At 42.9% G+C, this 72089-nt stretch overlaps 1 protein-coding gene across 1 annotated transcript; it reads right to left on the bottom strand.

Annotated features, from left to right (window-relative positions):
* Window positions 1-12372: 12372 nt before the first annotated feature.
* Window positions 12373-65437, bottom strand: LRIG2 (leucine rich repeats and immunoglobulin like domains 2). Its single transcript, XM_033918332.1, has 19 exons — window positions 64993-65437; window positions 49754-49822; window positions 47541-47615; window positions 45308-45442; window positions 42647-42790; window positions 41986-42129; window positions 39828-39971; window positions 38513-38656; window positions 37363-37443; window positions 34138-34209; window positions 32177-32245; window positions 30511-30674; window positions 28321-28641; window positions 26279-26560; window positions 23359-23808; window positions 20591-20740; window positions 18335-18490; window positions 17609-17884; window positions 12373-15677 (listed from the first exon to the last, which is right to left on the bottom strand). Exons 1-19 carry the CDS (start codon window positions 65187-65189, stop codon window positions 15454-15456), a joined length of 3297 nt encoding a protein of 1098 aa, XP_033774223.1. The 5' UTR covers window positions 65190-65437; the 3' UTR covers window positions 12373-15453.
* Between the last annotated feature and the right edge of the window lie 6652 nt (window positions 65438-72089).

Genomic DNA, 72089 nt, shown 5'->3' with positions numbered 1-72089 from the left:
TTACATCAGTATAAGCAGAGAATTAGGGCAAAGCCATTCTTGGCATTCACCTGCTCATTCTGCACGGACATGATGGAGAGAGCACAGCTCTGAAAAGCTGCTCACAGATGTAATGTCAGCCCAATAAAATTGTCTTACCTACAACGTGTATTTATCACCTTTACTCTTGGCTATATTTTAGAGCTCTGTTTTAAACTTCTCTGTCCTTATTCAGTCTTCAGACACTGAATATTTATTACAGACTCACTGCAGAGCCAGTTCTTACCAGCTGAGAAATGTAATTGAAGGGAAAATGGTCCCTGCGAAAGGCTAGCTAAGGGCTTCGGTGCCAAAAGACTCTTCCTGCCCCTCTCCACCTCTGGAAATACTGAATTCCAGTAGAAAATCATCCTTAACATGCTGTGCGCCATGTATAAACGAGCCAGCAGGAGGCACTGATGAGCAAGTGCTAAGATATTTGAACCTTCATTCATTAGCTTTTCAGCAGAAGAGAGGTTTCGTGTCACAGAAACTGAACCCCCCCCCCCAAAAAAAAAAGCAATGGAGGCAAACCTGGTATTTGAATTTAACAAACACTGGCCAAGCACCAAGGCAGCCAACTGATTTTTTTTTAAAAATGTCCTCTCTCACCCGCTACAAAACTCTGTTCTTCAAGAGGATGGAAGATCCCTAGATCTTCCACAACCCCCCACAATTAGTGCTACAGCCCCAGCCCCCTGAGGTGGTGAGTTCAAATCCTACACTGCTCCTTGTGACCCTGGGCAAGTCACTTAACCCCCTAGCGTGTGAGCCCACCAGGAGAGAGAGGGGAAAATACTTAAGTATCTAAATGTAAAACCACTTAGGCTATAAGTGGTATATAAATAGATAAACTTTTGTCCTTATGTAATGATAACTAGGCATAGTATTGAGGACAAAATATACTATATTTCTATTCGATCTAACTGCTTTTAAATGTCAGTTAAACAAGAATATCAACTCCGCAAAACTTCCAAAATACTTTGAGACTGGTGGGGGGGGGGGGGGACTTATCTTAGTTTAATTGTTATTCCAGATCCCCATCCTGGTTCTAATCATGCATATACCACCCCCATAACCAATCAAGAATCTAAACTTATTTGCTTTGTAATACCATGTTGGCCATGCTATATTCTAATATATACTCTGGCTCCTTTTACTAAGCTGCGCTAGAGCTTTAACGCACGGAATAGCTTAACGCCAGCATTGAGCCGGATATGGCGCGGCCCGGACAACTGCAACAACCAACTGTATTACTTCTTCATTTTAACAGCGTCAAAAAATCAGCAAACACAGGCAGACCGCCGTCAATTCTCTCTCTCTCTCCATGAAAAGATCGGAACAGCTCTGTAAACGGCCCAGGAGGTATTTGGGGATCTGACGGCATGCAGCAGTTTATTCGGCCTTGACATTAAGAACAGAAGTAAGCATTCTTGCTGGACGAACCACCTGTTGTGGGAGGAAGCAGAGTTTATGTTGGGAGGTATGACTTATGGGAATCTTTGGCATGCCAGAGGCACAGGACATGTAGCTCTCCATTTGTATCTGTACCTCTGGCTTCTAACTGGATATTTATTAATTTATTATACCTCTTATACTCAAAGCACTCTTCCCTAGCTGTCCTGGGGAGCTCATACTCTATCTAATGTACCTGGGGCAATAGGGGATTGAGTGTCTTGCCCAGGGTCACAAGGAGAAGCGTGGGATTTGAACCCATAAACTCAAGGTCCTGAGGCTTTAGCGTGAACCACTACACCACTCTAGAAATCAAAATGCAGTAAAAGTGAACCGAGTAAAGGACAATCAAGCCATTGTGACATCACTGAACAGATTGGGTCTTATTGGTGGAACAAGGCATTATGACATCACAATACCAGCTCTGGTTATCAGAGGCTAAAACATTTCACACTATTTATTTATTCAATTTTCTATACTCTCAAGGGGGCTCAGAATGGTTTACATTAATTTTCCCATCTGTCCCTGCAGGCTCACAATCTATCTAACGTACCTGGGTCAATGGCAGATTGAGTGACTTGCCCAGGGTCACGAGGAGCAGCGTGGGATTTGAACCTACGACGTCAGGCTGTGGCTCTAACCACTGTGCCACACCCTCCCATAAGGGCAGCAGATGACAACAGCGGTCTATGACTAGTGAGGTGACACCAGCTGCAGTCCATCAACCTTGACCTTTACCAACTGAAGATAAACGGGGAGGTTGGGTCACGATTTTCCGTTGGTACGCTTGGAAGGACGCAAGGCTGGACTTTGAGAACAGTTCAATAAAATCACAGACATTTCTGCAGTACATGACACGGACTTTAATGGGTTTGGTGTCACTACTGACATCTGTTTCATGCGTCAGATGCAGTAAACCATGAAGGAGCCTTCGAGAGATGACAAGTGATCCATCCGGAAGCAACAGAGTAACACAGCAGATGATGACTGATAAAGATCTGTATGGCCAGTCTGTCCAACAGCCACACTTAGTTTCAATTTATTTATTTTATACCACTTATAATCTAAGTGGTTTGCATTCAGGTACTTAAGCGTGTGCCCCTATCTGTCGTGGGACAATGGGGGATTAAGTGACTTGCCCAGGGACATAAGGAGCAGCGTGGAATTTGAACCCACAACCTCAGGCTGCTGAGGCTTTAGCTCTAACCACTGCATTTCATAATACATGATATGAATGTGGTATAAAATAAAATATATAACAAATTCAATTATTGATAATCAAAATCTGCAACCAAATGATGGGAAGCCTAGAAAAAGAGATGTAAACTTGTTCTGCCGTTGCCCCCCCCCCTTCCTGCTCAGTCATTTACCCTTGCGCTTCCCCTTTGTTCCCTCCCCTTCAGCTCCTCCCCCCCCCACTCCTATCTCCCTTCCCCTATTCCCTACCTTCAGTGGCATAGTAAAGGGGGTGCGGGGCTGCAGGCCGCCCCGGGCGCCGGCACTCATCCTCCTCTCTGCCCCCCCGCTCCTTCCCAGCACCTGGAGTGATCTGCATCCTCCGCCCCTCCCTTACTATGCCACTGCATGTCCATAGTATGGGAGCTCCTAGTGCTTCCCTGGTCATTAAAAATAAATAAATAAATGGCTGCATGCTAAAGTTAACATTAGTTCCCAGCAGCTCCACTAAGTGCTACAAGCCTCCGTTGATCTTCCTGCCAACTCCCCTGGACTTATTTGTTTGATGGACAGGATCTGGGCTCCAGGGAAGGCCCAGCACCCCAGCCACTGCTGCTGGCAGCATGGAGCTCTGGCATTCCCACTGACCTCCTCCAGCGCACCCTCGACACATCTCAACAAGCACTAGAAGCAGAGCGGCTCCGGTTGAAATGAAGCTCTGCTTACATTGTATTGAATGTGGCAAGACAAAGAAGGCAGGGCTCTTGAGGGCTGCTCACAAATAGAGAAAAAGGTCTTACAACTGGTTGGCGACCTGTATTTGGACCCAAAGAGTAACAGAATTCAAGCAAACCTGAGATAAGAAAAGAAGAGATCTTGTTATGAAGAAGCGAGGGAAGAGGCACAGATCAGTTGCAGTCTGTAGCATAGAACAGGAACGAATGTGAGCAGACCAGAGGAGTCTTATGGTCTTTGTAACTGTTGTATTCTAAATGATCGGGGGGGGGGGGAAGGTGGGGGCCTAGGTGGGGGCCTTAGCTCTGAATTTTGAAAATAGAAAAAACAGTCCTTGCCTGCTAGTATAGCATTTAGCAGGTGAAAATTCATGACCTGTATCATTAGTGCAAAAACTGCTCCATTCTTGAGGATACAGGATGTGAGAGAACTCCAGCCCAGAGCCAGCCCTATAACAAGAAACCAATCCTCAGCTCTACTGCGCCATCTAGTGGCTATCAACTTGCACAGTTGTAGATAGGGCAAAACTGAAGTCATGTTGTCTTGTTTTGCATGGATGTGATGAAGGAGGTATACCTCAACCAAAGGGGCATAATCAAAAGAAACGTCTAAATGGGGGGGATCACTGCTAGGGGTGAGCAACCTTGAAAGAGACCTGGGAGTGATGGTAGACACAACATTGAAGGCGTCGGCGCAGTGCGCCACAGCCTCAAGGAAAGCAAACAAAATGTTGGGTATCATTAAGAAGGGTATCACGACCAGGACGAAGGAAGTCATCCTGCCACTGTATCGTGCAATGGTGCGGCCACATCTGGAATACTGTGTCCAGTACTGGTCGCCGTACCTTAAGAAGGACATGGAGGTACTTGAGAGGGTCCAGAGAAGAGCAACTAAGCTAATAAAGGGTATGGAAAATCTCTCATATACTGACAGATTTAAACAGTTAGGACTGTTCTCCCTGGAGAAGCGGAGACTTAGGGGAGACATGATAGAAACCTTCAAGATCCTGAAAGGCATAGAGAAAGTAGACAGGGACAGATTTTTCAAACTAAGGGGAACCACAAGTACAAGGGGGCACTCGGAGAAATTGAAAGGGGGAACAAACGCTAGGAAGTTCTTTTTCACCCAGAGGGTGGTGGATACATGGAATGTGCTTCCAGAGGCTGTGGTTGACAGGAGCACTGTACAGGGCTTCAAGGAAGGTTTGGATAGGTTCCTAGAGGACAAAGGGATTGAGGGGTATAGATGAGTGTAGAGATGGGTTATAGGGATAGGAGTAGAGGTTAGTTACAGGAATAGGAGTAGAGATAGGTTATAGAGCTAGTCAGGGACCACTGCTCAGACAAAAGGGCCTGATGGGCCGCCGGGGGAGCGGACCGCTGGGCGAGATGGACCTCTGGTCTGCCTCAGCGGAGGCAACTTCTTATGTTCTTAAGTCCAATTCAGACGTATGGCGCTAGACACCCAAAGTCGGCAGTGGTAAAATGTCCACTCTCAAAAAATACATCTAGAATATATACACATCTGGTTATCAAGACCATTGATTGTCCAGACCCGCCAGTATGTCTATCTTTATACCACATTTTTGACCAAAAATTTGTCTAAGTCCCAAATGCCCCAAACAAGACCATTTGGGCATGGGAGGAGCCAGCATTGTGATGGAGTGGCCACCCAGCCATGGCAACAGAGCAGTGAGGCACCTTACAGGACACTGCTGTGAACTTCACAAAAAGGATGCCACATAAACATCTCACCAGAAGTCCCTTATAGGATATGGTGAGCCCCCCAAACCTACTATACTAGGGGTCTCAAAGTCCCTCCTTGAGGACCGCAATCCAGTTGGGTTTTCATGATTTCCCCAATGACTATGCATGCACATAGATCTCATACATATTCATTGCGGAAATCCTGAAAACCCGACTGGATTGCGGCCCTCAAGGAGGGACTTTGAGATCCCTGCACTATACCCACCTGTCTACAACCGCAATAGCTCTTATGGCTGCAGGTAGCACCTACAGTATATGTCAGTACAGTAGGGTTTGAGGTTTTTTTTGGAGGGCTCACATTTTCCACCATGAATGTAGTGGTTAGACTAGTATCTCATGGGCCTGGGCCCTCCTCTCTATGGTTCACTAGCCCTCCCCAGGCTATTTAAGAGACCTGTATGCAGCTCTACTAGGCTTTCCTATACCAGGTGCTGATATTCTGGAGATGTTTTTATTCTGATCTTTGTGAGGGGGGGGTCAATTAACATTGGGGGAGTGTGTAGGGGTTGATTTGCATGCACTGCTTTTAATGCATATTCATTGGGGAAATCCTGAAAACCTGACTGGATTCCAACCAAGGATCGGAGTTGCCCATCCCTAGTCCAGAATGACACATCTATTGCACTAGAACAGGCCTGCGCAACTTTGACCCTCGCCAGGCCGTTTTCCCAAATTAATTTGGATGAGATCTATTTGCATGCACTGCTTTCAATGCATATTCACTGGGGAAATCCCAAAAACTCGACTAGATTCAACCCTCGAGGACCGGAGTTGTGCAGGCCTGCACTAGAATATGCATCCCAAGGAGGTCATACATGTAAATCTGTCATTCATTGTCACTGTGGCTATCCTTTCAACCCAGTTAGCAGGGAGTAGCCCTGGTGGAGACATCAACACAGAAAAGGCAGAAACTCTTGCGCAGAGGACATAATAGGGAAGACACACAGGACAGAGAACCCAGCCCTTCCCAACCTGCTTATGACAGACTAAGGTGTGCCCTGGTTTCTGTTCCTGCTCAGGACCTTTGGATGTCCGCAACTGCTTTTATTGCATCGGATTTTTGAACATTTCTTCCTGTACTATTTCTAATTTGTAACATTTTATTGAAGAAATCAGTAAATATAAAATACAATAAAATAATCATTACATTAAAACTCATCATATTAATTTCCATCAAATGTCTTTCATTTCTTCAAAATATATTTCCAAAGTACCCATTGCCTCTCTCAATACCTTCTCCCTATTTCCTACCCCCCTTCTCTTTTCCTTATTCACCTTTTCCCTCTATCCTCCCTTCCCTACCCCCCTAAATTATGTGTAAACCTTTTATTAAAGAAATAAAATAACCCCAAAATTAACCCCCCCCCAACCCAATGAAAGTTGACAAAAATAAAGAATAATAAAGAACTGGAAATTTTAAATAACTAATCATAGCTTCAATGTAAATCATAAAGAATTAAACTTCTTGCATGTGATTTTTGAACATTCCTTCCTATACTATTTCTTGCCTGATAGGAAGAAATACATCAAAGGAAGGTCTGACAACAGCCTGGCCATTCTGGACGGGATGGCGAGCAGATCTGAAAGAGAACTCATTTTGCTGCTTTTGGCAATCGATGAATCCAATCCCCCACCACTTAGCCAACAGATCTTGCAAACTGGAAATTCTTCTCCATTTCAAACACCAAAGCCCTTTGCCTATCCTACACAGGAGAGAACAGTACAAGCTGAGACTGCTCTCACTACTTCAGCACAGAACGGGGGCTGCCTGACGGCTGGAAGCAAATCTATTGCGTGAATGTTACTCTTCTACAGCTAAAATTTAGCCCAGAATGTTTCTGGGTCTTTCAGCTGTCCACTTTGTCTCATGGGCAGCACAACTGATGGACTATTAGAGTGAAAGAGCCAAAGCTAGCCATATGCCACACTGACCTAACTAGAATACACCAATGTGAAAGGAAGGCGCTTTGAAGCCAAGTTCCTGGTTTTCATTTCATTAGCAGAGAGCAATTCCATGCTTAGCCATTAGATAAAGTTTAACCAGCTTAGCAAGCTTACAATAGGCGAGAGAGGGGGACGAACAGGCACTTGCTCAAGTGACCTTCAACCTGACAATTCTCCACCCTCTGAAAACAGGTAAAAATAAAACTCTTTTACTCGCAAAAGACATACTGAGGGCAGTTCTATAAAGGGGTGCCCATTGGAAGTCTTTTCTATAAAGGAAAGCAGGCATTTACTCTCCTTTATAGAATACTAGAACACCCCGGAATATGAGGAGCATAATCAAAACATTCGTCTCTAGGTCCGATTTGGATGTAGGGCACTAGTTGCCCAGTCAGCACCGGTAAAATGTCCATTCTTGAAAAGTACATCTAAACCAGGGGTGTCCAACCCGAGGGCCGCATGCGGCCCCAGTCGAGGGTGATGCAGTGTTTTCCTCTGCTGCCCCCGGGTGTTTATCGTCTTGCCGGCTCCCTCATCTGTCTTGCTGCAGCGTTTGCGTTGCCCCCAGAAACATTCTTTTCAGCCAATGCGGCCCAGGGAAGCCAAAAGGTTGGACAACCCTGGTCTAAACTGTTCCATTTTTCAAAAATCGTCCATCTGTATGTCCAAGCGTCTGATCGTCCTGACCGCCACTACGTCTATCTTCATACCACAGTCTCGACCAAAATTTTGTCCAAGTCCCAAACACCCAAAACAAGACCTTTTGGACTTGGGATGGACCAGTATTGTGATGGACTGGCCACCCAGACAATGGCAACGGAGCAGTGGGGCACTGCTGTGAACTTCACAAAAAAAGTGACAGTCAAGAGGACATCCGCTAAAACTTAGGGGAGGAAGATTTCATGGGGACACCAGGAAATACTTCTTTACCGAGAGGGTGACTGATAGATGGAATGGTCTTCCACGTCAGGTAATCGAGGCTAGTAGCACGCTCGACTTCAAGAGACGATGGGACAAACATGTGGGGTCGCTACAGAGGTATGACAGAGGATAGTTTCTCGAGGGTGGAAGGGATCATGATTGGGCAGACTTGTTTGCCGTCGGCCCTTTTCTGCCGTCGTATTCTATGTTTCTATAAACATCTCACCAGGACTCCACTCCCTTATAGGTTATGGTGACCCCCCCCCCAAAAAAAAAACCCCATTATACCCATCTGTCTACAACCCCAATAGCACTTAATGCAGTAGAGTGGGGTTTTGGTGGGCTCACATTTTCCACCATGTATTGGTTAGAGTAATTTATGGGCCTGGGTCCTCCTCTCTATGGTTCACTAGCCCCCAGACTACTTAAGTAACCTCTGTGCAGCTCTACTAGGCTTTCCTATGCCAGGTGCTAATGCTCCAGAGAAAGGTATGTACGTTTTTATTCTGAACTTTGTGTGTGTGTGGAGGGGGGTGACAGGGTCATTGAACATGGGATAGGGGGGAGGGGAGTGTGTGTGGGTCTTTACTGTGTCCCTGCAGTAGTTATCTGGTCACTTTGGATCCCTTTGGGGCACTTTACACCTGTCTTTACATTGTGTAACTCGCAACATATAAGTTTCATCTAGACAGACTCATGAAACATTCGATTATCCCTGCAGGATGACTAATTCTAGGTCGGCCCACATCCCGCCCTAACCACTCCTCCAAAAACGTTCCTTTCAGCTGTGGGTTGGCAAAGTGTTATGTTCCAGTGCAGTGAATCGCAAACTGTGTGCCGCAGCGAGATTCTAAGTGCGCCGTGAGATGCTGGCGAGGAAGAGAGTCGCTAGTTGGCTGCCTACAGAATGTAAACAGTCAACCAGCAGCAACGCCTCTCCTCCTCCCCGCTGGACTCCCCCCCCCCCCCCGACAGCTCAAGGCCCCGTCTGCAGGGCCTTTGCACATGCGCAGATGTCAACGTGATGATGTCGCACGCAATGTCATCAAATCGATGTCCATGCACTTCTGGGTGCCCTCAAACCATGGCCACCGGTTTAGTGTGCCGTGGCTGGAAACAGTTTGCGAGACACTGTTCTAGTATATCGATGTGTCTATTGCTAATCTAATCTAATCCTTAGGTTTGTATACCGCATCATCTCCACGTTCGTAGAGCTCGGCGCGGTTTACAGTAGATGAAATAGGAAGGAACTACAACAGAGGGTTAGAGGTAGAAGTGAGAAGAATATAAGAGGACTTGGGATGCCAGATATAAGAGTTTTCTTGATTCTTAAGTTGGAGAGAGGCTTACATTTTTTGAGAAAAGCCAGATTTTCAGATGTTTGCATTTGTTTCTGTGATTTTATTATTCATGCTATCCGCATAGAATTGTTAGATATGTGGAATAGAAATCTTCAAGTTAGTAAATTATTAAATAGTGCTTAGTTGATTTGCTGCCACTTTCCCACAAAAATGCCAGGATCATGCACATTCAGATGCACAAGTAGTGTTTAAATGCAGGTGCCCAGTTTTAGCATTGCAGAACCCTGCTTGGCAGATTTTGTGCCAAGTATGAAAAATGCACTGGATGCCAGAGGTGAAACTGGGACATATCTTATCCAGAGAAAAGGACACACGTGAGACTGGATACACCTTTCAAACTAGAAAGGGAAAACGGGGGGATTTGAAAAGACACAGCAAATATAGGAGTTTCAAGTCTCAGTTTTACTGAATGACAATGCTTTACAATAAGGTAATGGATGTTACACATGCCATACAAAATACACAATTTGGTAAATGAGAAAAATACACACATACATACTCAGACAGAGCAGCATAGAGTAAGACACTGATCTTTTTGTTCATTTTTGCTATAGGTGCACCAACCTCTATAGAAGCTGCAACTTTTGCAAGCCAAGGTGTGAGCTCATACACACAGACATCTCATGGAGCGGCAGATCTATCAGAAGAAATCAGCTCCATGTTTCTAGCACCAACTGTGTCCCTTCCACCTCAAATATTTTACCTGAAAGCAGTCCAAATACTCGTGAACTGCTCTGGTTAAATCTTGCACAAGTCCTTTGTGAATTCCAGCTGAAATACCGTAACTGTTCCCTCCCTGTCTCATCTTCTGAGAATTAATGGGTATCCCATTACTTAAGTGTTGCAGTTCCTTTGACTAAGAACAAACATAGCTTTAGAAGCTACAGGACAAACCCAGAGAACTTCAACAATCACGATGCATAATCACCAACACTCTTTTGGCTGCAGTTTAAATCAGCTGTGGCCACTTTTTGTAATGATTTACCCAGGCTCTCTGTGCATCATATTCACGGCTCACAGGAAGTCCTAATTGGTTCTCTGTATTTGGGATATATGAAATTGTGGTGGAGGAGGATCTTTACAATCTGGTTCCTCTCTTGCTGACAGAGGGCCAATGTATTGAAAAGCAGATAGTATGGATGCACTTTCCCCAATTGGTGGGCAGCTGCAGATACTATTGAACTGCTTACAGCTTATACCCCAAAATAATACTCTACGGGGCTCTCTTCCAACAACAACAATTTATTATTTCTATAGCGTTACCAGGCGCACGCAGCACTTGTACATTGTACATGCAAGAGACTGTCCCTGCTCAGAAGAGCTTACAATCTAATTAGGACTGACACACAGAGGGGGGCTAAAAGGTGGTAGGGAATGACAGATATGATGGTTGGGTCAGTGTTTAAACACAGCTTCAAGTGGGCTTTTTATTCTGGCTTTGAATACTGCCAGAGATGGAGCCTGATGTAGCGAGCCAGGCAGGTTGTTCCAAGCATGTGGTATAGCAAGGTAGAAGGGAAGGAGACAGGAACTGGCAGTAGAGGAGAAGGGTACAGAGAGGGACTTCTCTGACGAGCTGAGTCATGGTCATCATAATAGAAAACTATTAAAGACATAAGATGCCTCACTGCCAGTCTCAACTGTAGGCCCTCCAGGGCCATGGAAATACCTCATGAATCTCATCTGGAAAAGGTGTGAGCTAAATAAATATGCAAATCAGATCTTAAGGTCCATGAAGTTATGAACAAATGCCTGTTACCTTCCAGCAGCAGTCAGAGACTGGGGAATAAATATAGCCATCTTTTACACTACAAATTGGAGGAAGCCGGCTTGTGGCCCTTGATCAAGAAATACCACTGTAATGGTCAAACCCAGCTGTGGGGGATCATGTAAAAAGCAGAGGAAAATTGTGGGGCGCCTACCGAAAGCTAGACAACGAAGCTTACTGAGCGACTGGCCTGCCTTTGCTTTCATCAGTGAATGGACAATCCATCATAGATTACTTTGTCCCATAAAATCTTATTTATTTGAAGTTTCAGAGAAAGAACGCTCTTATCCTCAAAATCCTACACACTTTGAATACCGCTGATTTTCAGGCTAATATGGCAGACTGCTGAAATAATGGACCTGTCAAATGAAAATATGTACAAAGACACCAGTGAACTAAAACACCCACAGTAATCACCAAAATGGAAGATGACCAAAGTTCCCTCAAACCTGTAAGTCCTACCTAATATCACCTCCACAAAAAAAAAAGTAAAAAATGCTTTACAAATACCTGACCAGGAAGCGGGTGAACTGATGAGACATCAATTCCAACAAAACCACTCATCTGACAAACCTGCTCTTCAGGAAATAACCCAGGGCTTGGAGGGGATTGGATTGTGTGAGGTGGAAAGTTCATTTCTTCTCATTTTTCTTGTTATCTGACATCACACATTAAGTTTTAGGTAAGATATGGTGTTCTGTTCACCAGTTTATGCCAAGCTCATTAGCAAAATGCGACTTCATATTGTATTTTATTACTAAACTAAACTTAGGTTTATATACCGCACCATCTCCATAGACGCAGAGCTCGGCACGGTTTACAGGATTTAGGATGAGAAGGAACTCCAGTGGAGGGTTTAAGGATTAAGTGTAAGAGGGTGTGGATGGGTGGGAGAGACCAAAGAGGGTGGAAGTGTTACAGTTTTGAGAATAGCCAGGTTTTTAGGTGTTTGCAGAAAAGTTGGAGGGAGCTTGAGGTTCGGAGCGGGGAGGTAAGGTTATTCCAGAGCTCAGTGATTCTAAAGGGGAGGGATGACCCTAGTTTGCCTGCATGCGAAATACCTTTTGTGGAAGGGAAAGATAGTTTAAGAGTTTGGGAGGATCTGGAGGAGGTAGGAATTGCAGAGTTCCAGGATAGAGGAATAACGGCAGGAAGGATGCCATGTAGGATCTTGAAAGCTAGGCATGCACATTTGAAGTGGATCCTGGGGATTATTGGGAGCCAATGGAGCTTAAACAAAAAAAGGGGAAACCACTGTCTTAATTGTGAAATGTAGGATCAAAGCACCATAGCTTAAAAGATACCAGTTCAGATTAAGGCATACAACTGGGAACAGAAAAGGAGCCAATTGATGGATTCAAAAGGGAAACCCCCCACCCTCAAAACCCTCCAAATCAACAATTTTTAAAAGTCCAAACCTAGTGGCCAGTTTGTTAGTTAGTAATGTACTGTAGCAGCTGTGGTATCCAAGCCTTTGAACGTTTTTGCTCTGGATGAAAACCACCACTGCGGAACACATGGCTATGAAAGCCGTACCAGAGATAAAACTAATTTTTCTTCTTTCTGAAACTCCCTTGGCAGTGGATTTCGGACAAAACTGAAAAGGAAACAGTCTCTACACTTAGTTTGATGTTAAACCAGTGTTTATCTGTTTTTGCACTGCAATTGAATGGGAACAGTTGCAACTGCCACCCACTGGGGACACAGAGGAACTGCATTCAGCCCACCTTGGTTATGCAACAGAGGGGAAGGTTATGCAACCATGCAAACGAGGCAATAAAGGACAAAAACACTGACATTTTTGAGGGATATTGTGACTTGTTTAAAAGTGGTTCTTGGGTGGAAATAAAGCTTTTGGGTTCAGACGAGTGGAAGAATATAAACCAAAAAGAGCTGAATCAACAACAGGGGAGGTGGAAACCCATTCACCCCAAGTCTGAAGGAGAGAAGAACCACTGGGGCAAGGCGGGCCAGCCTGGCTCAAGAATGGAGCTAGAAAGAGCTGGAGTCTATGAGCCGCACTGCCTATAGTCAAAGCTATGCATTTTGCTCAGTGGGAAGGTGACTCCCTAAATGGGAAATTTTTCAGAGCTGGTATGCTCTGCGTTGGCAGAGGTGGACCTCTTGGACCACTCCTGAAGAGTCCAGGATGCAAGTCGGCACTAGCGGAGCAGCGGAGAAGGGCCCTCCAGTAGACTCTTGGAAACCACTGAAAGTTGCTCATGACTAGGCCTGTGTATATAGTGTAAATAAAATGTCCATAAATTTATTAGCCAACCTTGTCCAAAGACACTTTTTGACTTTCCTGGGGGAGGGAGAAGAGGATCCACTAACACTTCTTTCCCCCAGGTGGCGGTACCGAGTGCCAACCAAGGGAAGGACCAACGGAGACCGTCTTCGGGGGACTCCAGCCAGGTCGAGAACCAGACCCAGGGCCGCCCCAAAAGGGGCGTTACATTCCGATTACATGATTCCATTAAGCTGTAACAAAATGTTAGCCACATCTATTCAAACAGCATAGTTAGCTGGCGAGTCACAGCCACATTTCTCTTCACTTAAATTTGTTAGCAGCTTTTTAAAACAGCTACAATACATAATATATTTCCAATGCTGCTTGCTACTGTGTTTCCCAAATGTACTTACTTTTTTTTTTTTAATCTGTTCGGTAGTGCATCAAAATTGTTACATGAAATACATATCTTTGGAATAATAAAAAAGTAGGGAATATTTACAATACAATCAATCAACACATTTATAAGTAGTGTATACAAAAAAATATTTATAAATGCAATTTACAATCAACAGATATCCTTTATGGGTGAGAATCTCTGGACCGTATTTCCCTGCAAATAGCAATGTTGATTACCTGTATTAGGTGTTCTCCAAGAAGAGCAGGATAATAAGCCATACGAGTGGGTGAGGTCATTCAACAGCACCAAACCAGGTTTCTCCACACATACCACATGACGTCAGTCTTATAAAATAGCTCAATTGAACAGCTTCATGTGGGAGTGAGAGAGGGTTTGTCTTACTGTCCTCAGGGACCACCTGTTACAGCTGTATTGCTTTGCTATCTCAGGGCAATGACACAATACAGAAGTGGGAATCTCTAGATTACGGGTTGCCATTCAATATCCCAACCTCCCCCCCCAAAAAAAACAAACCCAAAAAAACAAAAACAAAAGGAACATACATCAATAAGTGCCATCAACAGCAGAAACACATTTCCAGTCAGTGAAAAGCATGTTCAGCTTTACACTTTTCGAGAAGATAATCAGAAATAAAAACAGCGGGCTTACGGAGAATGCAGCCGAGTTCTACCCCTAGAAGAGAGAGGGTCAAAGAAGCAAAAGATAAGCGATCCCTTAATGAAAATGAAAACTAATCACTGAGGTCACCTGCATAAGGTGGCAAATCATCTCTGAAATGATGATCGTACTTCCAAGAAGGTAGTGAAGAAAATTGCATGGGATGGCAGCTTTTACCCTAACCACATTACTAGGCAGACTGAAGCAGATAAAACCTTTGTGGGTTTTGGTTTGTTTTTTTTTTAAAGTAAGCTTTACACCTGCAGACAGCTAGCAGCACTAAGGGATAGAAAAGTTAGTGGGACTATTTGCTACTACATGGGTGCTCTTATGGTGGGTGGGTGGGTGTGTGCGTTGGGGGTAGATGGGGACAACAGAAGAAAACCTCAGGCCTAGCAACTGTGTTCAACCCCCCCAAAAAAGGAAAAATTCACAAGGGCAAACAAAAGCATAATTACAAGACAGTACCGAGATCCCAAGGTGATAAAACCAGAAGGTCAAACCACAAAGAAAACTCTCAAGCACAAAGCAGGTGAAAGATGTCCAACTGGTAGCTAAGCAGGGATTCTTATCCATGCCTGGAATAGCCGAAAGACTTTCTAGAACTCGCTGGGGAAACGCAAAGCTGTTCACTGCACAGTTTTCATATTTCTCGGCATCAACCGATACCAGTGTTGTCCTTGGCTGAATACCGAGTGTTCAGCAATGCACGCTATCACAAATCTGTGATGGTACATTTATCTCCTATCATTTCCCCTCCAAAACCGATACGATTGTGAGCGCGGGTCTCTGTACTATCTACTTTAGGACAAGGCTTCCAAACACAGACTTTGGGAAAGTATCCAGGCAGTGCTTCCAACTCTCTCTTCTTAAGTAAAAATCTGAAGTCTTATTCCATCCAACTTGGAATTATAAACATATATACACAAGCAATTTTTGGCCACAGGATAAACTCCGAGGTAGTTCGTCTGAATTAGCTTTTTCCCCCCCTTTTCTTGCTTCTATGTGTTTTCCTTATACTCTTGAATGCTCTGAGTCCTATTTAAATCAACGTTTTGTGTTTGTAACCTCTGGCAAGATTGGGGTGGAGGACAGTCTCCTCTCTCTTGCATGTCCTCGCTTTCAAGGGCTTCAGGGTTCTCCTGAACAGTTGCTATCTGCTGTGAAAGGCCAGCGACCGAAATTCCCGATTCCTTGCTTAATTCCCAGAAATGCTGAAAAGATTCTGTAGAAAAAAAGAAACATAAAAATGTATTTGCTGTGGCAAATAAACTAGAAACAAACACAATTAAAATAAGCACCTTCAAGTTCAAGTTTATTAATATTTGATGAATCGCTTAATCGGTTTGCTAAGCGATGTACAAAATTATAAAAAAATGAATAGAAATACAGAACAAGACTAATCAAATGACAAATATCTAACAACAAGACAAATGACAAATATTTAACAACAAGACAGACTTGAATTGAGAGGAGAGGGGGGGAAAGTTACAACTTTTTCATTGCGGAGAAAGAACAAAAAAGAAGAAGAACAAAAGGGGACGGGGGAGTTAAAAATCTAAGTATAAAAAATGAAGCTAAAATTTAAATGTTAAAAGCATCTTTAAAAAGATGAGTTTTTAGACATTTTTTAAAGGAGGTGGGATCTTTTTCATTTTTAATATATTGTAGTAATGAGTTCCACCATTGGGGGCCCATTACGGAAAACATGTCGGATCTTCTTGTACCAATTATTTTCAAGGATGGTATAGTTAAGAGATTCTGGGTGGATGATCTAACTGGTCGCGTGGTATTATGGGATGTTAACATTCTGGCTATAAATTGAGGTTCGTTGTAGATTAGGGTTTTAAATGTTAAAAACATGACCTTAAAGAAGATGCGGTGACTGATGGGAAGCCAGTGGGAGTCGATCAAGAGTGGCGTAACGTGGTCATATTTCTTGGCGTTGTAGATTAATTTTATGGCTGTGTTTTGGATAATCTGGAGTCTTCTTTTTGAGAGATGTTAAGGAATAGAGAGTTGCAATAGTCCATTTTAGCTATAATCAGCGAGTGAACCAAAATATTAATTGATTTAGGCTCAAGAAATTTGCTAGGTCAAGAGTGGAATCACAGGATGAAATGCACCTTGCACTGAAGATAAACCAGGGTGTACCAGAGTAATACTGTGGTTCTGTTTAGAATTTTAAAAATAATTTCAAACAAACCAACCTATACAGGTGGAGAGGTGGCCTAGTGGTTAAAGCAGCTGCCTCAGCACCCTGAAGTTGCGAGTTTTATTCCCACTGCAAACCAACCTATACAGATGGAGAAGTGGCCTAGTGGTTAAAGCACCTGTCTCAGCACCCTGAAGTTGCGAGTTTTATTCCCACTGCAAACAAACCTATACAGATGGAGAAGTGGCCTAGTGGTTAAAGCAGCTGCCTCAGCACCCTGAAGTTGCGAGCTTTATTCCCACTGCAAACAAACCTATACAGATGGAGAAGTGGCCTAGTGGTTAAAGCACCTGTCTCAGCACCCTGAAGTTGCGAGCTTTATTCCCACTGCAAACAAACCTATACAGATGGAGAAGTGGCCTAGTGGTTAAAGCAGCTGCCTCAGCACCCTGAAGTTGCGAGTTTTATTCCCACTGCAAACAAACCTATACAGGTGGAGAGGTGGCCTAGTGGTTAAAGCAGCTGCCTCATGTGAGTTTTATTCCCACTGCAGCTCCTTGTGACACTGAGCAAGTCACCTAACACTTTATTGCACCAGATACAAAATAAGTTATCTGTTTAAAATATGTAAACCACTTTGATATAACCACACAGAAAAAGCGGTAAATCAAATCCCATCACCCTTTATAAATAATTTTTTTTTTTTTTGGGGGGGGGAATAATATGAAGACGTGAATGTATATGTTTTGCACTTGTTGGTCATGGTGTGTGGGCTGGTAAAGCTGGTGTTCTAACCTACACTGAGTATCTGTTTTACCAGTGAAAGAAAAAGGTAGGTTTGGCCAGCAGACGCTGACCTTTGGCCACATCCCCATTGCACCTTGCTTAATTTTTTTGACATGTAGGATGACGGAGGCGCATGAACTGATTCCAGCCGTCTGCTGCTCTTTGCTGAGTCACCAGAAATCCTGCATTACACAGCACGGAGGCCTCAAACTTACCGTTGTTAATCTGAGGCGAGGCTATTTTCTGATCACTTCGTCTGTCACGACTGGTGGGGTAAACGGACAGTGCTCGGTCTGCTAGCAGACTCTCCATGGCTGCAGCTTCATTCTGTGCCTGAGCACTTTGGGGGATTTGCACCATCAGACTGGATAAGGTCTGGTCTAGAGGATCCTCCTCGGGAACATACGTGTATGGACAATACTCCCGTGTCCTGGAGTAGATGTTTGCATTGTCGTAGCAATCGGAGCAGATCACCAGAGGCCCAGTTCCACCTAATATCAAAAACCAGGAGGTTTACAGGAGAATCTGTAATAACTTTCCGCATAAAATCTGTTTTACTACTTGGAATACAGGTACTTGGGACCAGTGGCACAGTAAGAGTGAGTGCCTCCCCCCCCCCCACCGTTCCATTTCCCCATAGCTTTTTTTAACTTCTCCGGTGTGAGTAGCATGCCCACGTCGGTGTCAAGTTTAAAGTTTATTTGAGATTTGATAAAATCGCTTTTTTCACAAAATACAAAGTGAAAAAATGTGGGGAGGTGGAGGAAGTGGGGTGAAGGACCCCGCTTGAGACCCTCCGGGTTTGACCCCCCCGAGGTCAAACAGAACCCCAAACAGGGCCCACCCAAGCTCAATCCGGCCAAAAAACAGGGAACTGAAAACCCCTAAACAAATTATCTTATCCTGCCTTGTGACCGTCTTTACAATTTTTAAGCACATACCTGGAATAGGCAGCTGCGCCAGTCCCTCGGGTGCCTCTCCTGGCTGGAAGCTGCACCGGCTGGAGAAGAGAGGTCCCATTCTGCCTGGCAGGTTTGACGGGAATGAAGCGTTTATCATTTCTGTATCCGTCTCACTACCTGTGTCTACATAAAGTCCTAATTTGGCAAACGGAAGGAAGCAGAAGAAAACCACAAAATTACCTACAAGTAATAAATTAGAAACAACTTTAAAATACATTTAGTATAAAAGGAAAAACATTGATCCTGAAAAGGTGCCGAGAGAGGACCTGCTGAGGGGAAGAAACTTCATTGGTGAGTATACTATCTGCTTGGAAATTGCTTTCAGACTTGGAAAAAAGTAGACTTGGGGTTAAAAAGGGAATTCCAGTGCTTTTACTATAAAAGGCAGTTTAGAAAATAGAAAAAAAAATTTGGCATTAAATGTACTGCTGATCTCGAATATAAACGTACCAAATCCCCCCTGCTTTTACAGTCACTTCCTATAGAATGCTGGGTCCTTTTCAAGATTCTTCATTTGGCTTTTCAAATTTTTAACATTAAATATAACTCTTGCCAGAGCCCTTCCTGCCCCCACCATTTTCTTACCCGCTGAGGCCTGGCCCTGGGGGAAAAATGAAGTTAGCCGTGTGGGAGTGCTGTTCAGCCTCAACTATGTGGCATGTACTAAGCGACAACCCTAGGTTTGTCTTGGAGGAAGTAAGAGGCTCCAGCTCCAATCCCAGTCACTGTCTGACGCTCGAGTCCAATGCTACTGGCACTCTTCCTGTAGTGCCTGCCTCAATCGCCACGTTGGAAGTCTGCCTTGCACTGGCTCACGTGGCCGTGCAGAATATTAGTGTGGCTGGAGAAACTGGGAGTGTGTGGCGCAGAGGTAAGAGCTACAGCCTCAGCGCTCTGAGGTTGTGGTTTCAAATCCCACACTGCTCCCTGCGACCCTGGTCAAGTCACTTAATCCCCCCATTAGATAGAGTGTGAGCCCACTGGGACAGATAGAGAAAAATGCTTGAGTACCTGAATGTAAAACCACTTAGACCAGTGGTTCCCAACCTTGTCCTGGAGGACCACCAGCCACTCGGGTTTTTGGGATAACCCTAATGAATATGCATGAGAGAGATTTGCATATAATGGAGGTGGGAGGCATGCAGATCTGCTCCATGCATATTCATTAGGGCTATCCTGAAAACCTGACTGGCTGGTGGTCCTCTAGGACCACTGGTTTAGACTATAAGTGGTATATGAATACTTAAATAAAATTGTGAAACTGGCATGGGTTAGACTTGCCGATAAAGTGCAGTTTAATGTAGGGTAGTCCGGAGCTGCAGAGTTATGCTGCCTCACAGCTCCGTGGCTGTCCATCTTAAGCCTGTCCAGTCTCTCCCACTGTGGTAAATCTTCTGCATAGTTGCAGTGAGTCTGTAAGGTGAACGAGTGTAAGGAAGACTCCAAAGTGGTGCGCTTGAGCTAAGACTGGTGACAGGGGATTCTTGAGGGGAGGTCTCACGGCCAAGGCTCACTACTGGAAGAGTTGTAAACATTTACCAATCAGGGAGTAGGAGCATAATGTCCAATCGGGAGCACTTCCTTGTAGAAGTGCTCCTGATTGGCCATCAAAGCTCCAGCTCTGTCTCCCTGATTGGTGGATGTGCAGAACTCTCCCATGTGAGAGGTTATCAGTGACTGGTGCACTGCGGGATGAAGGAAAGTGCGCGGCCACGCAGCTTAGAGGGAAAATTGGGGGGGGGGGGGATAGTAGATGACATGGTTAAGCAGACTAGATAGTAAAATGAAGGCAGATAAAGACCATCGGCCTCTTTTAAAAAGCCGCGTGGCAAGAGACCCGAAGCCCTTTAAATCTCTATGGGCTTCGGGGCCGCTAGTGCGGCTTTGTAAAAGAGGCCGCATATGGCCTAAGTTTCATTTTTACAACAACTTTAAAAAAAAATAAATAAAATTATTCGCACAAGAATTTTGAGGAAATTTATTCAATTACTAGGTACACCAAAATAAAAACTGGATGTTTCTCAGTATACAAACAGGAGTTCTACATTTATGGGGAAAGTATTTCTAGAGCAAAAAGTATACAACTCCAGACTGCCTGTGTTTCAGAAAATTACTTGCCTGTTCCAAATCCAAACCCAGCAGGCTTTACAATTCGAGCTGTGCTCGAGAAGGCTTATAATCCTAGTGAGGACTTGAGGCAATGGCCTTGACCAGCAAAGGAAAAACCGTGCTTACCATCTGTTCCTCTGTGCACAAAACCACTTGCAGGGGGCATGAGCTGCTGATGACTACCGGCTTCAGAGTTACTGTAACCTTCTGGAGGCTCCGAAAGCGTTCCCTGGGAGGAGAGGTAACTGGGAATATCCGCTGGTAAATTCATCTCCTCTGGAGAAAGGGATAAAAAACAAAACAAAACACAGTGATGAAATGAACTGTAGTCAGCAGGGATGTGAATAATTTAATAAAAACATCAGAAAGAAAGGATACTTAATGGCTTATTAGAAAATCATGTAGCTCTATCATACGATACAATTCTATTTGGCACGTCCATGAGGAAAAAAAGTCAAATTTCATCTAATAATAATAAACTTTTATTAATAATGACAGGAGTTGCCATTCAGCATATTACTAGAAATTGGAAAGATTATACCAGACTTAATTACACTTTCTGGTGGAACTCATTATGCTATACAAAATGGATAGGACAATTGCCATGCAAAAAGGAAATTATAATAATTTCAAAAAAATTTGAGGACCAATGATAACATATTGTAATGAGTAGGCACCTTTATACACTAAAGTATATTTAGAATAATGGGGAAGGGGGGATATATTGATTCATTATTGTTTTATTATTATTTTGAACATATTACATGTATGATACATTTGATTTGCATTATTTGTAGAGAGGGTAGGTGTGGGAGGGATTTAAAATATGTATTGAAAGAATAATATGGAATAATTTTCAAGTGATGTATAGGAATTAAATGATGTCATATTGTTCCCTTGGTGTAAGATGAAAAAATGAATAAAGAATTTGAAAAAAAAAGAAAAGAAAGAAAAGATACTGTCCCAGTGCTGCCATTGTTATTGAACTTGTACACATATTCTAGATCAGTGGTTCCCAACCCTCTCCTGGAGGACCACCAGGCCAATCAGGTTTTCAGGCTAGCCCTAATGAATATGCATGAGAGAGATCTGCATATAATGGAGGTGCCAGGCATGCAAATCTGCTCCATGCATATTCATGAGGGCTATCCTGAAAACATAGAAACATAGAAAAAGACGGCAGAAAAGGGCTATAGCCCACCAAGTCTGCCCATTCCAAATACCCGCCCCCTGGTTTCACTCCCTTAGGGATCCCATGTGAATATCCCATTTTCTCTTAAAATCCAACCCGACTGGCCTGTTGGTCCTCCAGGACAGGGTTGGGAACCACTGTTCTAGAAGATTCTATCTGGGACCTACTCAAGAACCTTGACCAAAACTTAGGATTCACTACAACATAAACACAAAAAAATTCAGAAAAGTGATCTAAATATTGTAGGCTTTCAACCTAAAAACAAAGCAAAAAATCTATCAGGTCTGAAAAACAGGCCACACGATGCATCCACTGGTTTCGGTGGATAAATGGGAGTGACAGATTATTTTCCATACAGTCAGTTCAGCAGCTTATAAAATGAAAAGCAAAACACTGAACAGCTTTGGTGGTATCAGCAAAAGTGGCTTAAATCTAGAGTACAGTATTCAGATTTCAGAGCATTCAATAAACTCATTTTAAGGACATTTTATAAGGAATGCCCCAACTAACTTTTGAAAGGAATATTGTGTGAAGAAACCAAACAAAACCAAATACAAGCAATACTGCAACCAGCAGGTGTTTTCATTGTTTTAAGAACTTCCTTCCTGCCCAAATTCAAATTTCTTTGGTACCGTATATATATATTTGAATATAAACTGAGATTTTGGGGCTAAAAAATGGGGGTCTTGGTTTATATTTGGGTCAGCGCTCACTTGCCCCCCTTTCCTGGACCTGTTGCAGGCCTCCTTCAGGCCTGCCATAAGTGCTGGTGGTCCAGCAATGGGCTGGGACAGGAAGGATCCCTCCCGCCTCCTGACCCGTCCGACTCTGACACATCCCAACTCCCTCCCACCTCCCGGACTTAAAAAACCTACCTTTAAAATCCTGGTGGTCCAGTGGTGAACCAGGGCAGGAGTGATTTTCTTAAGCTCCTGCCTAATGCAGAGCTGCTTTATGAATGGCTGCCGCATGTTCTTGCAGCAACCTTGCAAATTCCCAAGAACTTGCAGTAGCCATTGATAGCGGCTCTGCACTGGGCAGGAGCCTCGGAAGATCACTCCTGCCCTAGTTCAACGCTGGACCACCAGGATTTTAAAGGTAGGTTTTTAAAGTTTTTTTTTTTTAAGGCTGGGAAGTGGGAGGGAGGTTGGGATGTGTTAGAGTTGGCCGGGACAGGAGGCGGGAGGGATCCTTCCTGTCCTGGCCCACTGCTGGACCACCAGGGCTAATGGCAGGCTCGGGGAAGCCTGCAAGGCATCAGGGGAGGGAAGGAGGGGAACAGGGTGCAGAATCAGGTAGGGGAGGGAGAGAGGTAGAGAGGGAGGCTGGGTGCAGAGCCTGGCAGGGCACTTGAATATAAACCCCGTTTATATTTGAGTCAACCTTTTTTCCTCCTTTTTTGGGAGAAAAAGGTCACCTCTTTATATTTTCGGACTGGTTTATATTCGCGTATATACAGTAATTTCTACCATCTTCTTGGATAACTGACCCAACCTCTTGTACAGAATAGAAAACTTGACTAATATAACAAAAACTACAAGAAGAAAACACAGTAAACCCTCACAGCAAACGGAGGCCGAGGTACCGGTCCAATCACGCGTCCTCCATTGCTATGGAGATGATTTTATTTAGCAATCTTCCACGCCAAAAGAAATATCTTCAGCCCCAGGTGGGCAGTCAGCTGGACTCTTCTTTCACTCACCTGTGCTGCTTATACTGTAGTCTTCATTCTTTCTCCTCATGTGATATATGACGATCACCCAAACCAAAGAGGTGCCCACAACGCAACATACGATAACAATGATCACAATGCCAACTGTAGTCCAGCTGTCGTCTTCGTAGCCCACATTGGGCTGAGAGGAGTCACAATTGCGGGACAGAATTACATTCAGGTAGATGTGTCCACGCTCCGTCCCAAGTGTATTGGACATGATGCATGTATATTTCCCAGCATCCTCTGGGCCGGCGTCGACAATGATGAGAAGCTGATTGGCTGCGGCAAAAAAGTGGCGTTCAGTCACTGTCAGGGGCCCGTCGTCTTTGGTCCAGTTGAGGCGAGGGGCAGGGCTGCCACCTGCTATACACTGCAGGACAGCAGTTCCCCCTCGAGCCACTGTCCTATCTTCCAAGGGTCGCAAAAAGAATGGTGTCTCTGAGCAATTTGGGAAAAACAAATGTTAACAGGCTATCAAACAACAAACAGCAATTGCTGAAGGTATAATTACACTGACGTAGAAGCATTTAGACAATTATGCACTGGTAGGTAAGTTATAGAAAATGATTTTGGCAATTAGGCAGAAAGGCACGTGGGCCTTCACAAAATACACAGCTGTAATCCTGTTCAGCACATAGGGCTCCTTTTACTAAGGTGCGTTAGGGCCTCAACGCGCGGAGTAGCGGGTGTTAAATTGCCGCACATGCTAGACCAGTGGTCTCAAACTCAAACCTTTTGCAGGGCCACATTTTGGATTTAGAGGTACTTGGAGGGCCTCAGAAAAAATAGTGAATGTCTTATTAAAGAAATTACAATTTTGCATTTATAAACTCTTTATAGTTTATAAATCTTTCCTTTTGGCCAAGTCTTAATAATAATATTGTAATTTATAGCTAAAGAGACATTTGATCAAGAAACTGTTTTATTTTACTTTTGTGATTATGATAAACATACCGAGGGCCTCAAAATAGTACCTAGCGGGCTGCATGTGGCCCCCGGGCCGCAAGTTTGAGACCACTGTGCTAGACCTTAACGCCAGCATTGAGCTGGCATTATTCTAGAAGCGTACTGTGCGGTTTAGCGTGCGGTAATTTTGTGCGTGCGCTAAAAACGGTAGCGCACCTTAGTAAAAAGAGCTCATAGTATTTTAATACTGGTAAAGCCCAGAAATGTAATCATACAATGGCATTAAATATATATATATAGCCACGCGGCCTGCCCGGTCGAACGATCGAAAGAAATTTTTTAAAAAAAACAAACAAACAAGAAAATGCAACGTGAGCCAACGATAATGAGCCCAAAAAACTCAAAACCGCAGGCACAGAAGGCACATGTGAAGGAACTTCGCGCAGAGAGTCGAAGACAGACTTCTCAGCTCCGCGGAAGAGAAAGAACTGAGGAGACACGCCCGGTTCATTGGGCGGGAAGGCACTCGCGCATGCGCGGTGTGGGCAACTCAAAACTTCTAAAAGTTTCTACAAGCAAGTATGCTTGTGAGATGTCTGCACCCACTAGTGAGAATACCTGCCTCCTTGTCCTGGGATAATATATATATATAGCCATAATACCCTACACTCATGGAGATATTTATCTACGATCCTAAGCAGGATTACAAAATAAACACACAATTTCAATAGAAAAAAATATAATAAAACCCACAATATCATCACAATACAACTTACAAAAGCACAATCACTAAATTGGTAACTCGAGACTATGGATGGCAAATAATTTCTGAGATTGCATCAATTTAAAACCCTGAAGCTCTTAATAGCAAAAGCTCACTAAAATAGCACTAACTTAACTCTTTCAAACTGATCTCAAAGCACAAGGCAATGAATTCCACATTCTGGGACCTACGACATACAAAATGGAATTTCTATATTCCTCTAAATCAGTGGTTCTCAAACCTGTCCTGGGGACCCCCCAACCAGTCGGGTTTTCAAGATATCCCTAATGAATATGTATGAGAGAGATTTGCATATAATGGAAGTGACAGGTATGCAAATCTCTCTCATGCATATTCATTAGTGATACCTTGAAAACCAGGACAGGGTTGAGAACCACCGCTCTAAATCAACGTTTTTGAACCAGTGCGCTGCAGAACACTGGTGTGCCCTGGGAGTTTTCCGTCACTCCTGTTCCATCTCCAGTCAACAACCCGGCAGCAGGAAGGGATTCAGATAGCCAGCTAGTGCCAACCCCGCCAGTCTTCTCTCAGATGTAACTTCCCGCTTCTACATAGGCTGAGGTACACGCAAGCAAGCTGTCTTGAATTTCTGCTGCTGCCACTCACTACAGAAAATAAACATTGAGAGAAGCTAAACACACTTCTCCCTCCGTATTCGCGGTTTCAGCGTTTATAGAGAAAAAATGCTGATTCCCAGCACTTCACCGTGCTTTGCCTCTCCTTCAGGAACAGGCCAGGTCTCCCACCATGTTATCCGTGGTTTCACCATATACACGATGGTTTTTAATAGTAAACAGCAAACAACATATGAAAAAGTTATTTGCGGTTTTTCTGTATTCACGGGTCTGTTAATCCCCTATCGCAGCGAATACGGAGGGAAAAGTGTATCCCTGTTTGTGTACCCAATTATCTAGAGCAGGAGTAGGCAATTCCAGTCCTCGAGAGCCGGAGCCAGCTCAGGATTTCAGGATCTCCACCATGAATATGTATGAGATGGATTTGCATGCACTGCCTCCTTGAGATACAAATCTCTCTCATGCATATTTATTGTGGATATCCGGAAAACCTGACAAGGGATAACATTTTTCTGGCGCAGGTCTGTCATACCTCAAGTGAGCTGTGAAGTAAAAGGTCAGGGCAGAGCTCCCTAGACAAAGAATAGGTTTCTCCAAAATTATGCACAGTTCCCAGACACAAGAAAGAGCAGCTCTTGCTTACCCAGCACAGTTAAGGTGACATTAGCCGATATACTTCCTGCAATATTCTGTGCCATGCAACTGTACTGCCCCATGTCTTCAATTTTCACATCTGCAATAAAGAAGACCTCGTCTTCAGGCATGACATGCATTCGCCTTTCCCGTGCAGCAGGAAAATCTGTCCCACCGTCTTTCTGCCATGCGATCTGCGGCATGGGATGGCCTTCCGCAGCACACTCTAATCGGGCCATAGCGCCAGTGCGGATAGTCAGATCCATGGGGGTTTTCAGGAATGAGGGCATCTCTGCACCAAAAGAGCATGTCATACAGTTAGTTTATATCACCAACCAGGAAACAAATACATTTTCTGGCAGAGCCTTACTAAGTACATCATGAGTGTTGTAGTGTTACTGTCCTGTTGGCTCATGCTAATTGCCCCGACCTGATGAAGGAAGCACTGCTCTTAGAAACTAGTCCCAAATGTTTAATCAGTCAGAGAAACTCATGTCAGCTACACCTCATTTGTTGATCTTTATTCCTATATACCAGTGGTTCCCAACTGTGTATCAGGGTTTTCAGGATTTCCCTAATGAATTCACATCTTACCCAAAAAATCTGTATAGAAAATATTTTCATTTATTTAACAAATCTTTACAATCATTAAATCAAACTGTACAAATAATTCAAATATCCTCTTAACATTATTTATAAATACTTTTCTAAAGAATTAGCATCTCCTTCCTAATTATAATGACTAAGATAAATGTCCTATAAAATGTTCAATGCTCACTGTATTTCAAACCACAATCTTCTTTTTTGTATCTCCTTAAATTCAATTATCTTGTTTGCTGTAAAATGTTGTAATTGAATGCTGGCTTTCTTGTTTCCAAAATCCACTGGTGGCAAAATGAATGTTTCAGCGTTTCAATTCACGTGGATCAAAAACTGGTTGGCGGATAGAAAACAGAGAGTGGGGGGGGGGGGGGGGTAAATGGACAATACTCGGACTGGAAAAGCATCATCAGTGGAGTGCCGCAGGGTTCGGTGCTTGGGCCTGTGCGCTTCAACATATTTATAAATGACCTGGAAATTGGAACGACGAGCGAGGTGATTAAATTTGCAGACGATATGAAGTTATTCAGAGTAGTGAAGACACAGGAGGATTGCGAAGACCTGCAACAGGACATAAACACGCTCGAAAAATGGGCTGCGACATGGCAAATGAGGTTTAACGTGGATAAGTGTAAGGTAATGCATGTCGGTAACAAAAATCTTATATACGAATACAGGATGTCTGGTGCAGTACTCGGAGAGACCCCCCAGGAGTACTGGTTGACAAGTCGATGAAGCCATCTGCGCAATGTGCAGCGGCGGTGAAAAGGGTGAACAGAATGCTAGGAATGATTAAGAAGGGGATCACAAACAGATCGGAGAAGGTTATCATGCCACTGTACCGGGCCATGTTACGCCCCCCACTGGTTGCCATACTTGAAGGACACAGTACTACTCAAAAGGGTCCAGAGAAGAGAGACTAAAATGGTTAAGGGGCTGGAGGAGTTGCCGTACAGCGAGAGATTAGAGAAACTGGGCCTCTTCTCCCTTGAAAAGAGAAGACTGAGAGGGGACAAGATTGAAACGTTCAAGATAATGAAGGGAATAGACTTAGTAGGTAAAGACAGGTTGTTCACCCTCTCCAAGGTTGGGAAAATGAGAGAACACTCTCTAAAGTTAAAAGGGGATAGATTTCATGTAAACGTAAGGAAGTTCTTCTTCACCCAGAGAGTGGTGGAAAACTGGAACGCTCTTCTGGAGAGTATTATAGGAGAAAACACTCTCCAGGGATTCAAGCCAAAGTTAGACGAGTTCCTGCTGAACTGGAACGTATGCAGGTAGGGGTGGTCTCAGTTAGGGCACTGGTCTTTGATCTGGAGGCTGCTGCGGGAGCAGACTGCTGGGCACGATGGACCATTGGTCTGACCCAGCAGCGACAATTCCTATGTTCTTATATCAAATAAAATAACTGCAACCAAGATAAAACACTGGGTTGTATTGTTGCTGGCTCACCATTGACTGTCAGCTTGGCTTTAGAAGAGTAGTTGGAACCAAAGTGGTTTGTGGTAACACACTGGTATTTTCCTTCGTCTGTGAAATTTACGCTGAAGAGATGCAAGGTGGTTGTGTACTGCAGGACTTCAGCTCCGTGTCTCTGATACCTGGCAAAGGTTTCCACTTCTGCATCGTACAGAATTTCATTGTCCTTACGCCATACCGATGCCATAGGCGAGTCACTGCTGCTCATAGCCACACAGGTGAAGGTCACATTCATCCCTTTTAAGGCAACTGTAGTTTGGGGTTGGACCTTGATCTGCGGTTTAGGGAAATCATCTGGGGGGAAAACAAGAGAATATACTTTGAGTCAGTGGAATTGTCAAGTTCACAACTTCTACGTTACGGAATGCTGCTTCCATATGTAGCTGCCCATTTCACAAACCTACCCCCGTGTGCGTGTCTCCGATTAAACAGTGAGGCCGCAATTTTAATCTGGATTAATTTTGAAAGCGGAATGAACAGGGGATTAGGGGGAATTACTCAAAGCCCTGGACATACTGAGCACTTTTAAAACTGTAGGCTCCTTTTACGAAGCTGCATTAACTGCTTTAGCGCACGCACCCTTTTAGATCGCGCTAACCCCCACGCAAGCCGAAAAACTACCGCCTGCTCAAGAGGAGGCAGTAGCGGCTAGCGCGGCCGGCAAATTAGCGCGCGTTAAACCGCTAATGCGGCTTCGTAAAAGGAGCCCTGTGTGTGGGGCTCTGAGCTGGCGTAAACCCCAAAAGGGATATTTTTCCCTCTAGACATTTACTGTTATTCCCTTTGTGAAATGGGGAATATATGTTTAGATTTTTACCACACCTCATGGCATGGATCTCAACACGTAAACGCCAGCTTTCTAAAATCAGTATCGACAGGCATGTGCAAATGCTGCTAGGTACCCAAAGAAATCCTTTTATGTGTGGGGGCTATTAATAAACTATTGGAATTCTTTATGCCATATATTTAAAATGGAACGAGCAATAGCAATAGAAAGAGGGACATATACTAACTTCATAAAAATATGGGGGCCATTGGCAAAATATTGTGATGAATAGTCATCAATTCTTCTCTTTTCTTTTTTAGCACACTAAAGGGGGGAGGGAGTTGGGAATAATTTTACATAATATGTTATAATATGATGTGTATAATATGTGTATATTTCTATTGAAAATGTGATGAAGGATGGGTGGTAGGGGGGAGTTATTATATCACTAGATTTTTATGTGGTAGATATTAATGTGCTAATTTGTATAATATATTCTTTTGTGCACTTGTTGTTCAATTTGAAAATGAATAAAGAATTATTTAAAACAACAAAACTATTGTAATGAATAATTATCATTTTTCCCCGTTTAACATAAAAGTTGATATGAGGTGGGGAGTGGGTTTTTGATTTTCATTATTAGATATGAAGGGAAGATATTACGTTATATATATTATCTGATATTAATATGGTTGGGGGGATGGGGATAAATCTTATTTAAGGAGATTTTGTGGATTTTCAAGTGATGTATTATTTTAATTGCTGATATTTTCTGTGCACTTGATGTAAAATATAAAATGAATTAAAAAAAAAAGATAGAGCACCATGTCATTGTGGAACAGCAAAATACCTACAGACTTCAATCCAGATAGGACGTTATCTCAAGAGAGGCCCGAATTGGAGGGAATAATTTATATTACAAGTTCATCTATGCCTTGAAGAGAATTTGCTCATGAAGACGTTGATGTAACTATTCCAAGTCATACTTGGCCTTTAAATGAATCCATTCTTCTTGAAAATATTTACACACCAGTTAATAATATTTAACAAGATAATGAACCCCTCAAATGAACTATAATGCAAGAGAGTGGGTCACCTGAGGTGAAATCGTTTATTATGGAGCGGGAGGAATTTCTAAATTCAAATTGCTGAATCACATTTATGAACACCGAGGATAAACCACACCTGAGTCGCAAGATTAAAATCAAATTGTGTTACGGCTGCCTCTTGCCTCACCATTCCGTCTCCTTGCAAATGAGAGGTCAGAGAAATTGGGAAGAGGAAGGAAGAGATGCTCAACATGCTGCATCTGTTCTAGAGCTTAGAGAAATCAGGACTCAAGCATATTAAACAAGTGCCTGCACCTCACTATAGAAAAGAAAAGCCTTAACACCAACCACAGACAAAATCTTCAGCGTTCACACTTAAGAGACTTCGCCCTGTTAGCCAGTCGGGATGAGCGCAGCTAACCATCACAGCCTGCTGCAAATTGCTGTCAGAGAGCCACTGAAGAAACCATTTTATCTGGCAATCGCAGAGAAAGTTACTTGTGTTTAACAATCTGCAGAAAGAAAAAGGAAACTGGAATTAATTTGTTTTCCCTTTGGGAGAAGCGCTGACACTGTCATGACCGACTCGAAGGAGGCCACAGAGGCTGCTGCAATTTCTAAAAGCAAGATTCCAGCGATCAACCACCCTTTCAGTGAAAAAGAATTTCCTGGTGTCCCCGTGCAGTTTCCCGCCCCTGATTTTCCACGGATGCCCCCTTGTTGCCGCGGGACCCTTGAAAAAGAAGATATCTTCTTCCACCTCGATGCGGCCCGTGAGATACTCGTACGCATACACTGTATGTTTATTTGTATAAAGCTGTTTTATTGTTTGTTTCCTCATTTTAAATTGTCATGCGCATTGAAGTATTTGACATTGCGTGTACAACAAATGTTTAATAAACTTGTGTTAGTTCTTGGCACGTAGCGCGGGGTTAACGCGTGAGGCAATGCAGCGCGCTATAAAAACGCTAGTGCATCTTAATAAAAGGAGCCCTATGTTCTGCTCTACATTAATTATTACACTGCCCAACCTGTACTTTGCAAAACGGTGCCTTTGTATCACATTTTTTTCACTGGCAGAGAGAAGATTACAGTCTAGAGCACAGGTGTCAAAGTCGGTCCTCGAGGGCCAGAATCCAGTCGGGTTTTCAGGATTTCCCCAATGAATCTGCATGAGATCTATTTGCATGCACTGCTTTCAATGCATATTCATTGGGGAAATCCAGAAAACCCGACTGGATTCCGGCCCTCGAGGAGGGACTTTGACACCCCTGGTCTAGAGGAAATAGTGCAAAGTCTGCGTTAAAGACATCATGAAATGAGGCTGAAAGGGAGCAACACTAGAAATTTTTTCTTGGTGGATATATGTAACTGTTTCTCAGGGGAGAAGCTGGAAATCAAAGCAATAACCAAAATTCAAAGCCTTAGACGAGCACAAATGGCCCTTAGTTGTGAAGTAGTGACAGAGAAACTGGAGATTAACTGAGGTCCAACCACTAAGAAGAAAATGGGAGCTGACCAGATGGATTTTACAGTCTCTCCTTTATCAAAAATAAAAGCAATAGTTCTGCTCGCACAGGACAAGCGGCCATTTGACTTATTGTAAGAGGCAGAACACAACATGATGGTCACTCATAGTCTAGGCCAGGCCTACACAACTTTGGCCCTCGCCAGGCCAGGTTTTCAGGATTTCCCAAATGAACGTGCAAGAGATCAATATGCATACAACGGAAGCAGTGCAGGCAAATAGATCTTATGCAAATACACTGGGGATATCCTGGAAACCCGACTGGATTTGGCCCTCGAGGACCGGAGTTGTGCAGGCCTGGTCTAGGCCAACAATTGCCCTATGTCGCCCATCCTCCAGGTACTGGCAGCAAAGCTAGTCGTGCAACTGTAAAACTGTGAATAAATACCTGGCACAAATGCTATTTTTATACTCGATAAATCTACAGCATATTTTCAGCAGAAGCTAGTTCAACAAAATCTTTCTACCCCGGTAGCCCACACTCACAGTTCTTGGAGCTGAAGATGTGCAAAAGCATTTTCTTGGATAGATACAATAGCGTTATTGCTCAAATCACTGGAAAGTAAACAATATTATTATTAGTATTATAAAACATTTTTGAGTACAAACATTTTATTGAAATATTCCACGTAAAGCAATTTTTATCAGGCTGAATGTCCAACATGAAAGAGCAGATCACGGCAAATACAAAGCAGCTCCTACATAAATCAAAAGACTACAATAATGAAAAAATATATTAAGTTTTAGGTCTTTAACTATGATGCAGTGAACAGAACTGTTTCAAGGATTCTTATTTTTACTTAAAGTGCATTTTTGGAATTCAATTTGTGCAAAAGCTGCTATAAAAGGTTGCTTCTCCCAAACCGTCCTTCTGTTCAAGGAAAGTGGCTTTACACACAGTAATGAAATTGAAGCACTTTGACACTTTATAAAAATAACTCCTTCCTTATGATGGCAAAGGATTTGCCATGTTCAGTCTATATATATTTCTCCCAATGGTAAAATAACACACACACATTTATTTTAAAAATTTCTATATCGATTAAAACTAAACAGTTTACATAATTTACATATATAATTTTGTAAAAAACATGATAAAACAAGACACACAAACAATCATCAGAAATCATATCTACAAACTAATACCAAACCTTATATAATGAGAATCATGAATAATTCATCAACTGTGCAGAGAGGAAAATTATTGGCTAAAAAAGGCATCTACAAATAATTGTGTCGAGTAATTTTCTAAACGTGCCCTTTTCACTACAGTTTCGTATTTGGCCTACAAGGGAGTTCCATATTTTAACTTCTGCACAGCATAAAGTCATTTTGCCAGTCTCAACAAGCCTTGGGTTAACATTCGTCTTCAGTAGAACTAAAGTCTCAGAACGTAGTGATCTGTTTGGTGTATAGCTAAGCATATTATATAGTATTTAAGTCATTAAATGTATCGTTTCTGTAAACGTGCAAAAAAAAAACCCACTCCAGGGTACGGGGAGGGTTATTCTTCATGAAATATCCATTACTTTTCATTTAGTTTTGCTCTAGATAAGTGATACACTTGAATACAGTAGAACACCAATTTTCCGAATGCTGATTATCTGGATGTCCAATTATCTGGATTGCTTTGAGGGTCTCACTTTATATAATCGAGTTCCTCCCAAAGTGCCATTCCTATCACCCTCCCTCCCACTAGTGTTCCTTCCCTGCTTCTGCCGCCACTGCCATCAACCCAGCCCCTCCCCAAACCGGGAGACTTTCTCCCACCGTCAGCAAGCCCCCTACAAGAGAAAAGGGTGTTCCCCCTTCCTCCTGGACCCAGAGGAAGGGCACCAGGCTTACCTTGTTTCCCTGGTGGTCTAGCGGCGTGCTGAGGCAGCTTATATTCGTCGCTGAAAAAGCAAGGGCAGGAGCGAGGGGGAATCACTCCTGCCCCAGCGTGCCGCTAGACCACCAGGGAAACAAGGTAGGCCTGGGGTCTTTCTGCTGGGTCCGGGAGGGGGTTGGTGGTGTCTGTTCGGAGAGGGAGGAGAAACACTGCTTTTTCTAGTCGGGGTGGAGGGGAGGGCACTGACAGAATTTTTAACAATTGTTATTAAAAACAAAACAAAAAAAATAAATGTACAATCATCCAGATTTTTGATTATCCCGACTGCTCTCTGCCAAGGTTAGTCTGGTTAATCAGTGTTCTACCGTATTTAGAAAAGAGATTATTGACCAGCTTTCTGACTTTGACGGGCAGAGGTTGTTTCAGCCAGTCAAGGAGGAGTGTAGGAGCAGCTACGATCCTGGGGAACTTGTATTTTGATTCCCACTACAGCTTCTTGTGAGCCTGGGCAACTCACTTAAACCCTCTATTGCTCCCACTAGGGAGAGCGAAACCTACATGTCATGTGTACAGCACATGTCCAGTAGTGCTATAGAAATAAGTGGCCAGTACTTACAGATGCTGAAGGGACTCTAGACCAGCAAATGCTCTCCTTGTAATAGATTTTATTTCATTTCCTTGTAAGATTCTGAAACAGAGGGAAACAAAAATGTTCAAGCTTTAAAAAACATAATACTGATGTCAGAAAAGACTGGAATTGCGTTAGGATATGCCGATTTTCATTGTAATACTTGAAAGGGTTGTTGTGGTTCAAACCTCCCTTAAACACCTCCTATTCCAATGTGATCTTATCAAAAAGTTACCCAGGCCCTCAGCGGTGCCACCAAAGGTTCAATAAGTTTTCATAACCATTGGATTTATGCCCCTAATCGTCTTTAGCTGGCAATACTATTTTTTATCCATCCATCCAATTTTCTATACTGCTCTCCCAGGAGAGCTCTGTTTACATGAGTTTATTCAGGTACTCAAGCGTTTTTCCCTGTCTGTCCTGGCGGGCTCACAATCTATCTAATGTACCTGGGGCAATGGGGGGATTAAGTGACTTGCCCAGGGTCACAAGGAGCAGTGTGGATTTGAACCTACAACCTCAGGGTGCTGAGGCTGTAGCTTTAACCACTGCACCACTCTAGAAATGAAAATGTAGTCAAAGTGAGCCAAGTAAAGGACAATCAAGCCATTGTGACATCACTGATGAGGTTGGCTCTTATTGGTGGAATGAGGCATTATGACATCACAATGCCAGCTCTGGTTATCAGAGGCTGAAACTTTTCACACTATTTATTTATTCAATTTTCTATACTGTTCTCCCAGCAAGGCTCAGAATGATTTACATGAATTTATTCAGGTACTGTTAGTCCCAGCAGGCTCACAATCTATCTAATGTACCTGGGGCAATGGGGAGATTGAGTGACTTGCCCAGGGTCACAAGGAGCAGTGTGGGTTTGAACTCACAACCTCAGGGTGCTGAGGCTGTAGCTTTAACCACTACCCTACACTCTCCCCCTTGTACTGATGGGGGGGGGGGGAGTAGAAAAAGGGGGTAAGAAGCAGTACTGCTCTAGGAAAGCTTAGCCATTTTACACTAGGAGATTCTCAAAACTTACCGTGCCCCTAACGATCTTCGCTAAACCTGTTGCAACCGGTTTAGTGTGCATGTATTTTAGCGGCTGATTATCAAAACGGCTCGGCACGGTCTTTTCCAATCTTTCTAGAAGTCTCCGACTGCCATGCAAATGCAGTACGAGATCATTAATATTAAAATAAGCACTCCGGGCGATTCTCTATCATCACCGGGTGGATTCCCTAACCTCTCTACAGTACATTTGTGGGCAAATTTTTCCTACAGGGGTCTGAGCTGCTGTAGCCTTACTTTCCTGTCAGTGCCTGAACGCTGATTGGCGGCAGGAGGGATGCCCACTCCCTCCCGTGGCCATCATCAAACAACCCCTCCCAGGTAGCGGGAGGGATTCCCACTCCCTCCCGCCACTGTCGTAAAGCCTATGGGAAGGGCTACAGGCGTCTGGGCCAATCAGAGCCTTAGGTCCCTCCCTGGCACATCCCAAGATGCGCTGGGAAGGCCCGCCATTTTGAAGAGGCCTGCCAGCCAGAGGGAGCACTTCTTATAGCCAGTCTCTATTTCACTTTACTTGAGGTAAACCTTTCGTTCCTATATGCTTATCAACCTCAAGATATATGGAATTTTAACTATTGAAGAACCTCAGAGACACCACTCAGCCTCACTGGTTCTCACAATTTCCAACAATGTAAACTTGCATTAGTATCCAAAGTTCACCAGAGTATCACTTTTAAAGAGTTAGTTAATTAGCACTTAGCTCTATTTTGTGGTCTTGAAAGTCGGAGAGAAAGCCAACATGTTTCTCTTCCCGCTTTTTCAAGGCTCATCCCCCTTTATCGCACCGAAGTCCGTCCTGACCACATTCTAAATCAAGACCACAAAATAAAGCTAAGTGCTAATTAACTAACTCTTTTCATTCATTGAGTCTCTGGCAAGTGTCACCAGCAGAAGAAGCTCATGCCGTTAATACTGTTTTTACTAGATTTAAGGAATTCTGTACTGAGGAAGTTTGTGGGGAAGACTTATTTGTTTACTGCATTTTACAATGTTTGTTTGTGCTTGAAATTGTGGATGTAAAATGGTACATTGCTTAGATTTAAGCGATTCATACATTTTTAAAATAAAATAAAATAAATAATACATACACACCCCATCAAAATATGGGAATCATTTAGATCTAATTTTAACTTGTTACAGCAAAATAAAGCTAAAAAATAAAATTCGACAAGATTAAACTTGTAACAAACTATAACAGAAACAATCAAGAAATTTCAAGTCAACCTATGCATTTGCACTAGTGGGTCTGTCTTTATAATTCATTTTTACAGTTGAAAAGGCAAATTCATTAATTTGCCATGTCCCTATGACCTTGTACAAGTCACTTAACCTTCCATTAAATCAGGTACAAACTTGGGACCCAATTTTCAGTAGGATAACCAGATAAGAGTCTCTTCTACACAGTTATTTTCTACTGACTGGGTGATTCCTGGATTTTCAGCGGTGTACAATTTGACATTACTGCTGAAAATCACGGGAGATTGTTTTGGCAGCATATAGACAGTTCCACACAATCAAGGCAGAGCCAGTGGTCACTTGGGCCATTGCCAATATTTATTTATTTATAAAAACTTATATCACGCTTAAAATCTTTTAGTGGCAGTACCTATGTAATTATTTTGTTAATTTAAGGCAGCAAAAAGGCTGTCCTAATTTAACCAGGTAGCTTATCTGGGTACCACTGCTGAATACCAGTAATACGATAGGTGTGGCACCAAAAATCCAGGCACAAGTCAGTGAACTGCAGTAATAATTTTAAAAAGCCATGATCACCATCAGCTGATTATCACCTCCCTCGAATGTAAGCCCTCTTGGACAAGGAAATACCAACTGTACTAAAATGTAGCTTACCTAATTTTTTTTTTTTTTTTTGAGGGGGGAGAAGCTCAAGGTTGCCCACATAGTATTTTCTATTCAAGGATGTCTGTGTTAGGACTGTCTGGATAAGGACTGTCCTATGTTAAAACAAGTTTTTTCCCTATGATGAGGAATTTTATGTTTTGTAAAACACCGATCTGTTCAAAGCCAAATGCTATAACATTTTAATAAATGATAAATGTTAATGCCTTTTCAGTAGTATCAGAGTCCAAAACAAATATTTTCTAGACAATACATATAAAACAGAATTCAATGATTTTTCATACATACAATTTATTGAGCTTGCCGAGATCTGCAAAAGCTTCGTTTGAATCTTCGATGGCCCACGAGATCTCGTTGTTCCTCAAATCTCTGTAATGTTGAATAAAAAAAGTATTATCTAATACTCACCCTGATGGCAAGGTAAGTGAAAGACTGCTGTCTATTAATTATAAGGTGAATACCATAACATGGGCTGCCCGACGTTCAAAGGGATTTAAGTGGGTAGGAGAGATCCACCCAATCGCCAGTATTCAGCAGCATTTAACTGGCAATGCTGCTGAATAATGGCTGACCGGTCATGTTTGAAGTGGGAAGGTCAGGGGCAGTAAAGGGGGGAAGAGTTGGGGAAGAACTGGAAGTACCCAGGTCTAGCAATATTCAATGCCAGCAACCACATAGCTAACTGGGCGAATTTAGGACAGCTTAAAGCTCAATGCAGGCTCTGGCTGAATATCAGCTGGGACCTACATAACTTTTAAAATTGTGATCAGTCCCTTCAATCCCTCTCCAACCCCCTGGAATGTCCTCCCATTTTAATCCTCCCCCCACCCAAAAACAAAGAAATTGTCTCCCTCTTTCCATTTATCGCCCTCCCCTCCCCCTACTCCAGGCCTAACTAAGATCCCTAGTGGTCCCAGTGAGTGCAGAAGCGAACCCCACTCGCTCCTGCCTCTAGTGGCTGCCGAAGCCTGAAAGTGGTTTGTGGAGCTGTGCAATTTGTGTTTTGCTGTGTTTGCGATGTACTAATTGGTGTAAACACAGTTTCCATATTACATTAACGCGTTGTACAGCTTATTGGTCCAAACGGGTAGAACAGAAATGTCAAATTAAATCTGAGTCCGAGGAATGGCAGACACTGTACCTCTTCAGCGTCCATGAAAGCAAAATGGCACTTATGCATCAATCGTTAACGCTAACATACATAAAATGTCAAGACTGGATGGAACTGAGCAACTTGGGCTGTGCATCAGTAATTCAGCCCCTACAAGGAATCCATGGGTAAAATCTGGACTGTGTATCCTCAGGGTATATATGGCTATGAGTGACTAGGTAGGTATTTGACATGCCTACTATATATATACTGAGTAAACTACAACAATCCGATTTCAATTCCGATTAAGAAAAAGAAAGAGAAACGGCTTTGCCACGACATACTTACAGCGTCTGAAGGTTTGTGAGGCCCTTGAAAACACCATCGGCAATGTGATTGACTCTGTTATCCCCCAGATTTAGCTTTTCCAACATGTTCAGCCCTGCGAAGGCCGACTCATCTAAGCGGGTCAACTGATTGCAGGACAGATCTCTGCAGACGTTAAAGATGAGAACAACCAGCTTAATATTGTTCAAAAAGAAAACTCTGCCCACTCTGCAATCTTTCTCAAGCAAAATATACAAAAAAAAAAAAAAAATCACACTGATCGCCATTATATCATCTGTCAATTAAAACTATTTTTAGAAGGTGCTACTTTGTGTATTGTGGTCCAACCCCACCTATTAACACTCTGGATTATGTCTGATATTCTGGTTTATTGTCAAATATAAGCAGCAGCTTCAAATGGCCCAGAATGCCACAAGTTGTATATTTATTTATTCAATTTCCTATACCGTTCTCCCAGGGGAGCTCAGAATGGTTTAGATGAATTTATTCAGGTACTCAAGCATTTTCTCTGTCTGTCCTGGTGGGCTCACAATCTATCTAATGTACCTGGGGCAATGGGGGGATTAAGCGACTTGCCCAGGGTTACAAGGAGCAGCGTGGGTTTGAACCCACAACCTCAGCAGATGATGGCAGGCAGACTATGCTGATCAATTGTGTTACTAATTATTTTTATTGGTTTGCAATTGTGCAATTGTTATGTATGTTTTTATGATACAGACAGACAGAATCTCAAAGGTGTTTTGGACTGATGAGGAAGCTAAGGAAGTGTCTACTAAGTACCACAGAATTTTAAAGAATTTGTATACCATTGTAGGTATAGTTTACAGGTAAATGCAGAGTACTGATGTGTAGCTTACTGATTGCACAGAAAAGCATTAGAGGGCCCAATTTAGTAACATGCAATAGGGTTTTATCGTTACTGCTTGGTGATTGCCAAAACTATCATGTGGTAAACTATGCAACCAACGCGTTAAAGGCTGAGGATGTTTTCAGAATTTCTTTCCATACAGTTAACACAAATAACATGGAATTACTTGCATCATTTTATCTGCAATTTAGTTATCTGACATGTTAGCATATAGTAACTACCTCCAAATTAACCATAAGGCGTAGGCCCTACCTATTCCACACTGGGCAGTTAATCCAGGAATTAGCATGGACTTGTGCTATTAGGGCTCAGTAAATAGGCCCCCAAGTAAGTAGAAATTATATATTTAAAAAAACAACCCAACTTGTAAAACATAGTAGGTTTTTGCTACATAAACAAAATATTCCTTCCAAGCTCCACAGACTGGGATCATCACCCAAAACTTACAGCTCCCATAGGCTCTGACAGAATTCACATGCATCCGGACTGATCTTGCTAATAACATTCTGGCTCAGGTAAAGTTGCTGTAAAGATCGTAGGCCGTAAAGCCAACCCTTGCTCACTTCCGTCAGGTTATTGTGCTCCAGTTCTCTAAGTAAGAAAACAAAATTAAGTCTTTCAGAAATGATACTTGTGGACACAAACAACATCATGCAGTCCCTTCATTTGTGTCAATTGTCAAGTTAGCAGCTGCCTCATTTTCTGCATTTCATACTGAAAATACAAGTCAGTGTGCCAGTCTTCTCGAGGCATTTTTCTGTTCCAAGATGCTGTCGTCCAGTGGGCCAACTAGAGCTTCACAAGGATGAGGATGATACATTTATTAACCAGTTAAGATAAAGTACTGTTGCATGGTATAAATGTCCTATCAGCCTCCATTCCTTTATTTGGATTGGCTAAACCTCTCCATTACATCTCCATGCTCATGTGTAGATATAAAAGGACTTGGAGGGGAAATGATTAGAACTAAGAGTTAAGAAAGAGTGAAGCTGGATGTGAGGGGTTATTATATACAAACAGAAAGGCAAGGGAGGCGTCTTTTCAACCAATGATCGCGTCTTTATTGAAATCAAGTAGACCCAACAAGGATCCCAGTTTCAGCGTATGACAACGCCTTCCTCAGGGGACCCTTAGCTAGCAGTCACTGAGTTCAAAGCATTCTGGAATGTGCAAACAACAGCACTCAGAGCAATGCTTGTACAATCGAGTGCTTTGAACTAAGTGACTACTAGCTAAGTGTCCCCCCTGAAGAAGGCGCCGTCATACGCTGAAACTGGGATCCTTGTTGGGACTACTTGATTTCAATAAAGACTCGATTATTGGTTGAAGAGACGCCTCCCTTGCCTTTCTGTTTGTCGGCATATATCCCAAGGCAAGGTGTTCTTCTGTTTGCCTGCTTGGGTCATCCCATAACCCCCACCTAATCAACCAACCACTTTCTCCCCATCAGTGCCAATGCAATTTTTAAAATTTTACATGGAATTTTTTTCGCCTTTATTACCACTAACATTTAACTCTCTTCGGTTTCACACTACTAGGAATACACATACATTTAAATTGCTCTTCCCTTCTGTTAAAGGGATTAAAACCCTAGGTAAATTCTCACATTCCTTAGCCTATTCCTTGGTAAAAGTTTGGAACGATCTTCCCTCGATTCTTAACTGAGGACTGATCTAATTTATTGAAAATTTTTCTATTACCTGCATTATTGTTTTATATTATATTCTTTAAAATCTTTGTTAACCGGCTCGAGTCCTTGCTGGAATGATCCAGTATATAAGATGGAAATTAGATTAGATTAGAAGACAGACATTTAGCATAAAACTTCTTGCTCTGTGAAGAAGTGACTCCTATATAGAAAATCAAAGTCTGTTGGAACAGCCTCCAGGCCTTACGGGAGCCACGTCAGGCCTCCAAACATTTGAGTTTTAACAAAGTGTAAATCCCATTTTTCTATGCATCACAATAGGCACCTCTTGGTTACTCCAATGATGAAGGATTCACGTGTTTGTGAATAAAAAGACTTTTTTGAGTAGAACACTGGCACCTCTACATACATTCAATTGGGTAAATAACATTTTTTTAAAAGTTGAATATCGGCACTCACATTGTAAGCGCTTTAAAGCGGGGACACTATTATACCATTGTACAAAGCTCCATGAGTCTAATATTTACTATTTTATCGTTTTTATTATGTTTACTGTTATAGTTTTGGTTACCAAGAAATTCTAGTCATGTTTAAATCTATAAGTTTGCAATTTCTTTCCCACTGCATGTTTCAGACACATTAATATTTGCACAATATTTTGTTACTATTTTATAAAAATCCTACCAGCTAGCTTCAAGCTGCCTTAGGAGCTAGTCTCTCTTAAGGCATTGTAGTCAGCTTCTAGATGGCTGCTATACAAAATGTCGATTCATTTCATTTTGTAGTAACAAAAATTTTACAATTATGAAGTCTGCAAAAGGTACTTTTCATTTTTCTTCTTTAATCTCTGGTCACATCAACAAGATATGTGTTCAAAATACCAGCCTCGGGATTTCAGAAGACAGATCGCTCTTCGTCATTTGCACTTTAAGGTGACATACTGCAGTTTCTACTTACAACTGTTCCATGTTATCCAGCCCAAAGAATGCCCCGTCCATCAGTTTGCTGATGCCGTTCCGCTGCATTTTCAGAGACTTCAAGGATTCCAGCCCTTGGAATGTAAGGCTTTCCACAATTTTGATCCTGTTTCTCTTCAGTTCCCTTAAATTAACACCACAATAAAGACACATCAGGTACAGTAGCCATTGAGGAATATTTGACAGCACGAAACAGAAGCTTGATGTCATGGTGTCTAGCTCTCAGCTCAGGTTCCAGCTGCTTGACCTGTAAGTGTTGTTTAAGACACAAATCAACCAAGTCCCTGTATTAGAGATCATGCAGTGAGCAAAGAACGATGGAAGAAGTGGCTCAGGGGATATAGTCTATTCTCTAGGCCTCAGAAGGCTTCTCCAGCATACATGTGAAAATGACAGAGAGACAGGAAAAATGTATAGACAATAGATGACAATGAACTAATGTAGAGAAAACAAGGAAAACTGTATATGATTAGAATGGATACCGAGAAAATGTAAAAGGGACATGTGGCTCTACAGTGCTGGGCATACCCAGTAGCGCTACAGAAGTGAGATGTAGTAAGGCGGGAACTAAAATTATTTCAATTGAATTACAAATCATTTTCTGAGCCCAAAAGTGTTTCAGTTGAAAACAAGTCACTCACAGGTGCTGCAGATGGGGCAATCTGAACATTTTTGGCTGAACTGCGCTTATTCTGTTTCGGTTTAATTTTAGAACAAGTATTGAACTGGATAAATTGTCAAAGCAGCCTGCTTCCAGGGTCTGTATCCTGTTGTTGCTCAAATTCCTAGGAAAGAAAAATAGATGACTTTTTAAAGTTTCAAAACATACCTTTCATAACTAGCACTTGAAATTACAGGGTAGAGAACATCCTTCAAAGCACAGTCCTGCCAGGCAATGGAAAGCTACCACGTCTCGACTTGCACGCACGGCTCACTGACAAGCTGCAGGAGTGTCAGCTCTAAATTCACACTCAAGGACTTCAACTGCTGCAAGATATTTCGTATCGGTGTTCAAATACTGTAAGAGCTTTAGTTAAAGCAAAGTCCGATTAGCACATGATCAAAAATCTCTACCTTGATTTCTTATCCATCATGAACGATAAGAAGGACTATTCTGTACTATAATTTATGGTCCGTAAATAATTTGAGAGAACACCCACATGCTTTTCTGTTTGGATGTTGAAGGAAACAGCTGCACGGTTTGTTGCCAGATAAGCGCATTGCTCTCTTAATGGAGCACTGCAACCTTGGTTTCGAAAGTTTCTTTGAAATTTTTCGATTTGGCACTAAGTAATTTAATTTGTGGAAGTGCAAAGGAATTTACCCTATGAAAGAGCAAAAAGAATTCACCTGATTAACAGCTGCAGATATTAAGGCTGTGCAGTGGGTGTGAAAATGATCCGAGAGCTTCTCTATTATTAAAAATACAGTCAAACCTTGGTTTGCGAGTAACGCGGTTTGCAAGACGAGCAAAACACGCAAACAAATCGTGCCTTGCAAATCGAGCGCTGACTCGATTTGCGAGCCCCTCCCGAGAACCAGCATCGCCCTCCCCCCCCCCCTGAGAACCGGCATTGCCCGCCCTCCCAAACCCCAATCTAGCACCGGCACGCAGCACCAACCCACAGAAAGTGCCGGAAGATCTTGCCTCTTGCCACTGGGCTGGGCGGAAATGCGCAGATGCTCAAGGCCCAGGTTGATGCTGCGTGCCGGTGCCAAATGGGTAAGAGTTTAGGTTTGGGCGGGTGATGCCGGTTCTTGGGGGTGGGGTGGAAGCGCGCGCCAGTGGCCTCAGGAGTGGGGGGTCTTTTGGGGATGTGGTGGGGTGGAAGCGAGCAGTGCCGGTGGCCTGGGGGGGGGGGGGGGGGGAGAACAATCAAGCGAGTTTCCCTTACTTCCTATGGGAAATTCGCTTTAATATACGAGCACTTTGATTTACGAGCATGCTTCTGGAACGAATTATGCTCGCAAACCAAGGTTCCACTGTATTTTTTAAAATATAGGTTTACAGAGACACTCTTTTTCCTTGATTTTGTAATAGTAGGGTTTTTTTGTTTTTTTTTAAACCAATGGTTTTGGGATTTTTATATAATTTCTGATTGGCCCAAACCACATCTTTAGCTTTCTTCAGACTCCCACACCTGCAGCACAACTCCCCCCCAGTTTATTCCAGTGACCCTCACCTTGTCGCACCCATCCCCCCCCACTTGATCCAGCGATCCCTACGCCATGGCACAAAGCCGCAGCTTTCCACAACCCCCACCCCAGGATGCACATATTCCCATCTGGCTCCAGTAACTAACAATCCTTCCTGCCACTTACTCCAGCAACCCCTTACTGGAGCATGCCCCTCCTTGCTTCCCAACATCCCCTCCACCCATGCATGGCACACTCCATTCCCCATCCCATGCTACCATAGAAACATAGAAGATGACGGCAGAAAAGGGCTATAGCCCATCAAGTCTGCCCACCCTACTGACCCTTCCTCTTAAGTCTATACCTAGTGACTATTTCATCAGATTGACCCTCTTAGGGATCCCCTATAGGCATCCCATTTATTCTTAAAGTCCAACACGATGCAGGTCTCGATCAGCCCATCAAGTCTGCTGACCCATCCTCTTAAGTCTATACCTAGCGACCGATGTTTCAGTTCGATCCTCGTAGGGTTCCCACATAGGTATCCCATTTATTCTTAAAGTCCAGCACGCTGCTGGCCTCGATCACCTGCGCTGGAAGCTCATTCCAACGGTCAACCACTCTTTCTGTGAAGAAATACTTCCTGATGTTGCCATGAAATTTCCCGCCCCTGCACTCAAGTAAGGCGGTAAGGCTAGACAAATGGAGCTAGAGAAGGTGAATGGCTGTGCACCAAGCCACGTCTTCTTCCTCTGCTGCGCTAGGCCCAGCTGTTAACTAAAAACTGTGTGGGCCTCCGTACAGCTCAATTCAAATGAACGGTGGGGGCCTAGGCTAGCAGCCTGAAGCTCAGCAATTCACCTCCTTCTCTTACTGCTGTAATTTCAGTATCTCAGTTGGGGGGAGAGGAGGGACAGAGAAGAGCTGGTGCATGTGTGGAAACCCCTCAAGAGTACTTTAAATACAGTGACTTGGCGTCCCCACGTCATTCAGTTTCTTTTACTCGGCTACAGCAACAGTTCTCAGTTGACCCTCTCCCTCCCTTTTCTTGTAGCCGATGCCCACTCTGGACTCCTACCGAAGGTGTTCTATATATTGCTACAGCCTGGGTTCCCTTTCCTAAGGGGTTATTAATAGTACTTCCTTAACAATGCCTTCATACTTACAAGTACTTGATCTGCATTGGTGGAAACGAAGAGGTTTTAATTTCTGAGATGAGATTGGAGCTGAGATCCAAAGTCTCTAGGGAAAGGTAGAACTGGAGGCACTCGCTAGTTACTTCCAAAACTTTATTATGTACTCTAAAAAGAAAAACACCCACAGGGAGAAATTATAAGAAGTAGCCAAGCATGTGTCATGTAACGAGTTTAACATGGAGGACTGGGATTAAGCTGGGAACTAACATGCCTACTATTTTCTCCTGCTCTATGTTTCAAAGGTAAAAATCTCTCTTTTTTTTTTTTTTTTTTTAATTCTTTATTCATTTTTAAGCTTTCATCAAGTGTACAAAATTCATATTAACAATATTAAATAGACCACTTGAACATCTTATCAGTATACTTTATAAACATAAAAGCATCCCTCCCCCAACCCTCCCTTTAAGCCCATTATTAATTGTAAGATCAAAAACCCTCCAATAGAAACCCTCCCCCCTCCCAACACTAAGTGGTGTATAATTAATAGAAAAATGGCATTTAATCATGACAAAAAGATGTTAATGGCTCCCATATTTTTATAAAATCAAGCTCGTCTTTCTGGCCTGGCCTTAGGCACGTTTTCACCATTCCAAGAGAAGTAGGATTGTTATTTAAAAATCAAGTGCACCGTAGGTCCAGAAATCAGAACTTTCTAAAGATCAATGTGGTCTTGACAGCTTACCATCTTTATGATAATTCTTACAGTTAGTCCAATCTTGCTATATGACAGTCTAACCTCGTTATAACGGACTTCAAGGGACTTGGCAAAACAGTCCGTTATAGTCAGAGTCCGTCATATTCAGTTGCATTTTTTTAAAACTTTATTTAGGTCAACTTGAAACAACGTACAATCAATGAACAACAGTCACTGCACAAGTGTATCAGCAACATCTTTTTTGTTTTGCGTTTTAAATCTAATGTTATAGCACGACGCTTCGTAGCAAGACTTCTCCGCCATTTTGATACTGAATCACAGGAACACCAAGCGCCTTGTTAGGTGGAGCCTGCATGTCCGTTATAGCCGAACATAACTACAGCTAAAAGAGCTCTGGGGAGCAAATGGTTTGCCCGTTATATGCAAGTCCACTATATGCGGTGCTTTTCTGCATGCTCGTGAAGGCGCACAGCTGGGACCAGCGGATATAGACGATATTCCGTTATAAGCGAGTCCGTTATAGCAAGATTATACTGTAACACAAAACCACTTTTAGTACAGTTGTTGTCTGACATGATCAATAATAATGTTGTTTTCTAGGAAAAGTAATCTATAATTTCTCATTTCCATAAGTAAGCGGTATGAATTTGATTTCAAGAGCACTGAAAAACTTGTCATCTGATCAGGAAAATTACATTACTTACATAAGTGATTTATATTCCGCCATTACCTTGCGGTTCAAGGCGGATTACATAAGAGTTGTCATGAAGTTAGGAAATATATAGGCGGATTACATAAGAATTGTTGTGAAATTAGGTAATACATGATGGGTAATTTGAACATTTTAGATTTGATAAGGAATAGATAGTATAGTAGGTGGAGCTTGGGACGGATCTGGTTGTGTTAAATAGGTTTTATGTATTTTTTTTGAAGAGTGGGGTTTTTGTTTCTTTTTTGAAGGTTTTGTAATCTGTGGTTGAAAAGTGCAGAATACTTGATACAGAGAAGGGAAACTGGAAGTGGTACAGCAGGGTCTTTGTTACTTGACCTTCAGTTACTTGACCCTCTGGACTAAGCGACAGCAGCTTCACCAAGCCTGACCCGCATAGGCTCAAGTTTTCACACAAGCATGGTGGCAGGAGGAGTTGAGAGAACGCTGATAGACAATCTCTTCAGCTGGAGGGGTTTGGGGATTCTTGCCAGCCACAGATGCAAATGCTGGTGCCGCACCAGGAGGGGGCACAAGCCTCCAAGGCTTCCCCCCCTCCCATGACTGCTGTTGATCAGGAGAGTGGGGAGGAACTTAAGGGGGGTCTGGCAGCAGGGGAGCTGCAACTGTTTGGAAGGGTGGGTGGAGGAGGAGGAGAAGGAGAAGAGTGCACAGCATAGCCCCAGATTATTTGAATGAAATTATAAAAATTAATTTAATGACAATAAAAATGGAACCCAAACACCAGCTGCCCAGATCACAAGGTCTCCAACACAGACTCACCATCTTATGTTGCCTATAAGGCAGCACAAAAAAAAATGAACAAAGTGTTTACTTACAGGGACAGAAGAGTGATGTTCATCGTTGCATCTCCCAAGTAAGGAACTGCAGTTACTTCATTGTAATTCATCTTCCTAGGGGTGGAAGAGAAAAAAAAAACAACTTTACAGAAACCTTAAAATAAATTTGCAATATTAACAGTTATAGATAGTAGTCTTTGTCGTGAATTTCTAGAGCTCTAACTCTTTGGAGTCATGCTATTCTCTGATAGAAGTGAATTCTTGGGTTGAAAGATAATAAATTCAGTGCCTCAGTTTTCATTAGTGCAAATTTTAAAATGGCTTGCAAATGAGTGGCTGTGTTAGTCCACTTTCCAAGGTAATATAAAGACATAAAACAAAGGAAATAAGATAGTACCTTTTTTATTGGACTAACTCTCAATGCATTTTATGATGGGCTTTGGAAGACAACCCTTCTTCAGATCAGAAATAAGCAAATGTTGACAAATATTAGTATGTATATATATATATATATAGTTTCACAAGAAGAGGCAGGGGTAGGAGACAGAGGGCTAGATGCACTAAAGATGATTGGTAAAACCGTGTAGATCTGCTCCAATCTGATTTTTGGCCAATTCAAAAAGAGCTATTGATGCACTAAAAGGTTTGCATGCAAATGATTAACGCAGAGCTCCATTGTAATCCCCGTCTCTCCTCTCCGATGGATGGCCTGTGAAAGCTGTTGTACCCTTGCTTACTGGCCAGTGCCTGAGCACCGACTGGCTCAGGCATTGACAGGAAAGTACGGTTTGACAGTTCAGACCTGCTAGAAAATTTTGCTGCTGTCAAGCAACCTCCTCCTCCACCCCCCCCCCAGGCAACAGGAGGGATGCCCACTTCCTCCTCCCACCAAGTAATAGCCCCCCTGACACCCCCCAGCAGTGGGAGGGATGCCCACTCCCTCCCGCCGCCAAGCAACAGCCCCCCGAAACCCCTGCACCCCCCCGAAACCCCTGCACCCCCCTTACCTTGTTTACGAAAGGCAACCGGAGAAATTCCTACTCCCTCCTTCTAGCATCTTCAAAATGGCAGGCTTCCCCTCCCCAGTGCATCCTGGGGTGCGCCACGGAAGGGCTTAAGGCTCTGATTGGCCCTGACCAAATCCCTAACGCTCCCCTCTTCCGCCGTAACGCTACCCCCTCTCCTCCTTAGAAAACTGATGAAACCCCTCCTTTGCAACAGACCTATCCCTTAGCCCCCCCTTCCCCCATCTAAACCCTCCTCTCCCCTCTCCCCCCCTTACTTTCCCACCCCCCCCTCCAAGTTGGTTGCCCCCCCCCTGTTTCCATCTAATATGCTCTTATCTAATTTCCTCTCTTAAACTCTATTGTATCCTACTGCAGCACTCTGTATGTATCCCGTATTGTATCCTACTGCAGCACACTGTATGTATCCCGTATTTAGCCCTTCCCCCTCCTAAATCGTTTATGTAAACGAGTTCGTCCCCACGATTGCCTTGTTATGTTCTTCTTTTTTCGAATCGCACTGTATGTAATTCATCTACCTGTTGTGAACCGCCTTGAACTCCCTGGGTATGGCGGTATACAAAATAAAATATTATTATTATTATTATTATTATTATTGATGCCTAAGGCCTCTCCCATTGAAGGGGCCTTAAGCAACCTTGCCAATTGAAGCCAATCAGGGATTGCTTGATGTCGGCAGTGGGAGTGGACATCCCTCCCGCTGCCGGGGGGGGGGGGGGGGGGGCAGGGTGTTTGCTTGATGTCAATGGCAGGAGGGAGTGGGTATCCCTCCTGCCGATCTTCGATTTGGGGATTTATTCTGCACATGTGCTGATTGCTATCACCAACATTCGGCACATGCAAATTTTGGCAACCCTCTGCGACTCTCAGCGAACCTCATTTGCATGCGTGGCTTATTAAGAATGGATTGCCTTTTTGAAATCGTTACCATAGCAGCCTGTCGGATTTTACCACCAACATTTGAGAATCTCCCCCTAATTCACCTGTTTCCAGCATAAATGGCATTGAATATTGCTCTTTCCACCACAGGTCTGGGTTTCCTCTAATGAGCAACCCCCACCACCATTGTGATTTCTAATATTAACTGTTTATATACGCGGAGCTGTCACATGTTCTAAAAATAACAAATTAAAGTTTGTACACACATCTTGAATATTCATCTAAGAAGTAATCTACTGTAATTCTAAACTAATGGATTTAAAGTTTAAAAAAAACTCAGAAACTTACACTTCCTGAAGTGTATGCAGGTCCAGATTGAGGCTGGAGTTGGATGTGAACTGGTTGTGACTTAAATCCCTAATGAAAAGTAGAAAGGGAAGTGTCACTGTCATTGGAGCATACCAGTTGCTTATGCATGCTGCAAAAATGAATCTCTTAATGTGTATACGAGGCAGGCAGATGTAGAAAACGATGGCCATCCAGTCTGCTCATTCATATCAATTACTAAGCTCTACAGTCCCTACCTGTCCATCAGAGATCTTGTATGTTTGCATCTTGCATTCTTGATTTCACATACAATTCTCATCACAGGAGGCTGTGCCAAGCACCCCTCACCCTTTCCATTAAAAAGACTTTTGTAGATTACCCTTTACATCTTCGTCCTATGCGCCCTTATTGCAGACGGCCCTGCAGTGATGATCGAACAAAAACAAACCAAACAAACCATGGGGGTCCATGTTTGTTTGTTTTTTTTAACTTAAGTGAAGCACTCTTTGGGCTACATTTTTATTGACCCCAATAAAGTCCTAACATCTTGTACATTATCATTTCTGCAGTTTCTTTTGGTTTGTTCCTGTGTGTTTATGACATGAAGGTATTTAAATGTCTATCCAGTTTTGGAGTTCAAAACTAACAAAAAATAGGAACACTTGTAATATATAATGTGTATTTTTTATATAAACAAGGGAAAAAAGACCTCAAAATACCCCTAGTATGTGATCAATAAGTCACAATTTTTTCGGGGTGGGTATCATCACTGGTCAAAAACCCTTGATTAATGAGATATATTAGCATATAATGAAAACAGTGCATGCAAACAGATCTCATGCATATTCATTGGGGAAATCCTGAAAACCCGACTGGATTGCGGCCCTCAAGGAGGGTCTTTGACACCCCTGATAAGTGTTTCCGAGTGCTTGTCGCTTGGCGTTTCACAATATTTAGCCTTGTGGAAGTTAAATGCTCTAGCGCCATCTACTGGATCATCATAGACACCGCTGAGGCAGGCTTCTGTTTCGAAGCCGAAACACGGACCATGTCTGGTCTGGTAGGAATCCAAAGACAGATTGGTTGATTGTACCAAATGTTTTTTTTATTTTTAATAGATATTTGTATTCAATAAATTCATTTCTACCCAAGGTTAATGTGTACAGTTCCTTCCCATTGCATGCAAAACCACGCATTTCTATTACTGACAGTGGCAGAGATGAGAATCTGTCAATATCATTCCACCTTATTTCCCAAAGGCTGCATCTAGTGCTATGCTACATTACATCATCATGAGAGTTCAAAGCCTCTAGAGCTTACTGGAGAACGACAATATAAAATCTGGATAAACATAAATCAACTTTCTGAACAAATCCACACAAAGTTAGGTTAAAAATATCACTAACCTCAGAGTTAGAATAAGAGAAAAGGAAACTTAAAACAAGTCAAAATTTCTAAGGTGGAGCAATAAACCGGTTTCAATAACACAATTTTCTTTTGCCCAAGGATTTAAAAATGCAATAAAACCTCTGCTAGAAGACAAATCCAAGCATTTGAACATAACTTTTCTTTTTTTTTTTTTTTTTTTAATGCAGTGCTTCATGACACCTCTGGCTCCCTTTCAGCAAAGATAAAACCCAACCCCACTCGTGCTGACAGTCTGAGTGTTCAGTGTCAACTGGCTGGCACAAGGGGATTTGCAAAGCGGTGCAGACAGTCAAGACCAGAAGAGAGAGAACAGCTCATCAGCATGTTGCAAATGCTGTTAACAGGGCAGACACGTCAGAACAATATTTCCATTACAGCCGAATGCTGTGTGTCAGCCAGCTGGATTCAAATCCCTCTGTAAGTGAAGACATTTTCACCTTCAGCTGAACCACAAGCCATGAGAAATGCAAATCTAATGTTCAATTGTACGTCAGAAGCTTTATATTGGCATGTTTCAAAACATATTTGTCATTAAGCTTGCATATATACAATAAAGAATGTGTTATTAAGCTCTGGTTCTGAATAAGTATTCATACATTATTCAGGACCAATCAAGGCCAATAAGTATCTCAGGAGGACAGATATTTATTACGATCTTTGAATGAGAATAGGGCAGCTGTTCCCCATATTTCGAAGGCCCATCTTGCCTCAACTAGAGACCATGCATTTTTTAAACAGTATGGGGCTCATAATAAAAAAAAAAAAAAGAACAAACATCTACAAAGTGGCCTAAATGGGAACTTGGACGATCAAAAAGTCTGATCGTCCAAGTACCCATAACCAAAGCTGGTTTTAGACGTATCTAAAACCAGCTTAGGCGAAAAGAGGCATTTTTAGAGGAGGGGAAAGGGCGGGAGGTAGGCCGACCTACACTTAGGGCTCTTTCTACTAAGCTACGGTAGCGTTTGCTGAAGATTAGCGCGTGCTAACCTCCGCGCTATGCGGAAAAACTAACGCCAGCTCAATGGAGGCATTAGCGTCTAGCAGCTTAGTAAAAAGAGTCCTGAGTTGTTCAGCATGTATAACCAAACCTTTTGACAGGTTGCCTAGTCGGCACTTATACGTTTTGACTTAGACCAAGTCAAAACAGGTTTAAGTGCCAAAAAAGGGGCCGCTGAGCTGATCGCGGCAGCTGCGATCAGCTCAGCGGCCCCGGCAACATGCCTACCCTCAGCAACGATCGTGGCACTGCAAGGTGAGATCGTGAGACCTCCCGTTGACCCCGCGATCCCCCCTGTACCTGAAGAACGTTGGACGGACGGATCCCAAACCCATCCGTCCATCTGGCTCGCCATCCTCAGAATGGCGGGCCTTAGGGCCTGATTGGCACCCTCAGGGCCCACCTGTGCGCGGGGCTTGAGGCACCTGGGCCAATCAGGCCCTAAGCCCACCATTCTGAGAATGGCCTGCCGTCCGTACAATGTTCTTCACATGTGGGTGGGGTGTGGGGGTCTTGCCGGTTAGGTGTTCGGGGTGAGCCAATCGGGGGAGCAGGGGAGGGACCGGATGTGGGGGGTCTGCCTTGGGGTAGGAAGGCCTGGGATCCATCCCTCTTGCCCGATCCAATCGGGGAGGGGAGAGTGTGTGTGGATCGCGGCAGGAGAGATTGGCTCTCTCTCCTGCCGCAATCATTGCTGGTGGGGGGGGGGATGGATTCTGTAACCGATGTTCTTTTGACAGACACTGGTTACAGAATCCAGCTTTTAGGCGAAGGACTGGCTCCTCCTTCACCTAAAAGCTCTTGTGTTGGGCGTTTAGGACTTAGGCTTTTTTTTGGTTGATTATATGTTGTTAGTGTAGACGTAGTGGTAGTATGGGCGTTTAAATAGCTGAACGTAGAGGCAGGCCATAATAAAAAAAAAAACTCCTTTTGGATGTTTTTTTTGAGAATGGACATTTTTCCTGCTTCTACTTTCAGCATTTAGGGTCTAGGCCAGGGGTGTCCAATGTCGGTCCTCGAGGGCTGCAGTCCAGTCGGGTTTTCAGGATTTCCCCAATGAATATGCATTGAAAGCAGTGCATGCAAATAGATCTCATGCATATTCATTGGGGAAATCCTGAAAACCCGACTGGACTGCAGCCCTCGAGGACCGACATTGAACACCCCTGGTCTAGGCCAAAAGGGGACTTAGATGGGGTTTTTTATTATGCCCCTCCTCACCTTTAGAATTGAGAAAAGAAGAATCGTACATATTGGCTTATTTAATTTTTCTAATTATATCCAACTTCTCTTTTAATTGTAATTTTTGAAAATCGCATAGAACTTCACAGCCCTGCGGTATATAAACTGATGATGATTATTATTATTACATAAATTTTAAAAGATATCTAAAAGCACATTTCTTTCAACTGGCTTTTTTGAATTGAAGAAATGAGTTTGGGACTGCAGTTTATATTTATTTATTTACTTGTTTTTAATAAAATTTGTAGTCCGTATTAATTAATTAAATTTAATATTGATAAATTGATTGTTAGAGAAGGTCATGTATTTTAAAAAGAACCTCCCAAATTTCCTTTTTTCTTTCCTTTTCTATTTGAATGGGGAGTTCTTTTCAAAATTGTTTGGGATTCTTTATTGTAAACCGCTTTGATCCTTTTTTTGGCTGTATATGCGGTATATAAATTTTTTTTTTTAAAAACATAACATTTATTTATAAAATTTTATATGCTCTTTTCATGGAGCAGAAGAGGTCCACCCTGGGTGGTACACATTCAACAAAACTACAAAATTAAAAGAATTTAGGAAGAATTAAAATCGAAAATCGTTCAAGCTCTGAATGCAGACTATGCAACAGAGATAAGTCATAGCTGGGCACCTGTACGATGATCTCAGCTCACTAAGTGGGGCAGGTCCTAGCAAAGACAGCCATATTGCTTGCAATTTCTGGCTTCATGAACACAACTTTTTATCCATCTATCCTGTTTGATGTTTTGGGGAAAGTCCTTTATTGTTAAGACCTTTTAATAACACTGAATAATTTAACAATGCTAACGGATTCAAGTCTAAACTCTGTTTTCAGCAGACTTTCAGCAAGAGTAAGCTTAGGATACATACTGTCTGACTTTTAATAATAACTTATCAGCTGCAGCAATTACTTTATTTCATTTCCTTGGAATGTGTTTTCCACATGGATTTTCTTTTCAGACAAAATTTAACTGTGTCCTTATGCTCAAAAATGACTAGCCAGGATAGGATGAGTCAGATTCCGAAGCCGTTCTGTTTTATTTGTCATTATTGAGGAATGATTACATGGTTTTTGGTGTGGCCCCACTGTGGGAGCCATACCTGAATGGTTTTTTTCCTTCTCTGTGACTCCGTGCAACGCTGCGTGCGTCTGGTAGCACTATAGAAATAATTAATTGTAGTAGTAATTAATAGTGTGGTCGGGTGAAAAAAATGGCAGGGATGTACAGTATTTTTTTTTCCTCTTGCTCTCAAACAACTCAGGGATGGAATCTACTGCTATAAATGTTCACTCACAACTGTCTAGAGTAGTCACTGCAATCGGAGGGATCTCAATTCACCCACTGAGGGGGGGAGATTCTCAAAACCCACCGTGCCTTTAACGAGGGTCGTGAAACCGGATCCAGACGCTTTAGCCTGGAAGTTTTCTACCAGCCAATTCTCAAAAGGGTTCACCATGATCTTTCCCGAGCTTCCTGGCAGACTCCGACTCTGCCATGCAAATGTATTACAGCAGGCACTGTGAGCGATTCTCTATTATCGCCGGGTACTTTCTTAACCTCGCTATCTTACATTTGCGGGCAATATGTTCCGGCAGGTCTGAGCTGTCATAGCCTTACTTTAGGTTAAAGTAAGGTTTATGACAGCTCAGACCTGCCAGAAAATATTGGCCCCTCCTTGATAAACCTCTCCCCCAGGAAAGATGCCTATACACTGCTGCCACTGGTAATTCCTACCTCTCAACAATCCCCCCCACCCGGCAGGAGGGATGCCCACTTCCTCCTGCTGCCGGCGATTCCCACCCCTGACACCCCCAGGCAGGAGGGATGCCCATTCCCTCCTGCCGCAAAACCCCCTATACCTCTCAGTCCAAGTCTGGCCAGAGGGATGCCTACTCCCTCCGTCCGGCAGGCTCACCTCTTCAAAATGGCCCTCTTGAATTCAGACATGGTCGCTGTTTCCACCACCTCTTCCGGGAGACTGTTCCACGCATCTACCACCCTTTCCGTAGAAACGTATTTCCTTAGATTACTCCCGGAGCCTATCACCTCTTAACTTCATCCTATGCCCTCTCATTGCAGAGTTTCCTTTCAAATGAAAGAGACTCAACTCATGCATATTTATATTAAATAGGTATTTAAACATCTCTATCATATCTCCCCTCTCCCATCTTTCCTCCAAAGTATAGAGATTAAGATCTTTAAGTCTGTCCCCATACGCCTTATCACGAAGACCACACACCATTTTAGTAGCCTTCCTCTGGACCGACTCCATCCTTTTTATATCTTTTTGAAGGTGCTCCAGAATTGTACACAATATTCTAAATGAGGTCTCACCAGAGTCTTATACAGAGGCATCAGTACCTCTTTTTACCTACTGGCCATATTTCTCCTTATGCAACCTAGCATCTTTCTAGCTTTCACCGTCAACTTTTCAACCTGTTTGGCCACCTTAAGATCATCACATACACCCAAGTCCCACTCTTCTGTCGTGCACAAAAGTTCTTCACCCCCTAAACCAGGGGTGTCCAATGTCGGTCCTCGAGGGCCGCAGTCCAGTCGGGTTTTCAGGATTTCCCCAGTGAATATGCATGAGATCTATTAGCATACAATGAAAGCAGTGCATGCAAATAGACCTCATGTATATTCATTGGGGAAATCCTGAAAACCCGAATGGACTGCGGCCCTCGAGGACCGACATTGGACACCCCTGCCCTAAACTGTACCGTTCACTCGGGTTTTTGCAGCCCAAATGCATGACCTTGCATTTCTTAGCATTAAATTTTAGCTGCCAAATTTCAGACCATTCTTCAAGCTTTGCCAGGTCTTTCTTCATGTTATTCACACCATCTGGTGTGTCTACTCTATTGCAGACTTTGGCATCATGCGCAAAGAGGCAAATCTTACCCGATAACCCTTCAGCAATATCCCCAAACCATAAAATGCACACCATTACAGGTTACGATAGATCATAATTTTCCCTGTATGTCAGAAAATCACTCAATTTGCAACACCATCATACCACAATAATCTTAATATTACCGGCATAAAAACTGAAGAGAGATGACCTTGGCAATGCATCTCACACACACAGTAATCCATGGGGTATAAGAATAAATTATTAAAAGTTATTCATATCCTACTGAGCCAGAGGTGCTGTTAATGTAAGCGTTGAGAAGCAGAGTGTAAATAATTCAGACAATGTGTCAGGCCCTAAAAACAACTGGGATTATGGATAGGAAAGAGCTGAGTTTTAGACTTTATATGTTCTGCGCAATGAGGTAAGAACCACACACTTTAAAGCAGGGGTCTCAAAGTCCCTCCTCGAGGGCCGCAATCCAGTCGGGTTTTCAGGATTTCCCCAATGAATATGCATGAGATCTATGTGCATGCACTGCTTTCAATACATATTCATTGGGGAAATCCGGAAACCCCGACTGGATTGCGGCCCTCGAGGAGGGACTTTGAGATCCCTGCTTTACAGTACCAAATGGCAAAACACATTTGAAAAATGTTGCTGGAAAAAGTACCGCTGAGAACGGATTGTCTTTAGATCTGCTACGTTTGAAAACGTTAGCGGTTAAGAGGAAGGAGAAATGAAAGTGCTACCTTTTCTACAGAAATATGTAAGACCCCCCCATGTCAATCTAAAAAGCAATAATATAGAAATTGACTTTGATATTTAAACATTTTAAAGAACCATCGCGCACAACAAAAACTTATGTCATATGCTATACAGAATAAATATTGCTCAAAAAATTCTTTAGTCATTTAAGGCAGTGTTCTTCAACCACCGGTCCATGGACCAGTGCCGGTCCACAGAAATTTCCTGCCGGTCCACAGGGCATCAGGCCCAAAACAGAGTTCTTCAACCGCCGGTCCACGGTGCGATCGATGCGGTGTTATCTTCGAGCCAGCTCCCGCTTCCTAACTGATTCAGTGCACAAAGCCAAGGGCAGTGGCTCCTACGAGCATCCTGCATCTGAACCGGAAGCCTTCTCTCTGATGTTGCAAAGTCACAGGGAAGGCTTCCAGATGAGGCATGGGACGTGCAAGGTGCAATTAGTACTATTATGGGGGTGGGGTCTGGTGCAGAGATTGGGTAGAGATGGGCGGGGTCTGGCCCAAGACTTAGCCCAGTGTTCTTCAACCACCGGTCCACGGACCAATGCCGGTCCACAGAATAATTCTTTTATTTCTGCTGGTCCATAGGTGTAAAAAGGTTGAAAAACACTGATTTAAGGGCTCCATAATATTGGCAGAAGCTGATCTTTAATCCACTAACAATAATTTTTTGGAGCATGTTGCCCAGGTAAATTTATGATGCGTTTTTGCTTTTTCAAAGTGAGAAGTTTTTTTACGAAGACACTTTGCACATGGTTTTTGAAGAGACTATTATAGACATAACAGAGGTTTTCATAAAGTGCAACTCAATATTAACAACACAAGGGGAACCAAACCAAGTGATGTTGAATTTCAAAGACTAGCACAAAAATCACTATACTGTACCCTGTTTGCCCGAAAATAAGCCCTAGCATGATTTTTAAAGATGCTCCTAATAAGCCCTACCCCAAAAAATAAGCCCTAGTTAAGACTGACCCACAAAGCCCCCACACCATGTACAGTTCAGCCTGATCAGTACAATTGCCAATGTAAGCTCTGAAAAAAGCAATGATTTACAGTCTAGCTAGGTACTTGGGACCTGGATTTGCCACTGTTGAAAACAGGACCTCTGATCTGTCCAGTATGGCAATTCTCATGTTACGTTCTGTATGTCTACCTGAACATATATAATGTTGCACTATATACTGAAGGCCTATATAAAATTACTGCCATTATCTAAAAGTGAAAAGAAACTCAGAACAGAAGAAAAGTAGCCAAGAAGACCAGGAGCTTGTGAGAGACCATCCACCCACCTTTGGGAGAAAGAATACTGGCTTGTCAGGCTTATATATGACAGAACTCAGCTTTTGTGTTCTCTATCGCTGCCTGCTGGTGGATGGTCATAACCCACTTGTCTCTGAATGTATCTGCTGCTGATAAGAAATATAGGAAATATTTCAAAATACAACAATATTCAACTTCCATTACTCCAACTGCTAGACACCAGAAGAAGGGATTTGGAAGAGGGCATCTTAACAGTACTTTAGTTTTGGCCCCTTTAAGAAGGTTCAAAGGAGCATTAAACCCCGTTACTATTTGAAGCAATGTAGTAGATGGTGAGGCAATATTTTCCTTAATTAAATCTATGTTGGCTTTGTTTCATTAATCCGTGAACTGGGTTGAGAATGCTTGGCAAAATCTACATCTTACTGCTGATTTTAAACAGAATATAAATCCAAGAAAGGGTTATGGTTATACTGGTCTGCAACGGCAGACGGAAGTCAGTGCATTCTGGCCAATTGGTGTGAAAATGCAAAAAAAAAAAAAAAAGTTTTGCTTGGTTTCTCTGCAATGAACTTATTGCCTTTTGCTTCTGAAATACAGTGGTACAGGCCTTGAGCATGCTCAGATGCTCAAGGCCCAGCAGACGAGGAGGCCGATCTTCGGGGTGCCCAGATGAGGGTAAGAAGCAGCGGGGGGGGGGGGGGTGCCCAATCGTGGCGGGAGGGTGCCCGATCGTATTGGGGTGGGGTGTGCCGTGCCGGATTGTGGCGGGGGGGGTGCCGGATCGTGGCAGGGGGGTGCCAGATCGTGTCAGGGGGGAAACTCACTTTGATAAACGAGCATTTTGGATTACGAGCATGCTCCTGCAACAGATTATGCTCGTAATCCAAGGTACCACTGTATTAGGGATCCTGGAGATATGCAGAAGTCCAACAAACATTTTAGTGTTTAAGTTTTCTTGTATTTGTTACAAAACAGTTTTTGGGATGCTACCAGACTATCTTGCTTCTCCCTATTCAATTATCCCTCTATAAAATCCTGTCAATATAAGAAGTTCTTTGACATAATTTTTTCATTCCAGGCCGCTAAATTGAATACAAGGCTTGGAAAACCAATGTAAGAGGCTACTTCCTATTCCGATTTTAGAAAATCGTTAGACACACGTCTGTTTTACATGTTCATATCTTAGTACATGAAGAAGGGCACGGTACTACTCGAAAGGGTCTAGAGAAGAGCGACTAAGATGGTTAAGGGGCTGGAGGAGCTGCCGTACAGCGAAAGATTAGAGAAACTGGGCCTCTTCTCCCTCGAACAGAGGAGATTGAGAGGGGACATGATCGAAACATTCAAGGTACCGAAGGGGATAGACTTAGTAGATAAGGACAGGTTGTTCACCCTCGCCAAGGTAGGGAGAACAAGAGGGCATTCTCTGGGTAGATTCCGTATAAACGTAAGGAAGTTCTTCTTCACCCAGAGAGTGGTGGAAAGCTGGAACGCTCTTCCAGAGGCTGTTATAGGGGAAAACACCCTCCAAGGATTCAAGACAAAGTTAGACAAGTTTCTGCTGAACAAGAACGTGCGCTGGTAGGGCTAGTCTCAGTTAGGGTGCTGGTCTTAGACCAGAGGGCTGCCACGTGAGCGGACTGCTGGGCATGATGGACCACTGGTCTGACTCAGCAGTGGCTGAGTATCTCAATTGATATATTCCAATTTTAATTGACTGTTTTTATTATGTTATTTTTAACTACACTGACTGTATGTATTTTTCCTTTTGTTGTGAACCGCTTTGAACCTTTTCTGGTATAGCGGTATACAAAAAAAATAAATTATTATTATTACTTCCTAAATTATAGACAGGTTCTTTTTTTGAGCATGTGTGGACAACCTGCCTTCTGCCTTTGCAGGGCATATAAAGTCTTAGACAACCGAGATTTACAAAACACCTTTGCTCTAAACACAATCTCATAGAACCTCTAGAACCGTGCATCATAAACTGTGCGCCCCGGCAAATTTCAGGTGTGCTGCGAGACACCTAAAAGCATATTTTTTTCAATTGGCTTTCTCAAATTTAATAATTAAGTCTAGGACTGTAATCTGTATTTATATAATGATTAATTTTTTATATGGAAAATTTTTAATTGTATGTATTCACAAACGAAGACACAACCAACATACCGGAACCTGAGCAATTCTTCAATGGAAATCAAGCACAAAAGTTAACATCCATAGAAGTGAGCCTTGATGATGTGCGCAGACAGATAGAAAAACTAAAAACTGACAAATCCCCGGGTCCGGATGGAATCCATCCAAGGGTGCTGAAGGAACTAAAGGAGGAAATAGCGGAACTACTACAGCAAATTTGCAACCTATCTCTGAAAACAGGTGTGATTCCGGAGGATTGGAAGATAGCCAACGTTACGCCCATCTTTAAAAAGGGATCAAGAGGAGACCCGGGAAACTACAGACCGGTGAGTCTGACCTCTGTTCCGGGGAAAATGGCGGAAGCACTAATAAAAGAAAAAATTGATGAACATTTTGAAAAACACGAACTTCTGATAACCAGCCAACATGGTTTCTGCAGGGGGAGATCGTGTCTGACCAACTTATTGCACTTCTTCGAGGGAATTAACAAACAGATGGACAAAGGAGACCCCATAGACATCATATACCTAGATTTCCAGAAAGCCTTTGACAAGGTGCCTCATGAACGTCTACTCCGGAAACTGATGAACCATGGGGTGGACGGAGACGTGCATAGATGGATCAGAAACTGGTTAGCGGGTAGGAAACAGAGGGTAGGGGTGAAGGGACACTACTCAGACTGGAGGAGGGTCACGAGTGGTGTTCCGCAGGGCTCAGTGCTCGGGCCGCTGCTATTTAATATATTCATAAATGATCTAGAAACAGGAACAAAGAGTGAGATAATAAAATTTGCGGACGACACCAAACTATTTAGTGGAGCTCGGACAAAGGAGGACTGTGAAAAATTGCAAAGGGACTTGGACAAATTGGGGGAATGGGCAGAGAGATGGCAGATGAAGTTCAATGTTGAGAAATGTAAAGTATTGCATGTGGGAATCAGAAACCCGAGGCACAGCTATACGATGGGAGGGATGTTATCGAATGAGAGTACCCAAGAAAAGGAATTGGGGGTAATGGTGGACATGACAATGAAGCTGACGGCACAGTGCGCAGCGGCCGCCAAGAGAGCGAATAAAATGCTGGGGATAATCAAGAAGGGTATTACAACAAGAACGAAAGAAGTTATCCTGCCGCTGTACCAGGCAATGGTGCGTCCACATCTTGAGTACTGCGTCCAGTATTGGTCACCATACCTTAAGAAGGATATGGTGTTACTCGAGAGAGTTCAGAGGAGAGCGACACGACTGATTAAGGGGATGGAAAGCCTTTCATACGCTGAGAGATTGGAGAAACTGGTCTCTTTTCCCTGGAGAAGAGAAGACTTAGAGGGGATATGATAGAGACTTACAAGATCATGAAGGGCATAGAGAGAGTAGAGAGGGACAGATTCTTCAAACTTTCAGAACATAAAAAAACAAGAGGGCATTCGGAAAAGTTGAAAGGGGACAGATTCAAAACGAATGCTAGGAAGTTCTTCTTTACCCAACGTGTGGTGGACACCTGGAATGCGCTTCCAGAGGACGTTATAGGGCAGCGAACGGTACTGGGGTTTAAGAAAGGATTGGACAATTTCCTGCTGGAAAAGGGGATAGAGGGGTATAGATAAAGGATTACTGCACAGGTCCTGGACCTGATGGGCCGCCGCGTGAGCGGACTGCTGGGCACGATGGACCTCAGGTCTGACCCAGCGGAGGCATTTCTTATGTTCTTATATGTATTAATTAAGGTTTCTTGAGATTTGATCGTTTGTTTCTTATTAAAATTGTTATTGAGATGTTAACTATTTAGTATTTTAGGGAAAATATATATTTTTTAACTTTTGCTTTTATTCTTTTCTATCCTATTTTTTAAATGGAGTTTCTTTCTTAATGAATGCACCTCTGCTCCCTCTCTTCACCTCTCCTTCTGTAGCACCCCCCCCTCCCCATCCAGCAGTAATAGGAGGCTCAGGGACTCAGATGTTGGTGTGATGTCATCGCGCTGACATCCACGCATTTCTGGGTGTACTCCAGCTGCTTCCCCGAGATTTGTATGCTGCAGCTTAAAGTCCGCGACATACTTCCCTAGAACGTATTTAAATACTGACTCCAGGATTTCTTAACAAAAGGATCACAGATGTTTTGATCACTACCAGCTGGATTAAAATGAATTTACAAACACAACTTGACCTGGATTTACTAAAATATGTAAATGCATTATTAGTAAATAAATCCCCTTGTATAAAACAGAACCTATTGCAAAAAGAAACAGAAAAAAATGAAGGTAGATAAAGACCACACTTTAGAAAATCTAGCATGTACATATTGCATCTTAGAACTTCCAAAAGAGGTTCTGTTTATATAATCCAAGCATAAAAGCAAAAACTGGCAGCGCATTTGAGAGGCTGAGATCCTATCTAACATACCCTCACTTAGAAGAAAGTTCATTTCTAATCGTGTGTGGAAAGCCAAGACATATCTACAAAGAAACTTCTTGAGGAAAGAGGGAGACATCTATTCATCCACCTAAATATACAGGGCATTGTGGATACCGTGATAGCAAATCCCAGCAAAAATCCATTAGATTGTGAGAAACATGAGGAATTCTTCATTTAGCAAGCTAGGATTCTGATCTGATAAACTGTGCCGACAGGAACATTTACAAATTAGGGTTGGTTATCTACCACCATTTCGACATGGGCCTCTGCTTATAAATATTGCCAATTATAACCATGTCCACTTTACAGTTCAAGATGCAAACTGCTAGAAATGTCTGTTTGATGAATTAGTATTTTTTCCAATAAAACTTTCACTCTAAGCAACATATCAGTGCAACTTTAAGCTGATATATAGAATTTGCAGTATAGCTCCAGTAATTAACAAACATCTAGAGCTTCTGTTCATCATAAGTTGGCATAAATGTTCCTAGGACCATAGTCAAAACAAAGAGAAATCCAACTGGTCTGCAAAAAGAGGACTGCAGAATGGAACGTACAAGGTTCAGGAATGTTTATTAAAAATATATATAAAATTGTAATCCAAAGAAGCGACTCTCATATACATGTAGTATGGACCCAACGCGGTCCGTGTTTCGGAAAAACACTCCTTCCTCAGGGGTCAGAAATGTCCAATATATCACAATTAAAGAGTCATATGGCGGACAACAAGGTTGTGTAAAATAACTAAAAGTTTGTAAGTCGAAGGCAAAACTTCTTCCGGGCAAATGCACAGTGTGAGCAATGACCCTAGAAACTGCTGAAACAAAACCATTTCTAGCCCCCACCTCCAAACCTGGCAGTAGATACTCATAACCCGGGTGGACTTTACGGTCTATGCCAGAAATAGCAAAGAAAAAAAAAATGTAATCATAAATTTATAATGTGTGTAACTATTGGAAAGACTGGATGGACCGTTTCTTTATCTGCTGTCATTTACAATGTTACATGGACCTCCAAAGATCAACAGGTCTAAGAGTGTGTCCCACCCCCACCGCAGACTGACAAAAGGCCTTGACCCCGTCCCCATGAGCTCTGTCTCTGCCCTATTCATAGAAGCTCCGTCCTCATCTGCACAAGCCTCAAACGCTTTAAAATCCTAAGTAGCAACATTCTAGAGCTCAGATTGTGATGTCATAATGCCTCATTCCACCAATGCCTAAGCTCCGTCCTCATCTGCACAAGCCTCACTTTCAAATCCTAAGTAGCAACATTCTAGAGCTCAGATTGTGATGTCATAATGCCTCATTCCACCAATGCCTAAGCTCCGTCCTCATCTGCACAAGCCTCACTTTCAAATCCTAAGTAGCAACATTCTAGAGCTCAGATTGTGATGTCATAATGCCTCATTCCACCAATGCCTAAGCTCCGTCCTCATCTGCACAAGCCTCACTTTCAAATCCTAAGTAGCAACATTCTAAAGCTCAGATTGTGATGTCATAATGCCTCATTCCACCAATGCCTAAGCCTCAAACACTTTCAAAGCCTAAGTAGCAACATTCTAGAGCTCAGATTGTGATGTCATAATGCCTCATTCCACCAATGCCTAAGTTCCGTCCTCATCTGCACAAGCTTCAAACACTTTCAAATCCTAAGTAGCAACATTCTAGAGCTCAGATTGTGATGTCATAATGCCTCATTCCACCAATGCCTAAGCTCCGTCCTCATCTGCACAAGCTTCAAACACTTTCAAATCCTAAGTAGCAACATTCTAGAGCTCAGATTGTGATGTCATAATGCCTCATTCCACCAATGCCTAAGCCTCAAACACTTTCAAAGCCTAAGTAGCAACATTCTAGAGCTCAGATTGTGATGTCATAATGCCTCATTCCACCAATGCCTAAGCCTCAAACACTTTCAAAGCCTAAGTAGCAACATTCTAGAGCTCAGATTGTGATGTCACAATGCCTCATTCCACCAATGCCTAAGCTCCATCCTCATCTGCACCAGCCTCAGACGCTTTGAAAGCTTGCAGGAATGGGACAGGGATCTTGTGTCATTCTCTAAGTGGCCCAGCATGACATGTAGCGCCGCCGAGCAACAGGACACAGAGGCCTCCCCTCCCCCTCCCCCTCTCAGTACTCACAGGCCGGTGATCCCGAGCGACAGAGGCGGCGCCCGGGAGAGCTTCCTCCGGCTGCAGTCCAGCGTGTGCCCGCTGCAGGAACAGGGCGCGGGGCAGGAGGCCTCGGGGAGCGGCGGGCTGAGCAGGAGAAGAAGGAGGAGGAGGAGCAACGGAGGAGGAGGCCGGAGGCGGGGGCCGGGCCGGGCCGCCGCCATCATCTTCCTCCACAGCACCGAGCGCGGGAACCGGAGGCGAAGAGCGGGCGGGGGCGCCTCCCCGCTCAGTGCGCGCTCCCGCCACTGCCAGCGCGCATTCCGCCGAAGAACGACACAAGCGACGCCGCCAGCGCTTCCTCACGCACGGCTCGCGCGCGCCGACGTGACGTCACGGCGCTTACGACGTGCGGCGCGCTCCGTCCCGACGGCGGTTGGAGGCGGGGTTGCCTCAGTGGTCGACATTTTCTTATGAATAAGAGTCAGAATGATAAGAGGGGAAGAAAGCCGAGGTGGGCAGTGTTTTTCTAGCAGGTTCCTTAAATACCGTGAGAGGGCTAGGCAGCCGCCTGACCGTTACTCTCCACCGTTATTGCACTGGTTTAGGTAGGTTTGGAGGCGCGCGCACAAGTTAATTGGCAAACAAAGAACCAATCAGAGATGATGAGGCGTGGCCTAATGGGGATGTTGTGGGATCAAATCTCAGGGTAAATCATCTAATCTTCCATTGTCCCAGGTACAAAGTAAGTCCCTGGCTATATAATAGTAATAATAATTATTTATTTTCTTATATACTGCCCAACCAGTTCACAGCAAGAGAATAATAATCATAATTTATTTCTTGTATACCGCTATACCAAAAGTTCAAAGCGGTTCACAACAAAGGATACATACAGCCAATATTTAAAATACAGAATAAAAACAGTCAATAAAAGGATACATCAGATAAAATCAGTAAAAGTTAAGACAATAGCTGATACATATCAACAAAGTTACGAAATACAGTAGAATTCAATGGAATACAATATAGTCCAATACAGTACAGTACAATGCAATACGATAAAATACAATGTAAAATGATAGCAAAAATTTACCAAATAGGTTTCCATCCATTTTCTGAACTCAAAGTAAGATTGGGATTGGGCGATTATCTCCCCTGATGATACATTTACCCAGTCAATATTGGGGTAGTTGAAATCGCCCATTATTACTGTTACCCAGTTTGTTAGTCTCCCTAATTTCTGATAACTTTTCAGCATCTGTCCATTGCGACAGGGACCTGGCATAGCATAGTGCCACATCAGAATCAAACAGCTTTGAATGTGTAACCACAAAAAGGGGTATGTATACAAGTCCCTTTCCCTAATTAACACCAATTAGGATTTGTGCATGCACCTAAATTCCATAGCACACAACTTATAAGTAGCAATGGCCAGGGGCATTACAAACTTTCCTACAGTATTATAGAATACTGTATTGAATTTTCATGTACTGGGTTTTTAGCATCTCTGAGAACTGGCACTAAATGCCATTCTATAATGGGTATTCACCCCCTTCCCTAATCTCCCAGAGGGAGAGGTACCAGGAGTCTTCAGGTGGCAGGGCTTGAGGATCTCCACCAGCCACCAGGCTGCTGCTGGGTGGGCAATTTCTAGCTGGCTCCAAGTAGGCCGCCTCTTTCTTTCCAGCTGCACTTCTTTCTTCACAAAGCCACAGGCAGCAGAATATGGCCAGAGGTCCTGGTGTGCTGGCTGCGCAGCCTACTACCAAAAGGTGTGCAGCCACGCTACCAGACATACGCAGCGCTGTACAGAGTCACAAAGAAGACAATCCCTGCTCGAAAGAGCTAACATTGTAAACAGAACAGATTGTCCTTATCTCATTCCCCAGCTTTCACCTTTCTCATCCTCCTATTCCCTTTTATCTGCTTCCCATTACCACATTTCTACCCTTGTATACTCATTATTCTGCCCACTCATCTCCTTGACAACTCTCTCACATGGATCCACCATTTCTAGCATCTCCCCTCCTTGTTGCTTACTCCACCCTTATAACCCAGCATTTGCTTCCTCTCTTTCTTTCTCTCTCTCTCTTCTTTCTGCCTTTCCACTCTCTCCTCTCAAGTCTGACATCTCTCACTTCTCCCAGCCGCCAGTCCATATCCCCTCTGCCTTTCCTTGTCCATCTCTTCTCTCCCTGAGTTGTCCATCTCTCCCTCCCCCATCTTGCCCTCTCCATTAAATTTATCTCTCCCTCTCCCCATTTTGCCTCCTCCACATTCATTTCTTCCTTTTTCCCCTATGCCTTCCCCCATGTCCATCTCTCCCTCTCTTGCTCCCTCTGTCCTCCTTCAAATCCATCTCTCATTGTCCCCTTGTGCCACCTCTCCCTGTCCTTCTTCTACCCCCTTTGCTGTCCCCAAGTCCATCTCTCCCTATCCTTCACAAATCTGACATCTTTCCCTCCCTCCCTCCATCCATTCCTTACATCTTTCCCTCCTGCCCTCATTTGAGTCCATCATCTCTCCCTTTCCTCACTCTCTCCCCCAAGTCCTATATGCTCCCTCTCTACCTTCTTCTCCTCCAAATCTAAAATGTCTTGGGTAGGCCTTATTTCTAGGGCACTCCGGTGGAACAGGCACCTTTCTACTGGCCAGCGTGCCTGCTAGTTGGCTCTCTCTGCCGTGACCCCTCACCAACATCTCCTTTCCACCTCCTGCTTCCCACCGTGTGACTATCTTTAATTTCTCATAAAAGCGCCATGCCGCCCCGGCATCCTCTCTCTACTGCAGCCTGCCCTCTCTGCCAACTTCCTGTTTCCGCTAGGGTTGGCAGCAGTGAAGGGAAGACGCTGGACCGACATTAGAGCGACGCTGCGCTTTTGCGAGAAATTAAAGGTAGACACACGGCAGGAGCAAGGAGATGTCAGCAAAGGGATGCGGCAGAGAGTGTCAACCAGCAGGCCTGCTGGCTATTAGCAAGATATCGCTCCCAGCCTTGGAAGAAGTTCTTCATTACCCATAGGACTGCTGTCAGGCCCTGTTATGATATTACTGGCAAATTTTGGGAAGGCCAAGGTTCCTGTGGCCCCCTACCCCCGTTCCGATGCCTATGGCCACAGCAATTTGCCCGGATTTTCAGCAGCTGTACTGGTCTGTTGGTTTCCCCAGATGTAGACACGAGCTATTCTGAGTAGGGGAAAGCATATTCTTAGCAACATGATGGCCACAATAGAATATTGTGAAGGTTTGGCTTATTAATTCACAGTCAAACATGCCATCTTGTGGTCATTTGAAAATGTTCAACACTTGAGGGTAATTTTTGTTGGACTTCAGTAGTCGGGTTTTAAAAAGGGTGCTTTATTGTTATATAAGAAGTGAATTCAAATTAAGTCTAAAATTCAAATCCAAACAAAGGCAAAGAGACCAAGGGGGGAAGTTATCAGTGTGGGCTGCCGAACTTGTGCTATTTAATCTAGGCCCTTATTTTAGAAGCTCTGTTCGTGTTTCAGACACCTGAAAATTAAACATCTACACTGCATGGACATTCAAATCCTGATTTTATAAAGCCAGGATATGGACATCTAAAACTGCAGTGCATCCTTATGGCAAGAGGATGTGGTTTGGGCATGTGTAGGACTGGACTAGGGAGATGTCAAAATATGGATGTCCAGTTTGATTACAGAAAGGGAAGAGATGTCTACATCCAACAGGATATATGTCTGCATTTAGACCTGGTACTTGGCACATCCAAGTTACAGAAAGGTGCTCTGATTGAGCAGTTGACTACTGGAGGGATTAAGGCAAAATTTACCTCTTTAATCCCCCAGTGGGTGCCTTCCCCTTCTCTTCCCTGAATGTGAAAACTAGCAAGGGATACCAGAATCTATGACAGCTTTAGGAACCATGCTAAGCTTTAGTAAAAGTCCCTCTTAATCCTTACATTTTAACCTGCTATATGTAGATCCACATCCCACATTCTAGCTCTCCCCCCACCTAAAAAATCAATTAAGAATTTCTTTTTAAAAAAATTTTAATTTCATTTTGAAAATAATATCAAGCAGTTTACACTTGTTTAGGAAGCACGAAGAAAATTACAAAATAATATCATTTCATAAAGAAGTGTTAATAATAATGACACATCTTCTTCTTAGACCCCAAGATCAGAAACCATTGAGTGACGGCCTAAAGCTATAGGACTTCAATAATTAACACATAAATCAAATAACAAGAGATGGCTTTATGGATTAACTCCTCCTATACTATAATACCCATTTATTCCCTGACGATCTTCTTCAAGTCTAGAAAGTTCCTGAGGTGTTCTGGAGCAAAAAAGGTATATTTCGTCCCTAAATATTTTCTGAGGCATTTACAGGGATAAGCCAGTTGAAAAGTGGCTCCAAGGTCTTTCACTTCTTGCCTCATTACAAGAAACAGCTTTTTCCTCTCTTGTGACTCTTTATTAACATCGGGATATAAGGTAGACTCTTTGACAAAAGCAGTTGAAGATTTAAAAAAGGAAAATGAAATCAAAATTCGAGTTGTAAATGAAGAAATTACTGCTCTAAAAACGGCAAATGCTGGCTTAATAAAAGATAAACTATTGGTACATAGGAAGATAGAGCAATTGGAGAATTATAATAGATGTTTTCCTCAATTAAGAATTTCTTTCAGAGAGAAACTTGTAATTGAAACAAATCAAAAATGATAAACTGAATATTCTAATATTGTATCAAACATTTGCATGGAAATTTAAGAAACAAATTCCTCCTATGCTAAAACACATGGTGGGGTGGGGGATAGAATGAAAGAGGACAGACTCAGGAGTCACCTACACTATTCAATGTTTATCTTTCATCATTGGGCTCATGTTTGAGCAACCTGGATGTAGAACTGTTTAGTTACGCTGACGACATTACTACTTCCATACCTTTTACTTCAGCCCTATCCCAGATTACCACTAAAGTTGAAATTGTAATGAAGCAGATGGATTCCTGGATGCAAAAATTTAAACTCAAAGTTTTTCGTGGCGACTGCTAGTAATATTTCTTTTGAATCTTCAACTCAGTATATAATTCATCCAACGATTAAAATTTTGGGAGTTATTTTAGACCAGCATCTTACAATGCATGCTCAGATAGATGCTGTAGTGCGTAAATGCCACGTCATGTTATGGAAATTGCGAACAATTAGATCTTATTTTGAATTTACTGCTTTTAGATTACTGGTTCAATCGTTCCTACTGAGTCTTCTCGATCATTGTAATATTATCTATCTGACAGTCACCAAGAAAGAATTAGCAAGACTTACAATAATACAGAATACATACGCCTAAACGTCAGAATGATTTATGGCCTGAAGAAATTTGATCATGTTACACCCTTTTATCGCAAATTGCATTGGAGGCCCGGGTATTGTTTAAACAAGGCTGTTTATGGTACAGCTCCTTCTTACTTACTCAATAGATTTTCTTTAGCATCTTACAGACTTAGTAGAAGAACTCATCCTTTGTTTAATTTTCCATCTGTCCAGGGTTGCAGGAGTAAGAAATTTCTGAATCATACTTTGGCATCTCAGGCATTCCGAATATCGTTGCCTACTACCCATTCCTATGGCCATTTTAGAAAACAATTGAAGACCTATCTTTTTTCTAAATATTTGACTGTTTAACGAATCATCTTATTTCATGTAACATGTTTACTTTTATTACTATTTGTAAACCGCGTTGAACTTCTGGTTATGTTATGTAATATATGGAAATGCTTCTTTATGGAAAGGGTGTTCAGTGGAATGGCCTCTGGGTAGAGGTGCTGCAGTCATACAATATCTGAATTCAAGAAAGCTTGGGACAAGCACAGAAGATCTGTAGGGGTGAGGAAGGGATAGTGGACAATATGGACAGGCCTATGGTCTTTATTTGCCTTCATTTTCTATGTTTTTTGAAATTGTTATGACTCACCTGAGCACGCCAGATCAGAAAACATTTGAATCACCATGTCATGTCATAGACCACCTGACCAATCTACAATCAGAGCTATCAATTATCAGCCATATGATAACAAGCTAATTAAACAAGCTCATATCATATCACATCATTTGCTTCCCATCCATAATAATTTAAGTGAAAATGAAAACTTTGCATCAAGTGCACAAACAGGGCCTAGAAAAATGGCGCTAGTCACATGTCAGTCATGCTTAGGCGCTGTTTACAGACTCCCGCCTAACAGAAAACTTAGGCACTGGTAATGTAGGCCAAGGTTTTACTGGTCTACATTGCAGGCGCCTAAGTTCTTTCGAGAATTGCGCCTACCATTTTTGGGTCTGATGCAGTCTTGTTGCTGCTTTTTTGGGTCGGGTTGTCCATAAATTTTAGGGTTCGGGAGGTGGCCCTTCTGCTGTAGCCATTAGCAAGAAAAGTGTTTCAAGTTTTTTCAAGTTTATTCGATTATTTGATTAAACGCTTATCATAAGATACTAAGCGTTGTACAATAATAATTGAAACATTAACAGGAGTTTGGGAAGACAAACAATTTTTAACATACTTAACTTTTTTTTAACTATAAAGACACAATAGAAAGGGAAGGGAGAACTACAATATTTATTAAGAAAAGGTACAAAAAAAGGAAAGCACATTGGGACGGTGAAAGGTTAAGAGTTGCTGGACTTGAATTGAATAGTCAGTTGAAGGCATCTTTAAAAAAGAAACATTTTAAGCTATTTATAAATTTCTGTAAGTTGGATTCAGATCTTATATATATGGGGAGAGAATTCCAGATCGTGGGGGCAGTTACTGAAAAGATTGTAGTACGTCGAGTGTCTATTATTCTTAGAGATGGAATGTTAAGAGTATGCTGAGAAGTGGATCTTAGGGCTCTCGGGGGATCATATGGAATTAGAAGTCTATCAATGAATGCTGGGGCATGTGTTTGTATTGTTTTAAAGGTTAAAAGTGCAATTTTATATGTTATCCTATATATGACGGGTAGCCAATGTAATGTAATGTAATTTATTTCTTATATACCGCTACATCCGTTAGGTTCTAAGCGGTTTGAAGAAAATATACAGTAAGATTATAAATGAGAAGTAAGAAGGTACTTAAAAAATTCCCTTACTGTCCCGAAGGCTCA

Source organism: Geotrypetes seraphini, chromosome 13, assembly GCF_902459505.1.
Source record: "Geotrypetes seraphini chromosome 13, aGeoSer1.1, whole genome shotgun sequence".
Classification (NCBI taxonomy): domain Eukaryota; kingdom Metazoa; phylum Chordata; class Amphibia; order Gymnophiona; family Dermophiidae; genus Geotrypetes; species Geotrypetes seraphini.
Note: the sequence above shows the minus strand (reverse complement) of the source record. Positions and strands in the feature narration are given on the sequence as shown.

Excerpts from the sequence above, each read along its gene's own strand:
- LRIG2 (XM_033918332.1), bottom strand. The coding sequence starts at position 65,189 with ATGATGGCGGCGGCCCGGCCCGGCCCCCGCCTCCGGCCTCCTCCTCCG. Across the intron at positions 38,657-39,827 it reads TGTCAGAGCCTATGGGAGCT|AGATCTGTCCTGCAATCAGT; the intron begins GTAAGTTTTGGG and ends TAACGTCTGCAG. Across the intron at positions 17,885-18,334 it reads GGCGCAGCTGCCTATTCCAG|GTGGAACTGGGCCTCTGGTG; the intron begins GTATGTGCTTAA and ends TTTTGATATTAG.